Source organism: Marmota flaviventris, chromosome 12, assembly GCF_047511675.1.
Source record: "Marmota flaviventris isolate mMarFla1 chromosome 12, mMarFla1.hap1, whole genome shotgun sequence".
Lineage (NCBI taxonomy): Eukaryota > Metazoa > Chordata > Mammalia > Rodentia > Sciuridae > Marmota > Marmota flaviventris.
The window spans coordinates 82751730-82823818 of NC_092509.1; positions in this window are offsets into that span (position 1 = coordinate 82751730).

Consider the following 72089-nt stretch of genomic DNA (forward strand, 5'->3'; position numbering starts at 1 on the left):
AATATTCACAATAGCCAAGATGTGAATCAACAGATCTGGTATGTGTGCACCATTTATTCAACCATGAAGAATGAAATTCTGTCATTTGTAGCAAAATGGATTGAACTGGAGATTATGTTAAATGAAATAAGCTAGATACAGAAAACAGCATCTCCCCTTTCAAATGTGAAAGCTAAAAAAAAGTATAATAGTTGTTAGAGATTGGGAAGTGTGTTGCAGGGAAGGGTAGAAAAGGATGGCTGGATTTGGTCAGTGCATGCCATATGCATGTATGGAAATATCACACTGAACCATATTGGTATATATTAAAAACAAGGATGTGCGTGGCAAGAGGGAGCGTTTGTCAAGGGACATAACATTCATTATTCCCAAAAGTTTCCTTATATTTATTGTGAGTGCTTTCATGTGTACCTAGGTCAAAATTTAAACTGTATATGTTAAATGTAACAGTTTAGGATATGCGAAAATCTCAAGGATAAAACCTTGATGGATAGGTCTAACAGCAGTTTGGACACAGTTGAAATAAAAATTTTCTATGATCAGTTGATTACGTTTTTCATTATTACTATATTTTGTGTTCCCCTTTATGTTTAAAAGATTCATTGCATTGAAGCAAACTGCTCCCCAACCTCTTTCCTCTGAAAAGAGTGTATTCTACACTGACAGCATTTTTCCTGTCCTGAAACACCACTCCATTGATGAGGGAAAGTCACAAGGCCAGTGCAGTTTACCTCTTGAAGGAAGAGGCACAGACCCCAGGAGAGATTTTTTAAAAGTTGAGTTTTTATTTATCTATTACAGCCTTTTTCAATCCTGACTTGCCATCCTTCCATAGCTTCAGACTTCTTTACATTCAATCCCACCCTCTCAAGTCCTCACTTCCCCTTATTTACATGAAATCCAATGGTCAGTTGTCATCATTTACATTGACCCTCAATGCCAAGCCATTCTCTCAAGTTAGATAAATGAGTTATATAAATTATAGCTCTGATTAAAGTTGTTTCTGCACTCTATGCCTGTGCTCCTATGGAGGTGAAGAACAACCACACTGACCTGTCCGACTTCAAATTCAAGAAGATGCATCTCATAGGTCCATGTTGCAGCTAGCATCCACTCTCCCAGATCATGATGTCACACTTCTCTCTCCTCTGAACTCCAACACTGCTGTCCTGTGCTCACTCCTAGCTGGAAACTTATTTCCCATCTCAAAGAGACGATGTAAGTATTGAAGAGAGAACTTCAACACAGTTCCACACCTCAATGACCCCTATTCTCCATCTGTTTCCTTATACTGCTAGAGACGGGCTGCCCAACTTCCTGGGGAGATCAAACCCACCCACTTCTGCACTGGGTTCTATTCTTTTTCCTTTCCTGCACCAATCATTTTCTCTGCTATACTATAAAAGGGCATTTATTATGGAAATAAATGATAAAGACTTCAGAGAATCCCGCTTTGTAATCACAAATTCTCAGAAGTCTTGTCTAGCCTTTATCTCTAGTTCCCGTCTCTCACTTCTCATACAATCACCACATTCTGTGCTCACTCTGCTCCAGTTATAAGGACTTGGCACATTATCATTCCCTTCTTGACAGCTTTTGTTTACTTTTCTCCTTGAGACCACTCCATTCCCTTTCCTTCTATCACATCAGTGGCTCCTGTAGAGTCTCAATCGCCATTTCCTCCCCCATGCAATTTCAACCATGGAAGGCCCCACGGCTTAATCTCTATCACTTTTCTTTAGTATCTACACTGGCCAGCCTGGAAATGTCAGTCTCCTGGTCTTTAGCACCATAGACACACTGATGACTCCCAGATTTAATTTAGCCTATTTTAATCCATGAAATTTTCACTTAAAAAATCTAAAGCACTTCTCAAATTTAACATATACAAGTGTACTGGCTTCTCATCTTCCCCAAACCAGATTTCCCAGGGCCTTTCTCATCTGTTAATAAGAATTCCATTGTTGAAATTTCTCTGACCAAGATCTGAGTCATCCTTTTTGTTCTCAAAGTTTTTAAGAAATTCTATGTATATGTGGTACAGTGATATTTCACTTCATGTATAAATAAGTTAGCGTGTTTTTTGCATTAGCTGTTTAATTTCTCTAAAGTTTTTACCATTTGTTTTTTTTTACTCATACATGACAGCAGAATGTATTTTGACATATAATACATACATGGAATGTACATGCATCATATTGTCTATTCTATTCTGCTGCCCTTCCTATCCTCCCTATTCCTCCCCTCCTCTCCCATCCTTTCTCTATCCAATCTAATGTGACACTTTCTTTTTCTCATCACAACATCATATATGTATTCTGTATAACAATGAGGTTCTCCTTCCATCTTCCGTGCAACTCCTTCTCCTTTTCCCTCCCACCTCTCTTCCCTATTTAGTGGTAGTCTTCTCATGCTCTTCCTCCCTATCCCATTTTGAGTCACCCCTTATATCAGAGAAGACATTCGGCATTTGTTTTTTAGGGATTGGCTAACTTCACTTAGCATAATCTGCTCTAATGCCATCCATTTGCCTGTTCAAGTTAGCATCTTCATCTCCTTAAATGTTTATCATTTCTTTGTACTGATAATCTTTGGACTCCTAATTCTTCCCCCAAAAGGTACTTAAAATTGTCACAAACTATTCACCCTACCATGCTGTTGAACACTAGAACTAGTTTGGTTCCATTATCTAACCTCTTTCCTCCCTCCTCAGTCTCTAGTGACCACTACTGTCAAATTTTCTGAAATCAACTTTTTTAGCTTCCACATGTTAAGGAAGAAAGGCACAGAAAGATCTTAAGTACAATGTCATTTGGTTCCATTTGTGTTGTCACAAATGACCAGATTTCGTTATTTTTTTTCCACAGTTGAATGATATTTCAATGTATGTGCACACAACATTTTCATTATTCATCCACCCATTGAGGCATATTTTTTCATACCCATGTATAATTTATGGATAAATCCTGATGGTTCTACTTTCAAAGTATATCTAGAATTCACTTCTTTCTCACCAGCTTTAACAAGCTCCTATCATCTTGGTTGATACATAAGTCACATTTCATGTAACTTCTCTGCTCAAGCCATCTAAGTCTCTCCCATTTGAGTAGAGAGGCCAAGTTCAATTGTCCACTTGACTTGAACCCTTCCCCACTGGCTCTCAGTCTCATCTCATGAACTACATTATGCTTATTTAACTATCCATATTGACCACCTTGCTGGTCCAAATATGTCAATATATCCTCAGTGTGGCATAATGCAAAGTTGTCAACAAAAGCCAGGATCCACTCTCTAGATGTCATCGTAATGGCAAAGTCATTGTAGATCTGATTAAATCAAGAATCTCGAGATGGAGATTATACAGTATTATCTGCATAGACCCTAAATTAGTACATATATCCTTATGAGAGGGAAGTTGAAAATTTGACACCAACAGGGGAGAAGATATTAGGAACACAGTGAGGAGAGACTTGAAGATGCTTGACCATAGCCAATGAAGGCTAGCAGCCACCAGAGCTAGGAAGAAGAAAGGCATAGTCTCCCATGGACACTCTAGAGGGAACAGAATGCTGTTGACATCTGATCTCAGCCCAGTGATACTCATTTTTAATCAAACCCAAGCCCTTGAACAAGCTCAGCAAGCGCTACCATGGAGCTATATCCCCATCTTAAATCTGTTGCTTTAAATTACCAATTTGGTTTAATTTTACAGAAGCCACAGGACATTGATACTCATCTCTTGTTGTTCCCCTGCTTAGAGTTCTAGTTTCTTTCCACCAGATACCAGTGTTGCATCTTTCTAGCTCCCCACTACATTTTTTGGGGGAGGGGTAAATTGAGGATTGAATCCAGGTACACTCTACATCTCTAGCCTTTTTGAGATAGTCTCACTAAGTTGCACAGGCTGGCCCTGAACTTGGGATCCTCCCATCTCAACCTCCTTGGTCACTAGGATTACTGGCATGCACCACCATGCCCAGATCCCCTTCTCTTTCAAGTCTTTGACCAAATATAATTTTAGAGGTATTCCGTCAACCATTGTATATTTTTATATTCTGCATTGAACGTCTCCATTAAGTTTTTTTATATCTTTATTTCCTAGTATTCTGCATATTCAGTTTATTAAAATGTCAACTCCACTAGAACAGAGGTATTTTTCTATTCATTATAGAACACTAGTGCATATAACAGTACCTGACATAGGATAAGTGTTTATATAACTTGAGTGCATTGGACACTGAGCATTTCACAACAGCTGTACAGAACAACAAGTGTCCTGCAGTGGTAATAATCATGTTATGACTTTGAAATCTCCTGTATCACCCATTCTAACAATACACATGCATCTTGACTTACAAATATCCTGGTTTAAGATACTGTAAGGATGATCAGATAAAGAGAAGACCTCTAAGCAGACAGCACAGTATGAACTAGGGAGTGGTCCCCCAACCATGTGATCGTCACATTCCTGGAGTAGTTTGACAAAAAAGTATCTTGAGCTTTTCTGCAGATCATGGAATCACAACCTGCAGAGACAGTGCCCAGGGATAAGCATTTTTTTTTTAAGAGAAAAAAGAAAAACCTAAGGAATACTAATGATGATCATTTGGATTTGGTACCTTTTTCTTTGCCCCTGCATTTAAACAGTTGGAAAGAAATGTTATTTTTGTATCAAATGTTTCAGCATTGTGCATCATACATTAATTATTTTCCATTACCTAAAACAATCACAGCTGTTGTTTTGCAGCACATGTCACTGGATAAGATCATTTTGGGGGCTGACAGACCTTATGCTATTCATCAAAATGTGTTGACATTTAACATCACCAAGGAGTATGATTCTATTTTTCTGCACCGAAGACATCTCCAGCTTCCTTTAAATCACATTGCCACATTATGGTTAGAATGAGATCTTTCTTTGAAGAGGAAGAGATTTGCTTAGCCTAGTTGTGTTTTTTTTTATTTAAAAAAAAAAATGTTGACAATTATGACTCACTTTACTTAAAAACGTCCTGACCCATGCCTCTCGGCAAACATTGTCTTAACCTTACTTTACCTATCAATAGGGATAGCCTATTCCCAGATCCTCCCAAGCCATTTTTCTTGATGGAAGATGGAGCTCATCCTGGGTCCATTGGAGAACATTGGCTTCTAATATAAGATTGTGTATGAATGACAATGAGTGACAGTGACGAATTCTAAGACACCCAATTCCACTACTAAGACCTGCACATACCTGTTCTTTACATTTCAAAAGTAGAGTTGATCCTTTATTGATCTTTATACTATTAAAATGGCAAAGTCACAAATCATTCTGAATGGATTCTCACTTAGCTTTTGTCTGTGGCACTTGTCAGAAGGAATGATATCAGGAATAATTCAGATATTAAAATATAGCAAAACAAAACCAACTGACATTCACTCAGAGATTACTATGCCCCAAGATCTATGGCTAATGTTTGAAATGCATGATCTAATTTAATTCTAAGTAGGTATCATCTGTATTTTGCCCTGGAAGAGAGACACAACAATTAAATCATTGCCTAGAGTTCAAACAATGAAGCATTTTGATCCAAGATTCCACCCTAGTCCTGTTTGACTCCAAGTTGATTAACTTAGTCCACTGCATGGCTCAATATCCTTGCAGTGATGTAGATTTAATTGGAGAATTTGTGTGTCTCAAATTTCTCTCTTAAAGAGATAAATTGTCCTAAAAATTTAAAAGAGTAATTCTTTATTCAACTTAGGTTCCACTTCAAGAGAAATGTGAAGGGTCTGGGAACTCAGTAGGAAAGGGGGCTTTAAAGAAAAAACAGAGCACAGCTATAAAGAGTCAGATGGCCAACATCTGGACAACTTGTGGTTGAGCTGAACATGCTGCTGTGTGAATTACAAAGGTATGACAAATTTTTTACTCTGTTCTAATTTGGCTCAGCCTGCTTGCCTTCAGCTTTTTTGGCTCAGCTTCCCCCATTTGAGCTAAAAATGCCCTTTCATGAAGCAGTGTAGTGCTGAGGATTATCAGGCAGACTTTCTGTTTTGTTTTCCACCTCACTTTGTTTATGTGCTGCAGGGGAGGGATCTCATGTTTGATGGCTCTTTACATCATATTCTCTACCCTGTGCATGGAATGCCCCTTTGTATAAACCTTTGCAGTTATACAGGGATTTGTTATTCGCGAGTATCTGGTTTTGCAGGACACCTACAGGAGTGTTGTCTTAAGCCAATCTCTTTGGGGATGTCACAGGCTGAGGGGCTCTTCAAGAGGTTTTATGACCCATGTTGCCTGCCTCACCAGAAGCTCTCCTTACACTCAAGTGCAGTCAGGCTATTTCCATTCACCATTTAGGGTTATACAGATTTTTAAGTCTTGATCCAACTTTCTTAAAGTTGTTTCTGGCTTTTAATTCCTGCTTAGAAGTTAATGCTTCATTACACACTGCAATAAAAGCTAACAATGACAGTGAGTGGTTCCCAGGAGCCAGACAATGTCCTGAACCTTTTTATATACATTGTAACATACTTCATGCAACAATGAGACAACCCTATAAAGGAAGTGACTCTTACAGTTCCCTTTACAGATGTAGAAAATGGAGTGTAGAAAGGTAAGTCAAGTCACTCAGGGTCACAGGCTATCAAGTAGCATAGACATAAAACTCAGGTTTTCTTTGAAGGTCATCATTTTTAACTGCCATGTCATGTAGACAATGAGATCAATTTGGACTATTCTATGTTAGTACTGGGTTCATCCTTTGAGAATTGGATAAATGTTGTATGAAGATATAATAATGGAAAAAGTTAAGTATGAAAAATAATTTGGGGGAGAGTAACACTTAGAGGCAGGAGAGAGGTTCTAATTCAACTATAAAGTTACTTTCATGAATTGGGGAAATTTCTCCAGTTCTCATAGACCTAGCTAGGATGCCTCCTTAAATGAGCTTCAGTTCTTTTCTAAACTTAAAAGTATGGCTATCCAAAAAACAACAGTGATAGGGTTCTGTAAACAAAGGACATGTGACCTAAAATTCACTTCGTGTGAACATTGCTTTTCTCAGACATCGTCTTAGATTCCCCACTTCCTCAGTTTATTTATAACATCCTTTCCATGTTTGTACTTAGAACTCTATTCTGAACAGCAAGTTCTGAGTCACCATCCCTGCTTTGTGTTATGCTGAAAATTGTCTCCTGTGCACTTGGCTTTCAGAGATAGTTGCAGCTTCCTTCCCAGGACATGATTCTCTCAAGGAAACTATGGAACAAGAAATCGCAAATGTAGTTCTGTCATTTCCCAGCATTTAAGTACAACCTGCAATTCAGTGCTGCCAATCACCCATCACCAGCCCCAAGTAAACTCACCACTAGGTATTTAACGAGCACTTGGGACTGGAGAGGAGGCCATGTAAGGGTGTAACGGAAGCCTGTTCTCCGTCTAACCTTGCCTTGGACTCTTACGTGTCTTTTCCGAGACCTCTATCAACCTGTTTCCGATTTACCCTTCAGCTAAGAAAGCTGGGGAACTGCAAGGGGGAGAAGATGAAAAGGCAGACTGGGAACTGATCAGGAAACCCTTAAGAATGACAATCTCATCCTGAAAAGGAAGAAAAGGATAAACTGGTAGAGAAGACCTACTAACCTAGGCTGTGGGTTGTCAACCAATGAGACCCTTCCCTAAAGGGGATACAAAAATCCAAGATAAGGATTCAAGCAGAGAAAACATTATAGGTACAACTCACTTTCAAAGCTTTCCCAATACCTTACTACAAAAATGAATATGCATTGTCCAAGCAACGTTGGGGGAAAGGCTCCAAATATTTCAGGAGACCTTGTTTTTTACTGTTAATGTGAAAGAAATTGCAATGAGAATAAGCCAGTAAAATCAACGTTCATGAATGGTTTCATTAAATAAGAGGGCTGAAAACGTCAGGAGTACAATACAGGCTTCACATGCCCTGGGTTCAATCCCAGGCACCAAAAACTAAAAATAAAGACCCTAGGTCTCCTATATCTATTAAATGTTTCTAAGTCTACTTAATAAACACAACTTTCTAAAATCTAGAGCCTCCTTCCTGAATGCTTTATTCCTAACGAAGAAGTCCATCTTCATTTCACCTGCTCATTTGTGGCTGTGCAGGTTTTGTTCCACGATTTTGTAATTATGTCAGGGTGTGTATTCTCATGTCATATGTAACTGAAAATTTTTAGAAGAAAGTACTCAAGTGGCCAGGCATTGTGGTGCATGCCGGGTAATCCTACTCAGGAAACAGGCAGGAGGATCACAAGTTTAAGCCAGCCTAGGAAATTAAATAAGTCTCAATAAAATGAAATTTTAGGCCCAGCACAGTGGGTACCTCACACCTGTAATCCCAGTGGCTGCAGAGGCTGAGACAGGAGGATTCCAAGTTCAAAGCCAGCCTCAGCAATGGTGAGGCACAAAGAACTTATGCCTTGTCTCTTAAGGACAATACAAAATAGGGCTGCGGATGTGGCTCAGTGATGGAGTGCCCTTGAGTTCAATCCCTGGTACCACCCCCCAATGCAGTTTTTAAAAGGAATGGGGATATACCTCAGTGATAGAGATCCCTGATCTATATTTTCAATACCATAAAAAATGCATAAATAAAAACTGTATGTAGTGGCTCACAATGCATTATTCAATAAAAATCAGTTACAGTATCACCTTACATTGAATATAGATGTAGTACATTGTAGTATGATAACATGGGAATGTATTTTTCTAGTTTTAATATGATACTCGAAATTATTTGTTTAACAAATTGGACATCTGTCTTTTTGTTAAAAATTTGAGCTTGCAATGTAGCTCATTGGTAGAACACTCGCCTAGCATGTAAAAGGCCCTGGATTTGACCCCCAGTACAAATACTTATCTCAATACATCTACTTTCATATATCAAGCTATGAAAGGTTTTAAGATGGTTAAGTGCTTGGAATTTTTGTATTGTTAATTTCTTAATATATTTTATAATCATAAAGAGGCATTTTAAAACATTTTTTTTGTCATCTGTCAACTTTCTCAAGCAATATTCTACTTATTTAAATTACTATGCAAATACCAATGATGGTAAATGACATCTGCTGTCAGTAACTGATATACAGATATTCTAAACAGATAAAATGTATTTCTGAAGATAACAGTATGAAACAAAAGAAGTAGTAGTACAGGGACATCCAAAAAGCTGTTACAGCCACCTTGTTGGGACTTACTATTGAGGTTGGCCAAGTTACTAATGAACAATAAGACTGGAGAGTAAATTAAAAAAGTGACAAGCTTAACTTTAAAAATTAGTTTTCCCATAAAAAGGGAGTCCAGATGACCTTTCATGCCATTCTAACTTTAATATTGTCAGGCTATGAATTGATATTCACTTATACTCTTATTTTGCAGGTTAAATTTCTTACAATGAAGCAAAAGTTATGGAATCATGCAGAACTCAATTATCCCCATTTCTTATTTACACTTTCACTGGTAGGATAAATGTAATCAGAACACTCAGTCAAGAGTTTCAAGAGGCATCAAAAAGTACATTAAGGTATTTTATTTTCCTTCATTTAAAAAAATCATAATGAACATAGTCTGGAAAAGTAATTAAAATAAGAGAATTCAGTGGCTTCTTATGAAGAGTTAAAAAAAATGGATCGTTTTTCAGCTTTGAATGGTTAATGCTGAACCCAAAGACTGAATTATACAAGCAGAAACAGCAAATATTTGAAACCTGAAGAATAGAGCAAAAGAAAATGCCACTTTACCTGGCAGGGAGTAATAATGCAGTCCGATTCAGAAGACTGTAAATAATAAACATTTAAGCCATGTTTTATAAAGGCAACGTGCCTGAAAAATTTTTATCAATTCAACTTGAGGAAATACCTTATTAAATGTGCTAGAAGAAATTTGCTATGTGAAGTTAAGCTCATCTTATTTTTCCCCAAGAATTTCAATCCTTTTCAAAGTTTGTCTCTTTCAGGTGTGAGGTTTTCTATGTTAGTATCTCATAATGAGGAATTATGGGTTTAAGGGTTTATATAAAGTCATGTAACAGTGGGCTCCTAATAGGTTATAAAGAATAGTGGTTTGAAAAAAATTTTTTTTTTTTTTAACTTTTGGATCTGGCTTTCTTCGAAGACTATTACACTTTCCCAGAATATCCCTAGTTCTACATTATTAAAGAAACCACTATCCTGAACCAGCATTGTGTTTTAAATTTTTATTGTGTAGTTTTGAAGCTAATTCTCAGCTCTATTATTTCCCATTAAAAAAAAAAAAAGAAAAAACTGAAGACAGAGATGGTTACAATAAGCAGATTATCTTCTCCCCTGTTAATTTTGTAACCCGGGATGCTTTTGCACCAAACATAGAAATGAAAGAACAGACATTTAAACCTTTTGCTCTACACAGGCCCATGTCCAAGCGATTCTGACAATTCAAATAACTTCAAATGGAGGATTATTTCAGATAGAAAAGGTAGTGGCTGTATCTAAAATGTCAAAACTGTAAATATTTCCAAATATATCCTATGCCAGGCGTCATACAGGTTTTATTGCTTTAAACTTCCCCACAGCCCCATGAGATAAGTTGATATGAGTTCCCTTTGACAGAAAACTGGAGAAATAGAGTGATTAAATCCATGCTACCAGAAGGTAATTAAACCAGGTTTTAATGTCTCCAAAAGGCATGCTAATTTCTTAAAAATGATGAAGTTTTCAGTCAGACCTTCTGGATAACAGCCTTCTCAATTTTCTTCAAAGTCAACAATACAGATTCCCATTTCCCTTCTACTCCATAACACAGAAACTGATGTAGGAGATCAAGGTTGAAGTTCAGGAATCTTTCCCCCCCACCAAGTTACATAAATTCTACTTCTGTACCCACAGTCACAACTACAGCTTTGCATCACTTTGATCCCTTAGCTTGTCTCAACTTGATGAACCAATGTACCCAGGCCTCCCCTCTCTGCACCGCATGCCCATTCCATTCTTACTGGCTTGCATAAGTATATCCTCCCCTTTGCCAAAGGGGTAGTATTTTTTAATGGATATGAACATTGTTCTAGAAAGAAAAAACCAAACACTACCATTTCTTCCTCCTAGTGTCTAATGTCACCCTAAGATAGGTGGCATTGATCTGCCACTACAATCTCAATTTTTTTTTTTAAAAAAAAGGCAAAGATGAATCAAGCCTCCTTAGCAGTATGTAAAAGAAACTGCTTTCTAAACCTTTTTCATTCTCTTCTGCTTTAAAGGTTCCCTGCATTTGCCAGATTGCAGGGAGCATGACTCACACAAAGTTGAGAAGCTCTTCCGCTACTCTATTGATCTCAAAGTAATGAGGCTGATTTTTCTTTTGTTTTCATCTCCAGGTTCTTGGTAGACTTAAAAGGAATTCATATTGCAAGAAAAAGACTTTAAGACATTGTGTATAGTGTTAAAACACGGATTTTTTTTTTGGGGGGGGGGGGCGGGGAGGCCACAAAATAAGTACAAGTAACAGCAGCAGCAACGAAATGGGATCTAATAACGTGATAAATCAAAACCATGATGCTGAGCAACACAAAGGAAGGAAAAATCTGAAGGGAGGCAGATTTAGATTGGTCAAAATACATAGGCTTCTACTGGTGCAAAATGGCAGAGCCGTCTCATCATGGAAAGAAAACAAGCAATAGCATGGAGTAGAAAGTGGATATATATGGTACTCAGAATGGTATGAGTATGGAATTGGCTATAAAAATAGTATCTGAGGTAAGAAACAGCAGGATCATGGAAGCATTCATCTAGAGAACAGACCAAGACTCATTACCTCTTCGTGGTCAAGCTCCTCGTCAAATCCTTTCACATCTGCGCTCATAGTGAGAATAAAATATTTGAAGAACCTAAGTGGAAAGTGGTGCCATTTCCAGATCAGTTCTCTCAGGCATAATTTCTGATAAAACATTGCAACAGAAACATGGAGACAAGGATTTTTTTTTTAAAGTGTCACAGTTGACCTTGGATTTAGTTTGATCAAGATTTACCAGTTGATGACCACTCACTAAATGTTCACTCCTAAACAATGTTGCCAAGTACGTTCTGTTCAAAGTCTGAATGCTTTTTCTGGCCTATTGATTGCAATTTATAATGGAAGTTCAGCAGTCAACTTTTTCCATAAGTGCATAATATTTAAGAATCTTCCCTACAGTATAATCCATATGATTTTCTTTCTTCCAGATATAGACTGTTTTCTATTTTTAGAGGCATTACCACTAACATGGAATTTGGACTCTATCTGTAATAAAATGACAGTTAGCTTTTTAAAGCCTACTTCCACTCTTTAAGAAAAAATCCATTGAGCTGTTAACATTATGCTTTCAACAGAAATCCAGTCTCATTACTAGTCAATAGGAGGATATATTGCTCAGCTGAATGTGACCCATTATGAAGCTTTTACAATCAGATTCATCCAGAATCCATTTAATTCAAACTGCATAGCATGCCCCCAAACCACTCATTATCCCTTTTACAAAGTTGATGGATTCTCACCTCCCCATTGTCAGAAGCTTTAATCAGTACCACAGTCATTACTATAGTATAGATAGTTTTTGCTCAGGTCAGACTTGTAAACCGAATTATTTTTCTGAACAACTGACAAGTTTGAAAGTAATGCATTTCCTGAATGATAATGAAAGTGCCTATGGATGATGGTGGAAGCCATGGAACAGGCTCTTTGAAGGGATTTGGGGGTGGTAAGTTGGGTATTGGATCACATGACCATCATCGAACACATCAAAAGTGACTTCCAAAGCAAGTATTACTTATGCAAGCCAGTTCTGCTGGTTTTTATGATGGTGTTAAGGATGGACAGTTAGAGTAAGGGTAATAGGCAATGATTTGTGAGGAACTAAATGCTGCTGGCCAGTTCATTGGCTAGCATAATTTTAAGCAGAGGCACCGCTTTTGTTCCAGATCATCATTTCTAGGATGTTTAATAGTAAGTATATTTAAAAGGTAGAGATAATGTTCCTCTCTGAAGCAAAAGGCAGGTGCGCTTCCTGCCTAACATAAAATATTCCAAGTTCTGTAAACTATGGGTTCCTCCTCCAAACCAGTGAATCTGTGGGTGGGCATCTGGCTCACTTCACATCACCAGGTAGGAAATGAGAATCTGGAGACTAGAGAGAAAAATGCATACTCTATTATTCATGGTAATAGTAATAACCAAAGTCTTTGTCTCTGACCCAGAAATCTTGTGTCTTCTAGCATCCACATAAGTGGCATACAATCTTAGATTCTTGTGAGTACTGTAAAAATCTCAGCCCCTTTCAGTCTTGACAGAGTATCCTTTAATGCTCGTGAGCAGGAGAAGCTCTTTGATGTAGTCATTCTTCCATTTGAAGGGTAGGAGATGTTTTGACAGTTCTTTTTATTTGCAAAAGACATCTGAGGCTTTTTTGCTATGCTCTGTGAGGTTTATGTTTTGATTGGAAACCCAAAACCTCACATAACGTGCATATACTGCAAATGAGTTTTATTTATTTGTTAATGAAAGCCAAGAAAAAACCCAATCAAGTGCAAACATAGTCAGCTAAGTAGATAGATTGATAAATTTCACTGCCACTAAAATACCTCACACAATGGATATTAACTTTTAGTACTTCACAACTAATTGGAAAAAGATGTGAAAAGCACACCTGGAAAAGGACCTGCAAATATTTCCATTAAGAATTCTAAGGAAAGGAAATAAAGCAAAAGGAGACAAGTAGAGAACAAGTTACAGTATTTCTAATGAGTAGTAATATGCATCAAGTTGAATGGACCACATGATGCCCAAATATTTAAACATTATTCCTTGTATCTTTCTGTGGAGTTTTGCATTTTAATTGGTGCACTAAGTAAAGCAGATAAAGATGGCCCTCTGCGATGTGGGTGGCACCATCTATGTAGTCCCCTGAGCACCTGAAGAGAACCAAAACAGAAGAAAATTGAATTTGCTTTCTCTGCTTGACTGTCGAACTAGGACACTAATCTTCATATTGGCCTGGAATATATACTACTAGTATTCTGGCTCTTAGGCCTTTTGACTATAGCTCTGGGCTTCCTAGGTCTCCAGCTTGCAGAAATGGAACTCTAGACGTGGTCATGGAACTTCTCATTCTCTTGTCATGTGAACCAATACCTTTCAGTAAGTCTCTTGAAAATATAATATATATGTACACACACACACACAGAGTATATATGGATGTTATACATATATTATATGTATAGTATGTATGAATGTTATACATAGCATTATATATAATACCTCTTTGCCCACATGTGCCTACACGGTGCCTTTTCTCTGAAGAACCCTAGTATATAAGTTATAACAATGTCCTGTATTTTTGCGGTTCTTAACACTTTCAGACAATTACATAATTTGCTCCTTATGACATTTAAAAAATAAGCCAGAAGGGCATTATTTCCTCCGTTTTCAAACAAGATAAATGAACATTCTTCCTTAAATCCTTTAGTGACACTAGACATGATTTAAAGAATAAATCTTACTCAACTTTTCCCATCCTACTTTGCTTTGCAGATAGTACCTGTTCACTAAATATTTGCATATCTTAAATTTACGGCACTTACACTGAGATAATTTTGAAGGCAGAAAATGATGACCATGTTCAAACGCTAGCCAACATAAAATACTCTGGCAAGGTTTTGCCCATAGACAAGCAAAGAACTGCACGGTTTGTTTATATTGAATGCTCACTCAACTTGACAAATGATGGTAGACTTTCTTAGTGCTTAGTAACCCTTATGCTTTATGGGAAGAGGTCAAAGAAAGGAGAAATTCAAAACATCATTCTTTAAATCTAAAGATAGTACCAGGAGCTCAAGTGAGCCTGATATTACTTCACTGACAAATTTAAGTGCTAGACCATTTCACATGAAATGAGCAGTTAGGAGCATGTTCTCCATTTTAAATCATTAATTTATGATAGCTTTCCCTCTTTACTGTTACAGGTATTAATTATAAAAGTAAACATTAGCTTAAACAGCTAGATCATCCTTTACCATTTTTCTTAGTCAAACTATCAATTCTGACAAGGAAACTTTTATAAAAACATTGTTTTAACATGTCTGGTAAATTAGCTTGTTGTTATGTATTAACTTAAAATATTATTTTAACTGTTATACCAACAGTCAAAAACAGATGGGATTGCTGCAAGATGATGCAGAGAGAAGCTCTTGGGACATAAACTGATTTTGTTGTCTTAATGAGACCTATTTGGGAATAATTCTTTTTTCAAGTCCTTGCCACAAAGGAGAATAATTTTTCTGTTTACAGAAAATGAAAATCCTCAAACCCAAACAGTATTCCTCAGTTAGGTGTTATACAAATCAAAAAAATATTAAACTAAAACAATTTTTTCTAGTTCTTGTTGGTGTTATACAAACCTAAAAGAATATTATTCAAAGTGTATGTTTATATTGCCCCAAGTCTATAGATTCTGAGAGATAAATTACTCTTCCAATATAATTCTTTCTTGTACCTCCTTTTATGTAAAAGGAATCATATGTAGTAATTGGGGGTACAAGTTTGAGAAAGTGGAAAAGATTAAATCACTGGAAGGACAAGAATATCAAGTACCAAGTTTCTTTCGATGCTTAGTTGTTCTGGTCTCCTTTCTGTCCACCCCGCCCCGCCCCAAATAACTAGTATCAAAGCTAAGGAGACTTTGGAAGAAAGACCCCGACTCCACAAATTGTTTATTCATGCGCTGAAAATGTAAATTCAGCAATGACTTCGTACCAGACCCTGGTAGGTACCAGCTACCAGCTATAATGGAGTGAGCAAAAATGAGCCCTGCCCTATTCTCATATGGTTTACAGTTGAGAAGCAAACAACTTTGATGAACCTGAAGTGGCATGGGCCTACTGGGGATGTTTTGCTATGAAGTTGTGAAATGGTGTGGGGAAGCTTTTGTTTGGACCCCTGTGAACTATAACTTCTCCCATCTAATGTTTTTTTTTTTTTTTTTTTTTTTAAACAGATGACTATCCATGTCGTTTTCCTGATTGCCTTTTTAGATATTTTTACCCAAAAATCAAGACTTATAAGTACATTTTCAGTATTTGCCTCAGGATGTTCATTTTCCAACTAAGCTTCATTCTGAGAGTTATTCCTTACTTTATCTTCTAACTAACAGATCTTGGGTAAAAATCATCCCCAAGTAAAGCTACTAAAAACATCAAGAGGTATGTCAACTTGGGATCTCTTTGCCTTCCAGTCTTAAAACTATCTGCCCTTCATTTATATTATAAATGTTTGAGAGTGAAAGACCAGCTATGGGTACCATCTGCTTAAGTCCTTTGACCTTATCCAGATCATTAATGAAGACCAGAAAGAAAGTGCTCATGACCCACTTGAGTCAAAGTGTGAAATATGATATATCAAGAACTATGTAATGTTTTGAACAGCCAACAATAAAAAATTAAAAAAAAAATAAAATGGAATTGAATATAAAAAAAAAGAAAGTGCTCATGAGAAAATAAGCCATTAAGAGAAAATCATTTCCTATAGGCAAAGCATTTTAGACGTAATATTCACTTTAAACAATGTTTCACGCATACTAGACAAAGTTACTCTGCTATGGTTCATAACGAATTCTGCTCCTTAAAGGATGATGGCTTGTAGTGTGGAAGTTAAGATATGTGTAAAATTACAAGATGGAAGTCAATGCATGCATAGACAGTTTTTGTGGTAATTATGTCCTCTGCTAAGCACTTGGTATAAATTATTCAGATTACTAAAATCCATGATAAGCCACTCACATAAGGCTTACTTATTGTACATGGCTGTGAAATACTAAATTCCTTTTTTTTGATCACTTTAAATGGATCTTCAGTAATTTTGTTAAAACATGGTGTATTTTAAAAAAGTTAGACATCACGTAGATTTTTTCTACATGTGTTCAGGCTTGGTCTTTACTGGATGGTAATTCTTCATCTCATTCCTAGCTCATTCCAAGGCACATTGGAGGTAAGGAGAAGGTGGAAGACAGACGAGATTAGGGGGAAAAAATTGAATTATTAAAAAAAGGTTACTTTGGTGTTGATAGGGAACACTAATTGCAGTAAGATAGTACAAGCCCTCAGTATTTTCCATTTTAACAACTGAAGGTGCTTAGCAAGTCCCTGAACTCTAACACATTCCATATAAAACCAGCATTTCTGTTCACTTGCTAACCAAATGAGAGATGACAACTCCGAAAGCCTAACTAGCACTTCACACAAAACTGATGTTTTGTTAATGGGGGAGCTAATTACTATTCCACTTTCTTGGCTTAAGTGTCTTGAATTCTACTTGCTTATGCCTGGGGCACAAAGAATAACAAAATCAAACACACTGCTTTCTATGAGTTATATTAATGAAATAACCCAGCCATGTTTTAGTGCAATTATTTGTCATCAAATATACATGAAGGACCTGGTGCCCTACCTGACTAGACATGACAATTTAACTTGGTGTTTTCCATTGTGGCAACATGATCATAAACATATTAACAAGTCCCATAGTGTGATCAACAACAGATGTAGAATTTAAAGTGTTGACAAGTTTCATCAGGTATTTGGGCCTTATGTATTTTCCACCACATCTAAATCCCATTGCTCCGAAAAACTGCCTCAGCAACTGTTTTCTGAAAAGCCGTTTTCCATGAAAACACTTTTGTTTCATGCTTCGACTGGATAAGCAAAGATTCCCTTGAATTGGCTTTGGGGAAAAGTCTGCTTTACAGTGCCAACTACTCACAGAATAGATCTTCAACAATTCTGCAAAATTTGAGAAATTTTGAGAGGGGGTGGGAAATATCACTAAATACATTTTCACTGAAAGTCAACTTAAAAATAAGCTTATTGGCATTACACAATGTAAACATGTGTCAAAAATATCAAATGGAGCACTCAAAAAACAAGCTTATTTGGATAAAATTGTTATTAGTTGACTATGTAAATTTTTTAAATCTTACTTTAGTGAAGAGTAAATTTTGGTAAATTTGGTAAAAGATTTACCAAAGCAGTATCCTTCCCTTGGAGGAATTTCCTACTACCCACTAGTGGGGCTGTAAGTCTTCTGGTCCCAGGACCCCAGACTTAGGGTGAGCATTCTCTCAGCCTGGATAATCAGAATTCTTCATTCCTTAGGAACAGTACTTTATTCCATTAATGAGCCATAGATCCAAAACAGAGGCATCACAATATTCCTCTGGGCTTTTGCTAAAGCTCTAGGGAAATACATGCTTTCTGGGTTCACTAGCTCTAAGAACAATACAAGCCCAGGACTGTTGGCGGTACATTTGCTACCACCACCCGGGAAGAACAAGTCTAACAGGAAAAAAAAACAATGACGAGGAGGAGGAGGAGTACAAAAGGTAGGGAGTAGCTAAGAGGGTAAGAAACATCTTACTGACCACGAATAAGGCTACTAGCTCTAAGCAAGCCTGAGTTTTTCCAGTTATGCTAGCCATCAATTCCTCCCCCACCCTTTTTATTGACATAGATGGTTAGAGTTATATTTTTTTCTATGAAAGTCTACACAGTAAATATGCTTTGTCTTTACATGCCATAGGTCTCTATTGCAACTACTCTATTATGTTACGATGTGAAAGCAGCCACAGGCAACAATAAGCATGATCCTATTTCCATAACACTTCATTATGCATATGGAAATTGAGTTTGAGATAATTTTTGTGTTACCAAGTATTAATTTTATTTTTCCTCCTCATCCTTTAAAACCACAAAAACTATTCCATGTTATGGCGATATACCAAGCTGATGCGCAAGAACTGGCTTACAGGCAGTATTTTGCCCTAGGCCTGGTCTCATATGCTACTTTTGGAGTCCCTGAAGCACCCATCCCACTGCTCTTTTCAGTGGGTGTATACACACACACACACACACACACACACACACACACCCCTACCTTTTAGGTATCTTTTCTCACCTTCTCTGCTCTTCAGTTTGGGCTGAAGTGGCCTCCATTATCTCAAAGACAGTAAGATCATGTCATCTTGCTGGCTAAAGGATCAATTCAGGAATTAATCCATGACTTAGTTCAATCCAACAAGATGAGGAGTATTGGCTAGGGCTTCTGAAAACAGAAGCTTCCTCTTTTCTATCCCCTGCACACCTTGAGCCCTCTGAGGAAAGAGCCTCTACTCTAACAACATAAGCAACGAAGACTGAGATTCATAACAGCTGTAGCCATAAAGATAAAGATGTCAGCTTCCAGGAGCCACCCTCTGAAGCCTGGGCATGTGGCCAAGACAATGATCTCATTCATTGGGTTAGAGTGCATCTCATGAATGGCTGTCCATAATCTGCTCTGTTATACGAGTCAACAAGATTTTTTGTGTAACTTTAATTTTTTATACCTTTTTTATTTTTGTAAGTGGATCGAACCCTGTGCCTCACGCATGCTAGGCAAGTACTCTGCCACTGAGCCATAATCCCAGTCCTGCTTAGTTTATTTTTGATGTGTTTTCTAATAGCTTTCTGTGTATTGCAATAAAAAGAATCCTGACAAAATTTAAAGGAAAAAAAATCAGCAAGGACAACTGGCGATTTTTAATTCAATCCAACAAAGCTGCTTCAGGAAGGTCACCGATTAGCAGCATCATCAAGTTTAGGATCATGTCTTTCACTCTTCACATCTGTTTACCAAGAGTGCTCTAGACTCTAGATTTCACAAACTCATGAAAGACAGAATACTTATTTAAAGCCAAGATTTCCTGTCTGACAGCACCCTTAAGAAAACTCCAAACTCTTACCATCACCACAAGTCCATTGCCTTCCCCATCTAGCCATGATAGCATCCTTGCTCTTCCTCAAACATGACAAGGGAGAAGAATTTTACAATTCCCTTTCCCTCCACCTAAAATGCTCTTCAATCTCATCTTAATATAGGTCACTTTTTTTTTTTTTTTAATTCTCTAGTGCAGTATCACTCCCAGACGCCTTCCCCAACTACCCCTTCTAAAATATCAATGGCCCCTGCTCTATGTACATAGCTCCATATACTCTATCCCCTAGTTGTTCTGGATTTATTCGTAAAAATTACATCAAGCTGAAATTACTCATTGTTTTTAGTCATCCATTTCCCGACTAGAACACAAGTTTTATGGGGACAGGAACTTTGTCAGCTTCTTCCATACTATATTCCTGGGAAAAGTCTAGAATAGGTCTGACATTCAATAAATAGGCACCAATAAAACATGAAATCGAGGAAGAAAGGAGGCCAGGAGGGAAAGTAGTAAAGGGGAGGGAAGAAAGGAAACCAGTTCACACAGCTTTATCCCTGTAGGAAAAAATCTACAGAAGAAAACCACCAGTTTTTAGAAAAAAGTCTGCAGATTTTAAATCATACTGTACTTTTCTCAGCCTAAGGCCACAGATGAACCATTTAAAAACAGACCATTGTCACGAACATAGTGTAAAACCATCTAGAAGGCCTTACACTGCCAAACAGGATTTAACTGATTTACATGCGTGTAAGAATTCATAGTTTACAAAGCAGTTTGCACCTAGATTCTCATTTAACTCTTAAAGACCTTTAAGGAGATGTCATTCCTCTCAAACTGAGATGAAGCCAGAGCTCAAATTTTAAGTTAGGAATAGTTCAAGGTTACTAAGTGACAAATGGCAAAAAACAGAACTTGAACTCAGAAGCCTGCTGTTGTACTCTACTGCCGTTTTCTAGCCAGGACAGACACCACTTAAAATGTGTTAGTTTATCAGCTTTAGTCTCCAAGGGGGACCTGAACTTGTCTTCATTTCCTAGGAATTTCCAGAGAAACTAGCACAGCACATCTCAGGGAAGCCCGAGTGTCTAAATAAGGTTCCTCAGCTCCACTCGAGATCAGCTGGAATGTGATTCTTCTCAGACATTAATATGCATATGACTCAACCCCAGAATCCTGTTAAGGTGATTATGACTCAATAGTTCTTGGGGTTGGCCCAAGTTGAATTTCTAGCAGGTTTCTGGATGATGCCTGTCCATTAGGCTACACTTTGTGTAGCCAATCTAGAGACTGCAGACGTGGACTTGAATGCAATATAAGAAGTTAGTACTGCAATCAAGATCAAAGTTTTACTTTTAACGTGATTAATGTTTGTCATCCCCCCTCCAATTACCAGCATCTCTTAGATATCATGTCCTTTGGTCCTGTCCTCCTTCAGCAAGGGTACCTGAAGGACTCACACTCATCATTTATCATTTTATCACATAAAAAGCTACCTCATTCTTTAGAATGTTGGCTCCCAAATGTCAGTAACATGGCTTGTTGGTAAGACAGAAGTGGGTCTATTGCTAGCCTTACAAGCAAAAACACAGAGCTTTGGTAGAGTTTTAAACAGGTAGGAGTGAGGTCATGTTTTATGAACAGTTTGAAGTCTTGCTAAGATGGGTTTGGGAATATGGTTTTTAAGATTGAGTGTATGATGCAAGAATTTAGGATTCATGGTAGAACTGGAATGCATAAGAGAAGGATTTTGGTGATATGGATCAAAGTCTTATGGCACAAAACATTCTTGATTTTTGTTGAGCTGATGGATCTTTAGAGAACTTCCTATATTGAACATTAAAGTTATTTCCACCTTCTATCTTTCTGTTCACGATTTTCATCAGATAGTAAACAGTAAGCCATATAGCATAGGAGGTTCAATTATAGAATCCCAGCATCTTTAATCTGAGCTGAAGGATAGGCCATTAATACCTCCAGGTAATCAATACAAGTCTTCCCCGCTATTTAAAGTATTTGCAATCATTTATAACATTTCCAGTTTCATAAGTTAGCCAGGGCTAGGTAACAAAGTGCCAGGACTAGGTAACAAAGTACCACAAACAGAATATTGTAAGCAACAAAACCATCTTAAAGTTCTGGAGGCTAAAAATGCAAGGTATTGGTGGAATTGATTTCTGCTGAGGGATGTGAGGACCAGTCTGCTCCCTGCCTCTCCCTAGCTTCTAGTGTTTGTCAGTCTTTACTATTCCTTGGCTTATAGATGTCTCACCCCAGTCTCTGCCTTCACCGTCACTTGGCATTCTCCCTGTGTGCATGCTTGTCTTGGTGTCTACATTTTCCTTTTATGGGGACATTAGTCATATCTGATTAGGAACTACCTTAATGAGCTCATTTTAACTTGATTACTTCTGTAAAGACCCTATCTTCAAATAAGATCACATTCTGAGGTACTTGGAGTTAGAACTGCATCTTTCTTGCAGTGACAATACAACATTTCAACCTCCATCCGTGTCCTGTTTGCCAGAACTTTTTTCTGAAAGATCATTTGTTGGACCACTTCATGAGTGAAACTAGTACAGCACCTTTTAGGACTCTGGAAAACAAATCTAATTGCCCCACCATGGACAATGTTCAGAGACTATAGTAAGAACTTGTAGTCCACTTCTTTGCCAGTAGCTAGGAGTTTAAGCTATTCTAAAACAAAAGACCCCATTTTTCCAATCTGAAGAGCCCACAGAACCAGGTTAGCCAAATTACTGAATTTATCATTTCTTTGTTTACCGGCTGTTTTTAGTAATGTTTATCTACAAGAATATAACCTCACTTCTCTTGGAGGAGCACATGCTCCCCATAGAAAAGCTATTATATTTGACATAGCTGTATTTTGAACTATTACCTGCCAATTGCATGTACCCCACAGAGGAAGCCCTGCCTAACTTGTAATTATTTTCCAAAACATAACATACAGGACTTTCCCACTTTCTGGGCCTTCTGTAGAGCATGAAATAAAGGGGCTAAGGAAACAAATAGCCACCTAGAATTCCCCTTAAGAGGTTAAGCTTATTGGTTCTTAAGATCTAGTTTTTTTCTCCTTGAATCACATTTTTTTTTTATTAATGATCTACTTTTCTTGAAGGAGAAGTGTACAAGCCAAAGCAGATGCTGAGTGATGTCAAACTATTGAAAAAGAGGCATCAGTTTACCAATATAACACATTTCTATCCAGTTGTAGGTAGTAGCTAGCAGGCAGTCATACTACAAATCCAAAACCAGTTGTTAAAACTACTCGATTCATTTGTGGCCAAAATAACACCCATATGATTTTCAAATCATGCTGTAGCATTGAAACGAAACTTACCAAGGATAGCTTGGCACCAGGCAATGAAGTTTATAGTGCAGAGATCATTAGGTAGTTCAAAAGCAAAGATCTTACTTGTAAGATCTGTGAAAATGAGACATCTTCCAAATACACACCATCTGTTCTCTAGCACCCTTTCAAGTTCTATTTCTGTGAAGGTCTAGTTACAAAAGCTAGCTCCTACAAAAGGTCATTTTTTTTTAAATAAAGGAAGATATGTCACACCCAGAAAAGGACGGCCCTAATAAGGAATTTGGTGTTTCTGTTTACCTGACCTGTTTTCTAAAAAGTTACCTAGAATGTACAAGTGCCGTGCGTCCAAAAATAAAATGTTCGAAGAGCTTAAACGTTTTGGAAAAGCTTAAGAATCTTTTTAAAATAATTGCTTAGTTCTTGAATGTGTTTCTCCAGAAAGTCAACTGATTACTACAAAGAACTTGAACCTAAGGAATCCAAGTGGCTCCATGTTCTTCGCTAAATAGTGTTATCCCCTCCATACAAACTCATGTCCACCTGAAGCCTACAAATGTGAACTTACTTGGTAATATAGTCCTTGAAGATGTAATCAAGTTAGGACCAAGTTATACTGGAGAAGTAGGGCTATTTCTAATCCAGTGACTGATGTCTTTAAAGGAGCGCGAGATTTGGACAGCGACAGGAAAACGCTATGTGGCAACAGAGGCATGACTTAGGTAATACAGCTGCAAACCAAGGAATGCTAAGGACTCCAGTAACTACGGGAAGCTAAGAGGCAAGAACAGAATCTCCCTTACAGCCTCCAGGGGAACCAACCCTGCCAGCACCTTGATTTCAGGTTTCTTGCCTCCAGAAGTATCAAATTTCCACAATTTTAAGACAACCTAGTTTATGGTAATGTTATAGCAAACCTGGAAAGCAATACATTCCCAATTGAAAAATGCATAAAAACTCAGTTTGGTTAGAATGTTTATTTAGTTCACCAGTAAATTGTAGCCAGGTTAAGAGGCTTATATCAAAGGGCAGCTAAGAATGCAAGAAGCAACATTAAGATTAGTGGTTTTATTACTAGCATAGAAAAGTATCTAAACTAGCAAAACAAGAAAATGGCAGGAAGTAGGTTTCTGGTTTCCACTCGACTTGCATTCATATTTCTGCTAGTAACTATCTTCTGTAGAGAGCTGGCTATAGGCATTTTATAATAGCCTTGCGAGACTCTGAAGATTCAGGATCTCAGCAAGTGCTACCTGCACAGTAATCAGTCACAGCCTTCTGCATATTTTTGTCTCTATGCTAGCTCTTTTGTGTAAGCATCTACTTTTAGTCATCTCTTTAAGAAGCAGTATAGAAATCTATTTTTAGTTTGCTGAACATTCCTAATTGGGGTTCCTAATAAGATGCACAATTTTTTATTTCCAAGCATTCCAAGATTATGTTTTTCCCCCAAAAGATGTCTATTATATTTATTAACACTTTAATCTCTAGCTAATGACAAATTCTGCTATGCAGAACAAATTCTGCCATCTGGGAAGATTTTGCCACTTGGCAAGACGTATTCCAGGAGTGAAGCAAGATCTGTCATAGCATTGTGCCTGATATTTCCCTGTTTCTGTCCTAAAATATGAAACAAATATGAAGATTAAGTTTGGGTTTTCTAAAGTCATTCCTAGTAAATATTTTGAACAAAAATAGTTCATAAGCAGAAGTTAGATGGCCATGAATCTCCCCTTCATGTTATGGAGGAATGAGAATTTGAAGTTTTGTAAGGATTAATAGAAATACATAAGCAAAATATATATGTGTATATGTAATATAATTTCATAAGGTAAGTCTAAGAAATCATGTTCCTTAACAATGAGTAACAAGCCTGTACATTGTGAAGAACCATGAAATTCAAGTCAGGTAGAAGCCTCCACTGATTGACCCGTTCCTAGTATTGCATTGAGACAAGGTGAGGATACTTTTGCCACTTGTTCCAGAGAACATTGATCTGATAACTGCCATGAAACAAAAAAAGTCCAAGTAATTAACTATTTTTCATATACAAATATAAAATCTTATAATTGGTAATGCCCACAGAAAGTGACAGGAAAGAGCCAATTTTAAGTCACACACACACACACACACACACACACACACACAAAATGTTATATTTATTTATGTCAAGTTTCCATAGTGTAAATGTTCTGTCATCAAGGACTTAATTCACACAGTGGGATGATATGATTTTGGAAAATGTGAAACCATGACCTGGCACAGCCAATGAGATCCAGAAATTCACTTTCTGGATGTTCTATTTACTGGCTTCAGGTCAGCTATAGCCTGTGAGAAGGAATTTATCTTGGGGAAAATCTAGGACAATATCTATAACATGTCCTAGATAATGACCAGTAGTTTGAAAACAAACAAGTTATTTTTGGAAACCTCACTGCTTTAGGTTCATAAAGGATCTAAGAAGCTTAATGGAATCAGTCTTGTAGTTTCCCTCATCTTTAGAACATTGATAGGCATTCTCATTGGATGAGATTAGAATTTGGGGAAAATTGAATGCCTGGGAGGCCCTGTTTAAGGGAGTGTGAAAAACAGCATGGCGCCCAGCAAATCCTTGGGGCATCACAGTCCAAGAAGCTCCTTGTTTCTCTCAGAAAAAGAAAAATTAACTGTTTTAACTTAGACTTTAGATTATAAAAGGAACACAAAAGACATTTTCTTGAAACAAATCTACAGTTGTAATATGCTACCTCAAGAGGAACTAGAAATATTTGGATTTAGTATTACAAGACAGTGGGAAATGCTTGTCCTATTCATGGTCCTACATCCTATCTTCCCACCCACTGTTATCTGTTTTGGTATTTTTGCTGGGAAGACAGGTGTGTAACAAGCACGATTTATCATTTACCTATTAGGCTTCGATTGTTAGTGTTAAACTGTTGACTATTATCTTTCTTTAGTCTTGTGCAAGTTTAGAGATTACAATGACTCAATCTGAGCCTTAATATGTTCCATGCTAATAATCCTGCCTGTGTCCACAGAACGTTTTGTCCTCCCAAAAGTCAGTACCTTCTTGAGATCTTAAATTTGTACTCGATTTAGAAATAACTGCTGATAATCGGTTCTCTCCATTAGCTGTGATCTCACTATAAATGGGCATTTTCAGGGCTCCAAGAAACAAACAGTTGAGTGTTGAAGTCTAGCCATTCCACATGCATGATAAAAACCCGGTCAAGTTCATGTGTGGTATCACAGAGCAGGAAAGACTAGTCCTTAAAAAGTAGTTCCAGGGTGACAGTGAAGGGTGGGGACATAGAAAATGCCCGAGAGCTCTTAGGAGTTAACTACTCAAGTGACAGATCTAAGCAGAGAATGTTCCACAGTGCTAGGGTTTAAGATGGATAAGTCTAGTATAATACTTAAACTTCCAAGTTTACCGTTTCATATTTTGACCAATTTCTCCTTGTGAACTTCAAAGGAAAAATGGGAAACGATGTTTGATTCTTGACCTCAAGGTACCTTCACTGAGGGCTTGCTTCACTAGTTTATTTGGTAATGTCTGTTTACAGTACTAAAACGTATACTTCCACAAGAGGCTTTTCCCCCTCAGAATTTGGTAATTATAGTGGGAACATTACAGATGTTTGATGTGTATGATAGATTTATGTGTCAACTTGACTGGCAGATTTGGGAGTGCCTAGATTAAATACCAGTCCTGGGTTTATGAGAGTGTTTCGTAGATTGAGTTTAGTATTTGAATATACAGATTCAACAGATTGCCCTCCCCAATGTACTCAGGGCCTGAATACAACAAGTAGTGGGCAGAGAAGGAATCTATCCCTTTCTGCTTCTTGCCCATCTGCTTGAGCCGGACCATCTAATCTCATCTTCTCCCAGCCTCAATCCAGCATTATACCACCAGCTTTCCTGGGGCTCTATCTTGCAGCTGGCTATTCTTGGAACTTCTTAGCCTATGTAATATAACGAACCAATTCCTCGTAAGTACAAAGACTAGTTCATTTCTGTGGAGAATCCCCAATGAAATGTGCAAAATTAGTTTATTCTGAATTCTAAGCCTCTTTTCAAAATGCTTAGTGAGGTGTTGGCATTCTGACAATGGGCTACTCCCTACAGTAGGATTATTATTCAATCTTATTATTTTGGAGTTAATGACCAAAGACGGCTGAGAAAATGACAGAAGTCACTTTTGCTCTGTAGTATACTCCTAAACGCCTTCTAGATATGTTGAAAAGCCTGATCATGAGGACTTTCATGGACTACTCTTTTCCATATTTGCAGAATTAGAATTTAATATATGTTCATAGAACAGACTTTGGGAATAAGTTCTAAAAGGGTTTGGCCAACATTTGCAGCTCTAAGCCTTTCCAGTTTCCTTTGCAGTTTAGGGCCTTAAGTCATGTTTCCCATTCTGCCTTTTCAGGTAATCTTAAAGTCAGATTCCTGGAAACATGAACTTATTAGCATGGCTCTGCAAACCTAGACTTAATAGAAAATATTGTCGAAAACTTTCTTAAAATTGCTGTATTATATCTGGGCCTTGGAAAGTTTCACAGCAGTGCCCATCTCTGAGAAAAAACAAGATGTAATAAACTAAGGGATTTTCTGTTCTGAAGGGCATTTAACTTTAATAAGAAATTGAGTGTTGGGATTAGGGGTGGTTGAGATGGGATAGAAAACTGGTCACATAAAAAGATTAAGGCAGAGGAAAGCTGGAGTATATGATAGGGGAAGAGGAGTAACAATTGTTACACAAAGCCTTTCATCACAACTTGGACCTAATAGCCTATCTAAAAAAGGGGATAGCTTCAGGGTTTCTTTACACTTTTAGCTTAGTCAAGAAACATCTAAAGGCCATAAGTTTTAAACCCGATTTCTTTTGGACGCCTTTTCATAAATAAAAATTGAACACTCAATGTTTGAAATTCCTTTTTCCTTATGCACATTAAAATAATTTTAGTTGTATCAAAAAGGTCCTGAGTAGTCCTTTTTTCCAATTCTAAACTATCTTTGGGGAAATTAAACCATTTATGAAGAGAAGCATAAAAAATTTAGTTGTAACAATCAGGTGTAAATGCAAGACTCTGGCACAGAGCAGGAGTGGACTTAAGTTCAGATGGAGACAAATCTATAGGAGAATGAGAAGAGGTGTTCCAAAATGTTCGAGATACTCCTGCCCCAGAACCCCTGCAAAAAGCACAAATCCCCCAAAGGTCTGAAGAGGAATTCTCTCCCCAAAATAGACTCATGAACTAAAGGCATGAAAGAGGAAGATTCAAATAGAAGTGACCAGATTAAGATTTGTCCAAGAATGTGCCTAAGAAGAACCTTTGACCATATCAGTTCCAGGGGTAGCTTGGAGAATGGGCTCACACGAGAGCCTGTTACCTTTCCCACGTGAACTTGCCTCTATAGATAGAGCAAAAATGAGGAGAAGCAGAGATAAACAGTTGGACTATTAACAATTCGGATTTCCAAGGTAAGTGGGCTTTCAGATATAGCCAGACTACCAAGAGATTCCTAGAAAATACTAGGAGCAAAAAATAAATTTGGCATTTGGTAAAATGGAGACCAGAGTTCAACTCATGCAAGGCCTACTTACCATCTCCCCACCCCCTTCCTTCCCAAATAGGTCAGAGGCCAAGTGTGTCGTCAAGGTGTCTCTGAAGAGAGTGCTATTTCACTAAGGGTCTTGGACTGTAGCAATCTCTCTCAAATGGATCCCAGGGTCTGACAAATGAAGAGGGTCCAACTATTCCCAATCTTCTCACCCTCAGCATCTCTACATGCCCATCCCCTATAAAAACTACCTCTCGTTCCTTTGGGATTCTGCTCTTAATTATGAAACTAATCTCACACAAATAACCATATGAGTATTAGTTGCTTTTCCATATTAAAATCATACCAATATTCTTAGGCCATTAGACAAAAAAAATAATTTGATCTTGAAGGGAGAAGGCCAGAATTTGAATGCCTCTCAACCACTTTTCAATTGAGTGAGCTTTAATGTATAAGTTATGTGTCTCATTTTCCCCCGATTTAGGAAATGAGAATGCATAATAGCAGAACAAGGAAGACTAACTACATTTACACTATGTAAATTTGATTTACTTTCATTGCTTAGTATTTCATAACTAATGGAGAATGAAGTTAATGATAGAACTTCTAGCTTTTCAATAAGTGTAATGAGATTACCATATTTCACCACATCTCAGATTTTATGCCAGTTTTTTATGATAATGTGAAAATTCAAAGAAAATATAATGGTATGACTTAAAGATCATACATTATTAAGCCTTCTTTGGGGCAAGAATAAACTGCACCAAATACTTGTGAACATACATTAATGGAGTGGTCAGTTTAAGTTACTCGTGTGTTTCCTTGTACTGGGGGTTGAATGCATGGGTGCTCCATCACTGAGCAAGATCCCTTTCCATCACTCTAAATATCTAATTGAGAGGGTAGAAGTTGTCCATGCTCGCCTGGAAGCCGTGATCATCCTGCCCAGCCTCCCAAGTCAGTGGGTTACATGTGTGTGACCCGGAGTAACCTGTTCTTGTTCATCACTGCTGGAGTTTCCTCTTTCACCATGGCTCTGCACTTGGAGCATTCAACAGCCTTCTCTCAAGTACCCTCACTTCCACTCTTGACATGTAACAATCCAGTTTCCACAACACAGCTGGCACAATCTTTTAAAACAAATCAGACCATATCCCTCCACTGCTTAGAACCAAACCAAACTCCTTTAGACCATTACAAATTCAGCAGCGATCTGGATACTGCCTCCATCCTCACCACTATCCCCTTTACTCTATCCACCACACCAGCCTTCTTGCTGACCCAGACACAACAAACTTTAGCAAATCTGCTTCACATTTACTTGCCACTTTCTTGAAATGTTCACAGGTAACTGGATCTTTATCAGAACTTGAACCTCTCAAATGCCATCTCTGTAGAGGAGACTGACCACCTGTGCAAGTAGATCACTCCCACTTTCCACTTGCACTATATCACACTACCCCGTTTTACTGTTCTTAATACTATACATTTCTTAATTTGTTCATATGCTTACTTTCTATTTTCTCATACCAGAATTAGAGTCTGCTCGTCTAATAATTCTTTGTATCCTGAGCACTTAGAAGTATGTCTAGCAAGTAAGTGCTTCATAATTGTTAAATGATATAAATACAACCTATATACAAAAAACCCTCCAACACTCTTCAGTCACAAATGTGACCTTGAATGTCTATAGTGTTATAGGTGATTCTATGTCAACTTGACTGGACCTTGAGATGCCCAGATATCTGATCCAACATTTCTGGGTTTAGTCTTTGGGTATTTTTGGAAGAACTCAGTGTTTGAGTTATAGCCTAAGTAAAGCAGATGGCCCTCACCAATGTGTGTGGCACCATCCAGCCTATTGAGGACCCGAGTAGAACAAGAGGCAGTAGAGGACTGGGCTGACTCATTGAGATAGAACATCAATCTTCCTCTGCCCTGGGATCCCCAGGTCTCGGGCCTTCAGATGGGATTGGAATCTACCTAGCCTTCCAAGGTCTCTTATTTGTAGCAGCAGGTAATGGACTTCTTGGGCTCCAGAATCATGGGTAACAATATTTTATAGTTGCAGGGGGAAGTGGGAGGACGGACAATTTTTCCTGGAGAATCTTGACAAATTCATTAACATCTCATGTTGACTGACTACAACGCCAGTTATAGAGATGTATTTCCCAAGTTAGCTATTAAATGAACTCAGTTGTATTAACAATTCAATTAATTCTAAATTTTATTAAAAAAATAAATGTGGGGGGAACATTTACCAAGTAATCGTTCCTACTTTTTCTGTACCTTGAGAAAATGATACAAGGGAGCTTAACCCATCAGATAATATCTGTTTAAATAACTAGGGACAGAAAAATAGAAAGTCCTGACAAAAGATTAAGTACATAAATGAAACTGCCTCTACTATGCTGAAAAATATTGGTAAATTTCCCTCAGTATTTTCTACATAAAAGTATGAAGTAGGATGACATTTATAAAATTATTTGAAGAACTCCTTGTATGTATGATTTTTTTTTCCCTCAAATGAACAAGCATCTAGAAGAAAACAAGTCTAAATAGACAGTGGCAGTGTGCTATAGAAAAAAAAAGTTCAAGAAACCATACAAAATTCTCTTAATTCAGTACACACTTAAAAAACCGCATTAAGTTTTCATTTTCAGATAGACAGATTAAAAACTAAACCAAAGTTGAACATGTGGGGAAAGAGGATCCTTTATATACAAAAGTCTAAGACTATTTGGTACTAATGAGACAGAAGGATACCCCATAGACAGCCAGGGGAAAAGAAAAAATGGGAAGTCCAGCTCCAACCTCAACTATTCCAGCCACAAGGAATAGGCACAACCAACTCCAAAAGCTACTTCCTTTTGTGCCAACAGACTCTCACCCCCCCCCCCCTTGTGCTGATTAAGCCTTAGAAATCATTTTTTCTCCAAATTTGCTGAAGGTAAAAAAAGAGTTGATTGCCCCCCTATATGCCAGTGATGTTCTATAGGGACAGATCAAGCCCAAATAAACCCCTAGATAATAGATACCATTGGCATCCCTCTCTGGAGGCCACGCCCTTCTTGGGACTTCTTTTTATTACACTAAATACACCCTGTTACTTTGCTCTAACCCTTGTGTCCATGGATTTTATTTTTGAATTTGGATGACAAAGAACCAACTCTGGAATCTATCCATGTGATTAAAAACCTTAGAAACTACCAACTTTTGGCAATTCCCCTTTTGGTAATTTTCACACAAAAAAATAACTGAAGAAATCTTATGTTTCTGCTGGGGCTGTGGCTCAGTGGTAGAGTGGTAGAGCACTTGCCTAGCACATGTGATTCGATCTTCAGCACCACATAATAAAAAAATTAAGGTATTGTGTCCATCTACAACTATATGTTTCATCACATAGGTATTTACAAGATCAAAAAATAATGTATAATCATATCTGCAAGTGAATATTACACAACTACAGAGAATGACTCTAGTAGCATACTAACATACAGAAGTGTTCCTAACATTGAGTAGAAAAAGCATGTTAACGGCAATTTGTAGAATTTGACTTATTATATATGATGTATGTTATGCTAGACTATATTAGGAAAAAAGATTAAACCGAACATTAAGAACAAAGATATCAGAGATAATGTCTTATCTCCATTTTTAATGGATATTTGTTGCAAGTTTTAAGAATTTGGGAATTCTATCGGTATGTGGGTATTACTTATCTCTGCTGCCCGTAGATTCTGAAGCCTATTTATGTCTAAGGTGAAGCATCAGCCAATTACTCTATAATGTACTGAAATATCACAATGTGCCCTATAATATGTACAATTACTGTTTGTCAATTAAAAATTTTAAAGTCTCGTTTCTTTCAGAGTTTAATGTAGTTGAAATCACAATTTTCAAAAACACAACTTAACAAGTATAGACCACTGAGATAAAAGCAAGTTCAAGTAGAGAATAAGGGTGAGGTACAATTAAGTATTACAGAGTTGAGGTTTACTAAAACACGGGCAGCCTATTTTTGGGGACCAAAAATCTAGTTTAAAAATATCTTGAGTTAAAAAAAAAAAAAAAAAGAAACTTAGTTTCCCCACACATACTTTAAGTACCCTAACCACAGAAGAAACCAGCATTATAGTTGCAGAAAACAAAAAGGCTGCTATGCTGCTGTAACTAACAAGGGAGCCAAGATAGACTCTGCAAAGCAAAAATTAAGCAATAAGGTATGACAGATAATGTGGTGATTGTATGGTAATGAACTCCAGAGGCATCAAAAGTTTGATATATTGCTGAGTACAACTATTTCCCTTGGGTGTAATTAAAATCTGAAAAGCTTGCCCTAGAGTCACCGATATAAATAGTCCTCCTTGTGGATAAATATGTTCCCAACTGTTGCGTGGGTGTTTTAGTTATGTTTTTAGAGTGTTGTAAAATTGAACACAACTAAAACCGATTCTGAATTAAGGTTTGGGAACAACGAGAGCAACCCAAAATATTAATCCTAGTCCTAGTAGCATAACCTACCAAATTAATGAAAATAACTACAGTAATTGCTGATGAAATTATAAATAGCGCAGCAACAACAAAAGAGTCTTAAACACCCATCAGACCAGATAATCTTATATTTTATAGGCCCAGAAAATAAACCCAAATATTTAACATTTAGAAGTCAAATGGATTAAACAAATCTGAAAATTCGACCCTGTTCGACGTCATGTCTATCCACTATGTAGGGGGATGTTTATACCATGACATAATCAGGGAAAAAAAACAACCGGATATTGTCAATTTTTTTTTTAAATCAGTTTTTATAGTTGATAATGGTATCATAGTTATACTGTTTTGAAGAGCACCTCTTACAAGATCCACATGAAATGCTTAATATAAAAATGAGAGGGAATGGAAGATGGCGGCGAAGGGAGTGCATCACCCCCATGTACCGCATCACTGTGCGGGAGAATGACGAGTTAGAATGGCTAAAAGCTATCTTGTTAGGAATTTCCAGCAAAATTGGGGTGCTCCAAAACCTAGAGGAAGGATTTCCATCGCACGAGGATCAGCTACGGGGACTCAAACGCGAGCGATTTGTCCGATTTGTCCACATGGAGGGTCACGCTGCTTATTCAGCAAATCACCACGCAGCTAGAGTCTGTGGCGCGCGCTGGGAAGCGACGAGATAGCAACGCAAAGATACAGCGCTATGGATTCTGCGGGCTCCTGCCGGGCTGTGCACTCACTGTGCTCAGTGCTGAATTCTGGGTTTGAGACGGGGGAAGGAAGCGGTCCAATTCGGTTCTCCACACCGGTCAGACCACAGAGGAAGCCAGCGGCCACCATCTTGGAGAGCTGACGTCACCATCCCTGTTTTCGACTGATCACAGCTCATTCAGCTATAGAACAGGTAATTTCAGGCTGCCATTCGCCTGCGTCTCGCAGACAAATTACTCAGGCTCAGTGCTAAAGAGCCCGTGGAAACTGCTTCTTGGAGCCTGCTCCTATCAGAACATACACCGAGCCCGGAGCGGCCGAATTCCAGCTCCCGGAACTGCTCTGGCCCAGGGCTAAAGAACCCGCGAAAACTTCTTCTCGGTCCGGGTCCTGCTGAATACTGTGGAGGTAAATACCAACCGAGCCTTCATAGGCAGTGGCAACAGGATTGAGACGGGGCTTGTGAGGGCTGGTCAGGGCCCACCCGTTGCTTTGGTCACCTGGCAAAGGGAACAAAATGCTGCCATTCGCATGGGATACCAACATGGCAGAGATCTGATGTCATCAGAAAGCGGCGGAGGAGAGAACTTCATCAATACCAGCGGTGACAGAAACAGTTGGTCTCCTGGTAGGGAGGGTGAGGCACAGACACCCGAGTCTCTCTCGATTTGTCGTCGAGCCAGAGGGGCAGAGCAGAGCTGCCACCCGCGCCCGGAACAGGCCCAGCGACCCGCAGGCGTGGTAGTCACGTCACCCCAATTGGAGTAGGGGCAGAGCAGAGCCGCCACCCGCGCCCGGAACACGCCCAGCGACCCGACAGCATGGTAGTCATGTCACCCCAATTGGAGTAGGGGCAGAGCAGACCCACCACCCACGCCCGCAAGGTAGGCAGACCTGTGACCGACCGGCGGAACAGGCCCAGCAGCCTGCCGGCGTGGCAGACACGTCACCCCAATTGGAGTAGGGGCAGAGCAGAGCCGCCACCCGTGCCTGAAAGGTGGGCAGACCTGTGACCGACCAGCGGGACAGGCCCAGTGGCCTGCCGGTGCGACAGACACGTCACCCCATTTGGAGTAGGGGCAGAGCAGAGCCGCCGCCCACGCCTGCAGGGTAGGCAGACCTGCAACCGACCGGCGGATCAGGCCCGGTGGCCTGCCAGCGTGGTACACTCGTCACCCCAATTGGAGTAGGGGCAGAACAGAGCCGCCGCCCGCGCCCGGAACAGGCCCAGTGACCTGCCGGCGTGGTAGTCACGACACCCCAATTGGAGTAAGGAGAGAGCAGAGCCGCCGCCCGCGCCTGCAAGGGAGACTTTTCAACTATACAAGAGCAATATAAATATATAGGGGAAAAAAAAAACATTTCAAAAACACAACAGTTTCACCAAGCAGAAAGAAACGCAAGCAGTATGAAAAGACAAGGAAAGAAAGGACCACAAGCAATGCAGGTCAACTCAACTTTAGAAGAGGTAACAGCTGCAGCAGATGGAATGTCAGATAAAGAATTCAGGATATACATGCTTCAGATGATCTGGAGTCTCAAGGAAGACATTAGACAGCAAAATCAGACAATGAAAGATCACTTCGACAATGAATTACACAAACAAATCCAGGAAGCAAAGGATCAACTATACAGGGAGATAGAGGTTATAAAAAACAAACAAACAGAAATCCTAGAAATGCAGGAAGCAATAAACCAACTTAAAAACTCAATTGAAAAATACTACCAGCAGAGTAGAACACTTAGAAGATAGAACATCAGACAATGAAGACAAAGTATTTCAACTTGAAAAGAACATAGACAGCTCAGCAAGACTGTTAAGAAACCATGAGCAGAACATCCAAGAAATATGGGATAACATTAAGAGACCAAACTTAAGAGTCATTGGGATACAGGAAGGTACAGAACTCCATACCAAAGGAATGAGCAATTTATTCAATGAAATAATACGAGAAAACTTCCCAGACTTGAAGAATGAGACAGAATCCCAAATTCTAGAAGCCTACAGGACGCCGAATGTGCAAAATCATAAGAGACCCACACCTAGACACATTATAATGAAGATGCCCAACATACAGAATAAGGAGAGAATTTTAAAAGCTACAAGAGAAAGGAAGCAGATTACATTTAGGGGAAAGCCAATCAGGATAACAGCTGATCTTTCAACACAGACTCTGAAAGCTAGAAGATCCTGGAATAACATATTTCAAACACTGAAAGAAAGTGGGTTCCAACCAAGAATTGTGTTTCCAGCGAAATTAAGCTTCAGGATGGAAGATGAAATTAAAACCTTCCACGATAAACAAAAGTTAAAAGAATTTGCAGCTAGAAAACCATCTCTTCAAAACATCCTTGGCAAAACATTACAGGAAGAGGAAATGGAAAATAACAATGAAAACCAACAGTGGGAGGTAGGACAGTAAAGGGGGGAAAATAATCAAAGAGGAAAACAAACCATGTTTAGTAACAAAAATAGACAAATATGGCTGGAAGAACAACCCATATCTCAATAATAACCCTAAATGTTAATGGCTTAAACTCACCAATCAAGAGACACAGGCTAGTAGAATGGATCACAAAACAAGACCCAACAATATGCTGCCTACAGGAGACGCATTTGATAGGAAAAGACATACATAGGCTGAAGGTGAAAGGTTGGGAAAAATCATATCACTCATATGGACTTCGGAAACAAGCAGGAGTGTCCATACTCATATCAAATAAAATAGATTTCAAGCCAAAGTTAATCAAAAGGGATAAAGAGGGACACTACATACTGCTTAAGGGAACCATACACCAACAAGACATATCATAAATATATATGCCCCAAACAATGGTGCAGCTATGTTCATCAAACAAACTCTTCTCAAGTTCAAGAGTCTAATAGACCACCGTACAATAATCATGGGAGACTTCAACACACCTCTCTCGCCACTGGACAGATCTTCCAAACAAAAGTTGAATAAGGAAACTATAGAACTCAATAACACAATTAATAACCTAGACTTAATTGACATATATAGAATATACCACCCAACATCAAGCAGTTACACTTTTTTCTCAGCAGCACATGGATCCTTCTCAAAAATAGATCATATATTATGTCACAGGGAAACTCTTAGACAATATAAAGGAGTAGAGATAATACCATGCATCCTTTCTGATCATAATGGAATGGAACTGAAAATCAACGATAGAAGACGGAAGGAAAAAGAATACATCACTTGGAGAATGAACAATAGGTTACTGAATGATCAATGAGTTATAGAAGACATCAAGGAGGAAATTAAAAAATTCTTAGAGATTAATGAAAACACTGACACAACATATCGGAATCTATGGGACACATTCAAAGCAGTTCTAAGAGGAAAATTCATTGCTTGGAGTTCATTCCTTAAAAAAAGAAAAAACCAACAAATAAATGATCTCATACTTCACCTCAAAATCCTAGAAAAAGAAGAACAACAGCAAAAGTAGTAGAAGGCAAGAAATAATGAAAATCAGAGCTGAAATTAATGAAATCGAAACAAAAGAAACAATTGAAAAAATTGACAAAACTAAAAGTTGGTTCTTTGAAAAAATAAACAAAATCGACAGACCCTTAGCCATGCTAACGAAGAGAAGAGAGAGAACTCAAATTACTAGCATACGGGATGAAAAAGGCAATATCACAACAGACACTTCAGAAATACAGAAGATAATCAGAAATTATTTTGAATCCTTATACTCCAATAAAATAGAAGATAGTGAAGGCATCGATAAATTTCTTAAGTCATATGATCTGCCCAGATTGAGTCAGGAGGATATAGACAACCTAAACAGACCAATATCAGTTGAGGAAATAGAAGAAACCATCAAAAGACTACCAACTAAGAAAAGCCCAGGACCGGATGGGTATACAGCAGAGTTTTACAAAACCTTTAAAGAGGAACTAACACCAATACTTTTCAAGCTACTTCAGGAAATAGAAAAAGAGGGAGAACTTCCAAATTCATTCTATGAGGCCAACATCACCCTGATACCTAAACCAGACAAAGACACCTCAAAGAAAGAAAACTACAGACCAATATCTCTAATGAACCTAGATGCAAAAATCCTCAATAAAATTCTGGCGAATCGGATACAAAAACATCAAAAGAATTGTGCACCATGATCAAGTAGGATTCATCCCTGGGATGCAAGGCTGGTTCAATATACGGAAATCAATAAATGTTATTCACCACATCAATAGACTTAAAAATAAGAACCATATGATCATCTCGATAGATGCAGAAAAAGCATTCGACAAAGTACAGCATCCCTTTTTGTTCAAAACTCTAAAAAAACTAGGGATAACAGGAACATACCTCAATATTGTACAATCTATGCTAAGCCTCAGGCTAGCATCATTCTGAATGGAGAAAAACTGAAGGCATTCCCTCTAAAATCTGGAACAAGACAGGGATGCCCTCTCTCACCACTTCTGTTCAACATAGTTCTCGAAACACTGGCCAGAGCTATTAGACGAAAGAAATTAAAGGCATAAAAATAGGAAAAGAAGAACTTAAATTATCAGTATTTGCAGGTGACATGATTCTATACCTAGCAGACCCAAAAGGGTCTACAAAGAAACTATTAGAGCTAATAAATGAATTCAGCAAAGTGGCACGATATAAAATCAACACGCATAAATCAAAGGCATTCCTGTATATCAGCGACAAATCCTCTGAAATGGAAATGAGGACAACCACTCCATTCACAATATCCTCAAAAAAAAAAATAATAAAATACTTGGGAATCAACCTAACAAAAGAGGTGAAAGACTTATACAATGAAAACTACAGAACCCTAAAGAGAGAAATAAAAGATCTTAGAAGATGGAAAAATATACCCTGTTCATGGATAGGCAGAACTATCATCAAAATGCCGATATTACCAAAAGTTCTCTATAGGTTTAATGCAATGCCAATCAAAATCCCAACGGCATTTCTTGTAGAAATAGAGAAAGCAATCATGAAATTCATATGGAAAAATAAAACACCCAGAATAGCAAAAACAATGCTAAGCAGGAAGTGTGAGTCAGGCGGTATAGCGATACCAGACTTCAAACTATACTACAGAGCAATAGTAACAAAAACAGCATGGTACTGGTACCAAAACAGGCAGGTGGACCAATGGTACAGAATAGAGGACACAGAAACCAATCCACAAAACTACAACTATCTTATATTTGATAAAGGGGCTAAAAGCATGCAATGGAGGAAGGATAGCATCTTCAACAAATGGTGCTGGGAAAACTGGAAATCCATATGCAACAAAATGAAACTGAATCCCCTTCTCTCGCCATGCACAAAAGTTAATTCAAAATGGATCAAGGAGCTTGATATCAAATCAGAGACACGCCGTCTGATAGAAGAAAAAGTTGGCTACGATCTACATACTGTCGGGTCGGGCTCCAAATTCCTCAATAGGACACCCATAGCACAAGAGTTAATAACTAGAATCAACAAATGGGACTTACTCAAACTGAAAAGTTTTTTCTCAGCTAAAGAAACAATAAGAGAGGTAAATAGAGAGCCTACATCCTGGGAACAAATCTTTACTCCTCACACTTCAGATAGAGCCCTAATATCCAGAGTATACAAAGAACTCAAAAAATTAGACAATAAGATAATAACACAATCAACAAATGGGCCAAGGACCTGAACAGACACTTCTCAGAGGAGGACATACAATCAATCAACAAGTACATGAAAAAATGCTCACCATCTCTAGCAGTCAGAGAAATGCAAATCAAAACCACCCTAAGATACCATCTCACTCCAGTAAGATTGGCAGCCATTATGAAGTCAAACAACAACAAGTGCTGGCGAGGATGTGGGGAAAAGGGTACACTTGTACATTGCTGGTGGGACTGCAGATTGGTGCAGACAATTTGGAAAGCAGTATGGAGATTTCTTGGAAAGCTGGGAATGGAACCACCATTTGACCCAGCTATTCCCCTTCTCAGTCTATTCCCTAAAGACCTAAAAAGAGCATGCTACAGGGACACTGCTACATCGATGTTCATAGCAGCACAATTCACAATAGCAAGACTGTGGAACCAACCTAGATGCTCTTCAATAGACGAATAGATTAAAAAAATGTGGCATTTATACACAATGGAGTATTACTCTGCATTAAAAAATGACAAAATCATAGAATTTGCAGGGAAATGGATGGCATTAGAGCAGATTATGCTAAGTGAAGCTAGCCAATCCCTAAAAAACAAATGCCAAATGTCTTCTTTGATATAAGGAGAGTAACTAAGAACAGAGTAGGGTCCAAGAGCATGAGAAGAAGATTAACATTAAACTGGGATGAGAGGTGGGAGGGAAAGGGAGAGAGAAGGGAAATTGCATGGAAATGGAAGGAGACCCTCAGGGTTATACAAAATTTCATACAAGAGGAAGTGAGGGGAAAGGGGAAAATAATACAAGAGGGAGAAATGAATGACAGTAGAGGGGGTAGAGAGAGAAGAGGGGAGGGGAGGGGGGATAGTAGAGGATAGGAAAGGCAGCAGAATACAATAGACACTAGTATGGCAATATGTAAATCAATGGATGTGTAACTGATGTGATTCTGCAATCTGTATATGGGGTAAAAATGGGAGTTCATAACCCTCTTGAATCAAAGTGTGAAATATGATATATCAAGAACTATGTAATGTTTTGAACAACCAACAATAAAAATTAAAATGATGCACCCGGAATTTGTCTTCAGATAGTCCAGTGTGAGCACTAGGGGTGTAGCTCAGTGAGTGCAGGGCCTACCATGTGCAAGGCCCCGAGTTCCATCCACAGCACCACAAAAAATCATCATTGGGGGGGCGGGGGGTGGGGCGGGTCAGGTAGACTGCAGATTAATCATTACAGGCTGCTGTTGAAACATCCAAGCACATGTGGGTTCATGATACTATTCTCTTCGTTTTTGTGCATGTTTGAAGATGTCAGTGACAAGACTTAGCTTTAGCTGAACAAGGTGCTGCATGCCTATAATACCTGTGGCTCAGGAGAGATTGGCTTTGAACTTGGGGTCCTCCTGCCTCAATCTCAGCAACTCAGCAAGGCTCATAAGCAACTTAGTGAGGCTCCGTCTCAAAAAAAAAAAAAAAAATGTGCTGGAGATGCGACTCAGTGGTTAAATGCCCTTGGGTTCAAGTCCAAGTAACAAACCAAACAAGCTATTCACAGAAGTAGTTCCTGAACACCAATTGCTGTTTGGTAAAGAAGTTCATTATGAGTTAAAATTAACAAAAAAATAGTAATGGTAATGGAGAAAAACTTCACCTCTAAGTAGACTAGTGGTTACCAAAACTTGGAAGAGTAAGGAGAAGAGAGGGATGGAGAGAAGGTGGTTAGAGGGTACCTGGGTGCCGTTGGACAGGAAGAACTTGTCATATCCTATAGCACCATAGGATGACTGGTTGACAATATTAGTATGTTTCAAAATAGCTAGAATATTTTGAATGTTTCCAATAAAAAAATCATTTATGTCTGAGGTGAAGCATCAGCCAATTACTCTAATGCACTGAAATATATGTACTGAAATATCACAATGTGCCCTATAATATGTCCAATTACTATTTGTCAATTGAAAAATTTTAAAGTCTCCTTTCATTCAGAGTTTAATGTAGTTGAAACAGTGATCAAAAACAAACCTGAAAAGTAGACCAGTGAGATGAAAGTGCAAGTAGAGAATAATAAGGGTGAGATACAATTAAATATCACCACGTTGAGATTTTTACCAAAATACAGGCATCCTATTTGAACTAATTGCTGAAATGAGTTTTAAGAAGAAAATTCATTATTTTAAAAAGTCCCAGCCATTTGTTACAAGTGTAAGGAATTTATTAATATGAAATTAAAGGGCAAGGTGAAGAGGTTACCAAACCAATTTGGTTTCATAGATACTTTGACATTGTAGAATACCACACTTGTCTTCCTTGTTAGTTACATTTCACTTCTATTTTGTATTTCAGATGCCTCTTGAAGACCCATTGAGTTTTAAGAAAGTCTGGTTGATTGCCTGTAGTAGTTCTAGGCATAGGAAAAGCCACACGAGGCATCATCTGGAAACTGCTGGGTTCCAGATGTGTCTTTCATATAGTTATTATTGCCTTTATTCACTTTTTATTAATGTTTCTCTGTAGGTTTGATATGATACATGTCTCTAGGTCTATAACCATGAACAAAATACTAACATTTGAAAATTAAGATTTCAAGTCTTAGGATTCAGGTAAAGTCACCAAAAGCCAGTTGACTGAAATATTTATACATGACCTATTCTCCAAGTTTATCAGTTTTCTAGTTTACTAGGTTTTAAAAGATATTGTCAAAGTTTGCACAATTCCTTATCAAGTGGATTTGATAAGCTTAGGAGACATGAGAGAAGATGGGTCTCTGGAGACTTCAAACTCTCTTGTTTGTCCTAACCACCTCTTTTCTCTACCCCTTTATTCCTCATTCTCTTCTGTTAACCCCTTATCTACAAATTTCTTCCCTTTGCAGACACTGGATTTCCCCAACTCTGCCCCCCAGTCCTCATTCTCCAGGGCAACCATCTCAGGCAGTGCTGCATCCCAGCTTGACTCTGCCACTACCTCCAGGTGCTCTGCCACTACTTCCAGAGACAGCAGATGCTGAGCCAACATATTGAAATGCAATTCTCTACTAGAACTCTGTTTTAAGTACTCAAAATGTATCAGGCATTTTATTCATTGTTATTAACTATGAAGTTTTTGATTACTCATAAGAACCAAGTGTTTAGAAACAAATGGTAAAAAATGTGAGATGTTCAACATCTATAGCAATTATAGAAATGCAAATTAGAACAGATTCCATCTCACTCTAGGCAGAATAGCAATTACCAAGAATACAAGTAACAATAAATGTGGTGGGGGAAGGTTCACTCATACATTACTGGTGAAGCTCCAGTTTGGTACAACCACTCTGGAAAGCGTTATGGAGATTTCTCAGAAAACCTGGAATGGAACCACCATTTTACCCAGTTAGCCCATTCCTTGGCTTGTATCTGAAGGAATTCAAGTCAGCATACTACAGGGACACAGCCACACCAGTGTTTATAGCAGCCCAATTCACAATAGCTAAGCAATGGAACCAACTTAGGTGCCCTTCAATAGATGAATAAGAAAATGTGTTTTTTATACATACAATGGAGTATTTCTCAGCCATTAAGAATGAAATTATGGAATTTGCTGATAAATGCATAGAACTGGAAAATATAATGCTAATTGAAATAAACCAGTCCCAAAAGCCAAAAGCCAAACACTCTAATATGTAGATGCCAACCTGTAACAAGGTAGAGTGAGGGGAAGAATAGAAGTTCACTGGATTAGACAAAGAGGAATGAAGGGAAAGGAGAGGAATAGGAAAGACAATACAATAAATTAGACAAAACTTTCCTACACTCATGAACACACAACCAGTGGAAGTCCACATGTTCAACCTCAAAAATGGGATCAAAATTGTAATATGTCAAAATACACCCTTCTGTCATCTATACCTAATAAAGCAAATGTGGTAAATTTGGAGGACTGGTTCTTGGTGCATTGATTCTTCTGTGAATTAGCTTTTGCAAATTTAGCTTTTGACATGTCACTAGCCAAAGGATGCCATTTCCAAGTTTGACAAAAGACTCAGGAGAGTTGTGTAGGTGACACAAACATGTTTCCTGACCTAGAGTCACTTCCTTCTCCTCATAGGCTCAAGGGCACCTCAGGCTCTAGGACAAAGTGAGGTAAGTAGGGAGCTGCCCATTCAGAGCTCAACTCACTTGGCAAGCCTGCATTTGCCAAGTTCTCACATTGCATCTCTTTAAAATTGATACAACAATTCTATATTTATGGAGTACAATGTGATGCTTCAGTACAGGTGTACATTAAGTAATAATCAAGTGAGGGTATTTAACATACCATCTATTTTTATCCTTTGTGCTGAAAACATTGAAAATTCTCTTCTGTGTTTAAATATTCAATACAAGAATTTTTCTCATTACAAGCAAGACTATGGATAAAAGCTTTAGTCAATATAGGACAATATTCCTCAAAGCATGTTATGTTCAATATTGTCTTAGATGACCTACTATAAATCCATTTTAATCGCAAATAAGAGTAGGAAGTGTGACATACAGTATCCCTTCCCCCTTGATTCATTGTGCATATTAATATGTTAAATTCCTGCCATTAACTGAGAACAAGTCTCCACCTAAATCTTGCCTTTCTAGTAGTTTCTCTTCTTCGTTTCTCTTATTTACTTAAATCATTCTGTTACTATTATTGAGGTCATGCACAACATGTTCCACCATTGTGGCACTTTGGTGAGTTGGTGTTATGTTTTTTGTTTTTCTAGACTTATCACAAAGTGGCTTTGTGCAGGAGGGCATGAGGGGGAAGCGTGGAGGGAGCTCCCCATGTGGCACTGCGGTAAATGGGCATCATGGAAACAATCAGCTGTCCCAGAATCTATTTCTCTTAGTAGTTTCTAAGTGATCAAAAATTCTGAAATTAACCATCATAACTGATGCATTGATTGTTGTAGGAAATGTTGGGAAAATCCTGGGCATAAAAACGTGCTAATCCTATAAGGCCTAAAAACCACTATGTTGAAACTTACGTTGAATAAGTTAAAGCAGAATTAAGGCCAAAAAAGTCATAATAAGAAATAATAATGTAAGTGAAATTGTCACTTTCTCCAAGGGCCGATGAAGACCCAGAGTAAAAATAAGTTCCGTTTGATCTCCTTGCCCTGCTGTTTATCCAACTCAACACAGACAGAAATCTTGCTGACAGATTCAGGGCACACCTTCCTGCCTTTGTAAGTGGCAACTGCTCCACTAGCATTGTTCCCCATTTCATTCCAAATACTTATGACTCCTGTGACCTCGCTCTGTCTGCACCTTCCCAAAGAATTCCAGGACACCTATAACAAAAAGGCAGTCCCAATCAACATTATTACTTCCCACTGCCTTCTGTGTCTAGTAAGTATTCGACTTTCACCAAGTTTCCCTTATTCTTCAGTTTTTCTACCTCTAGTTCTCATCTTTCCCAAAATATTCTAAGTTTTAATTTCTATATTATATTTGTCTTTGTATTACTCAAATTGATGAACAACATACAGATACACATAAATAATCAATACCCTAGTTTCTGCAACTCGGTGTTTGACCCCCGGTACTCCAACCGAGTTTGTCACTTTTGATTTAGTATTTCCAAATTCTCAAATCCCTGGTTTGTTCATTTTTTTAAAACCATAAAACCTTCAATGAGAAAATTAAAAAGAAGCAAATGGCTTGTTCTCCCAACATTGCCCCCAGCCCTTTCTTTAATTTGGTCTCAAACCATATCAATGTAGAGCATACTTGATATCTGTGTTCTTTTATTTCCACATTCCTGATATTTTGGAGGTTCCTAATTACATCACATAATACATAGTCACCTTATTGTTTTGTAACATGGAAATTTTTTTTTATTGGCATGAAATCCTTATGTACCCAAAAAGGTGGGGGGGGGGGGGTACTGCTATAGATGTTCAATCCTAGGAGATGGGGGTCAGGGTATGCTGAAATACCTAAATAAATCTGTAAGTGGCTCATAAATAATTGAGCAGACCAACAAGCTAGCTCAATTATACCAAAAAATGATTGCTCAGTACCCCATATTATATCATTTGTGGTAAAAAGCATTTGAAGTTAAATATAAATTTAACCTCCCTTCCCACTGCTTATGGTTTCCAAAAATGCCTGTCTGGTAAGGTGAAATTTTCCATGCTTGGTTTCAGCCCAGAGGGGAACATTGATGGAGAGTTGGAGAAAATGCTCAACAAAGACTAATGATTTACGAAGGGTGAAAAGTGTTTTTAAATTTTTTCATAAAGAAATTATTTTGCTCATATAGTCCCTGTAAAAAAAATAGTATAAAAACACAGATTTTTAATTTGGAGATTTTTCTTGTTATTTTCATTCTAATATAAAAATCCGTACTGCTGCTTATTCAGAATATGAACTACATTTAGACACAAAAAGCTGTATCAAATTGAGAACTATACTTTGGCCTTGCATAAGTTGACCTTATTTTACCACCTGTCTCTGCCTTAAGCCAGTAGTAAGAAAGCCAACTGCTTTGTGACTTTTGACATTTTACTTCTGATCGAGTTTACTATAAACACTGTACCCTGTTGTCTTCCTTCTCACCTCCTTTGTGAAATCTTTCTCCATTAACCTCATCTAATATCTTAGTGGAAGTTCATCCTCAAGTGCACTTTCATGAGAGCGCCCTTAGCAATGTATTCTGCTCCTTCCTTTAAGCTATACAACTGGAAGCACAGGAATCTATTAGTTTTGTTTCTTCCCAAATTCCTAGTCAAAGGAAGTGACTGATATTTACTGTGTACCTACTCCAACCTACCCCTTGAATTTAGGAAAAAAATTAAACCCTCATGTCCTCTATTAGCAATTTTATAACTGAGAGAAACAAAAAAAAAAAAAGATTCACTGATTCTATTTAGATTGTGGCAACAATTATCTTCCAACATATGGAAATCTACTTAAAAGAGGTTCCAAACTTACATACTGTAGTCCATGTAAGGAAAAAAAAATGTATTTTTCACTTTAAAGAATATGAATGACTTGGGCAGTGAAGGAAATTGGAGCTAGTTTCTTTAGGAGATAGTGAATTACCTAAACTCTGGAAGACTTCAAACAGAAGCTGGATTACCAACCAGGATAACAGGAGAAACTCAGCACATGAAGTGGACCATATCATCTGAGGCGCCTTCACAGCCTGCAGTTCTTTACTTGGCAGACCGTCTCATTTTCTAGAACATCTTTGCTAGTTTATTTTAGACCTCGAGTATTCAGGCAATTGCTAACACCTAAAATTTTTCAAAGTTTAAATCCTCAACAGAGCCATTCTTATCTCTTTCAAATACCTTTTTAAAACATGTTAAAAACCCTTCAGAATTAGCCACTGAAGAGCTTTTGGCAAAGAGCTTTTAAACTGGGAAGATAAGTACTCAGAAGATAATTGCATCATGAAACCAGAATTTTTCAGTAAGCTATCATTTTTCAAACATCAATCTAACATGGCCAATTAATGTGTTGGAGAATAGTATGCCTTCAGAGATAAATACTGGAGCTTTCTTTCCTTTGAAATAAATGACATCCTAATGCTCACAGAAGGTTCTTGGGAAATTTTTCTCTGACACTGAAATAAATATATGTGATTTATCAGAGAATTAAGAACTATCACTCAGCTACTTGGTTGACTTCCACTGCAATGTAAAGTCCTAATTTTGGTACATGAGCAAGATTCTGAAAATGTGAAGACTGTTCTAACCCACAACCAGACCCTCATCTACTTGTTTGGAAGACAATAACTTCTTTCCCTTTGGTTTCAGCCCCACCATCTTTTTCTCATCTCCACTTCTTTGGCTTTCTCAATCTCAAAATCTGTCTGAAACAGCTAGGAGAACGGGATGGTTTAAGAGGGGTATTTAGAAGGCCAATACCACTTTAACAAAGCATTCAGACTCTAGATCTCTCCTGAAGTCTAAGTCTTCAGTGCAGGGATGCATCCCAAGTTTAGATCAGGGTTATTAGTTTTTCTGTGGAAAATTTCCCCCGATAAAGGTCAGTTAATTGCCAAACTGCTGGAACTATTTTTAATACCTTATTTCTCCTCAGTGCATTCATATAATTCTCGTAAGTATTCTATTTATCTGTGCCAGATGTGGCAAAGAGTTGCCACATCTGCCAAATCTGATGTCAGTTTATAGTCAGCATTTTATTATTTCAATGTCTTCAGTTTAACCATCTATACCACCAGTCCCAGTTGTCTCAAGAAACTAGTACTCACACATTATAATACCTGGCTGGACCCAGGGATGCAAATTCGAACACTTAACTGAGTTTTATGCAAAAAATAGTTTCATACTAACACTCGAGGTTGTGTATCTACTAGTACTGTAAACTGAGGATAGGGTATGTCTGATATCCACTACTCATTTTCTAACTTCTAGAACAGTAAGTGGCGTTGAACATTTTAAGGGTTTGACTTCAGTTGTGGGGGGTGGGGGAATAAAGGTCTGTGCTTCTCATTTCTAATGCCTGTGTGCAGGATAGAGTGAATATAATTTTATTCTGCCTGCATACTAAATAAAACTCCTGTTCCCTATTATGGCCTAATAGGTGGAAACTTATTTTTTATAAACAGGTTTAAGATTTTTTACTTTATTTTTTACACAGGGCAAGGATTGGTGGAATAAAGAATATGACTTAGTTAATACTTTAAAAAAAAAAAAGATGGAAAAAAGGGGAGGCTTTTTTTCTAACTGGGACCTGGGCTTGATTATAAACTCCCTGGAGAATGCAATGGCCATTTGGCATTCTCAGCACACACAGGAAGAGATATTTTAATGAGAGCTACTTGGGCTTCCCCCTCCCCATTGTCCAGAGAAGTCTCATGGAAGTAGTGTGTCTATTTAAATATGATTTCAAATCAGTTATATGAATTTGGATGTGTTTCTCCCCGAGAAAGATCTAGCTTGAATTGAACAACTATACAAAGTTTTGAGGATCCAAGGCTAACAGTTTGCAGTGAACTAAACCGTCAAGAACAGAAACATAAGCACAAAAAGGGTGGCACAAAACGCAAGGATACAGGAAGAGGGGATTTCAAGCTTCCAAACTGAAATTCAAAATTGAAGGTCTTCCCCACCCCCAGTAGACTATGTATTTGGGGCACGTTTCTCCAAGACCTTTCTCCCTCCTCTTCAGCCCTCTATCCTCCATTTCTTCCCACATCCTATTGTTTCTCTGGCTCATTTTTCTTATGCGACTCAGTCTCCCTGCTGTTCCACTATCATGGCTGGTGCCATTTAACATGCACATATCAGACACCAGTCTACAAGAGCTATTTCAGGTTAGTATTTGGCCATTGCACTTAAAAACAAAAATAAGCACATACTTGGGAAATTTTGTTGAATGGTGAAGTATTTGTGCAGCAACATCCCATAGAAATGAGTGGCTGGTGGAAGGCCATTTCTTCTCACAGAAACTCAGATGTTCTTAATTCTTTTCCTCTCAACACATTCGATTGTATACCTCTTTCATTTACACATTTAATTCCCAGGCAAGAGGCTAAATCGGACTCTCTGGGCAAGGCCGTCTCTGGACTTGCTTTTCTTCTGTAGTCTTATCCTCCATTGGCACATAGATTTCTCCCCCACGCTATTTCCTGCGACAGTGTTTTTATTTAGTTGCCATGTATTCTGTAAGGTTACACACCATCCCTCTTGATAAACTCATGCAGTTTTCATTGCTATGACTTAGCATCTTACAGCTGATGGCTAACATTGGAGAAATGTATAGCCCATCTGTCATCACACAAAAGCAGACCTGACCACATCTCCTCGGAGATTTTTCAAACAGCTCCCAGCACAAGTTTGTGACCCTTTCTCTGCCTGATTGAATTCTATCAATAGCCTTTCCTAGAGCCAAGGAATGATATGGAAACTAATGAGAAACTATGAAAGTAGTGTGGTTAACAATTCTTAAAAACACTCCCAAAAGAAAAGCACCATTTAATCCATCTTGCAAGATAGCTGAAGACATAAAGAATCTAGTCACGCAAATGGCTGTCTTTCTTGACATAGTTTTCCACCATCTCAAATGTCCAAAGGAGTACATTTAATATTTCAAATGGTCCAAAATACCTCGATGATCATTTGTCAAAGAATTGTCCCTTCATTTAGACACACTATCCAGGAGTCTTTCATGAAGGGTTCTTTTGTTACTATAAGGAGAGCACTCCTTTTCTAGACTACAATTCAGGAAAAGATTCATGAAAAACTTCCAATACTTTATATTGTGTAAGTTTGCATAGGATTATGAATAAGTCAAGGATACTATAGAACACATTCCCAGATAATTCTAATTAACATGGAAGAAACTGTTTAAACATTTTTTTTTCCATTTTAGTATGATGAAGTTTGATGGCGAGTATATGGGCTCAGGAATTCATTCTCAATTCAAACTCCAGCTGTAGATATCCACAGCACAGTCTGCAAGAAAGTATTTAACTACTAGAGCCTTAATTTCTTCATCTAAATTAGGGGTAATAAAATTGACCTTGTAAATTTACTAAGATTTCATGGAATACTACATGTAAAGCAGCTATCAGTGCATGACAGCATGCCCCAACATTGCAGATTTAAATCAAAAAATGAATGATCATAATGATTGATGTTAGTCTTTCAAAACTGTCAGGGATACCTAGACAAAAACAATCTTATGTAACTCTGATTAGATCTCTTCATGGATTTCTTTGTATTACCATTGTAACATCTATTAAAACTATAAAATAAAAACTGAACTACACATAAACTAAGCTTTAAAAAAAAAGTGTTTTGGCATTGGAAGGAATCATGGAGAAATACTTTGTTATCCAAGTAATTTTTGTCTTAGGAGGGTGCCATAAAAGCAGACCCTGCCTTGTGATAAAGGATGCCCAAAGGATTTATTAAGTGCTTCCAGGAAATACCATTAACAGGAGGAGATCAGGATAGGGAGAGCAAGAAGTCAAGGGGCCCTGTCAGGCCAAGCTATGCCTGTAGCCTGAGCCTGCAGGGAGCTCTGGAGTACAAATTGTGTGCCAGGGTTATCCTTGCTCAAGGCAAAGGAACCAGGCTTGGTACCCTTTAATCTCTGGCTGTGGACTACAGAATGGAGGGTAGAAGAGGGGAATGTAAACCCCAAGCACTTTAGGCTGTGTCATGTGGCTAACGCAGCTCCAGTAGTTCAAAAGGCACTCCCTTTAGGGAGTGGAAGGTGGTCTTGCACAGAGAAGCACAGAAGTTGGGGGAACAGTTGGGGGTGGTTGGAGATGAGGGTTCAGCCACTATTACTAGTAGAGATCCAAGTGACCTACAGTGACCTCTAGTCACATCATACATTCTACCAATAAGCTTAGCCTCCTACAAGATCTTATTTGCAAATAATTGTTTAGCAACCAAGAAATCAACCAGCACATTTTCCCTACCTGCCTTACAATCATCTAAGAATATCCTCACTTGATAGAAAAAGTTAATTCAATGCCTCAGTCTATTTTTTGCTTTTGTTGCCTGTGTGATTAGGATCAGATTCAGAAAATCATTGTGCAGATCCATGTCACAGCTCCCCCATCCACCCCCACCCCCAGCCCATACCCTAGGAGTTTTACATTTCTTACAGTTAGGTCTTCAATTTTGAGTTGATTTTTATGTATGGTACAAGATATAGGACCAATGTCAAATTTTCTACTTGTGGATATTCCTTTCCCCCCCCCCCAACACCATTTATTGAAGACACAAAGAATTCCTGAGAGAAAATATTTACAACCTATACACCTGACAAAGGGTTGATGTATAAGGAACTTAAGAAGTCAAATAACCCTATCAAAAATGTGCATAGAGGCTGGGATTGTGGCTCAGTGGAAGAACGCTTGCCTAGCATGCATGAGACACTGAGTTCAATCCCTGGCACCACATAAAAAATAAAGGTATTGGGCTGGGGTTGTGGCTCAGAGGTAGAGCGCTTGCTTACCATGCGTGAGGTACCAGGTTCCATACTCGGCACCACAAAATAAAGGTATTATGTCCACCTATACCTAAAAAATATTTAGAAAATAAAGATATTGTGTCCACCTGCAAATAAAAAATTTTTAAATTGCACAACAAACCTCAATAGACTTTGGAAAACGAAGACCTACAAATATCTAACAGGTACATAAAAAATGCTTAGTATCACTAATCAGCAAGATGCAAATTAAAACTGAGATCACTCACATCTACTAGAACATCTACTCACCAAAAAAAAAAAAAAAAGCCAGGTATAATGACACATGCTTGCAATCAAAACCAAGCAACTCAGGAAGATGGCAAATTTGAGGACAGTCTGGGCAACTTAGTGAGACCTAGTCTCAAAAATGAAAAGGACTGGACATATAACTGTGGTAAAGCACCTTTAGATTCAATCGCCAGTACAAAAAAAAAAAAGGGAGTTAACAAGTCCAGTGAGAAGATAGAAAAATATTACTTGTTGGTGGCAATTTACATTGTTAAAAATATTATGAAAAATATGGAATATCAAAAAGATTAAAAATAGAATTTGCACATGATCTGGCAATTCAACTACCCAGTATATATCAAAATAAATTTAAGTGTTTAAAAAAAGGGGGGTGGGAAATGAAATCAGAATGCCCAAGAGATACTTGCATACTTCTGTTTGCTGCAACATGATTCATGGTAACCCCAATATGGAACCATCTTGAATGTCCACCAATGGAGGCCTGGATAAATATGGTTCATATTCACATAGAATACTATCCAGCCTTTAAAAAAGGAAATCCTGTCATTTGTGACAGCATTAACCAGGAGGACATTATGCTCAGTGAAATTAGCTAGACACAGAAAAACAGATACCTCATAATCTCACTTCTATAAGGAATCAAAAAAGTTAAACTCAGAATTTTATAGAACTGGAGAGTAGAAATACTGGTTTCAAGGTGTTGGGGACTGAGAATGGAGAGGTATTGGTCAAAGAGAAGTTTCAGACAGGATGAATGAGTTTGAGATTCATTGCATTTCATGGTGACTAATAATGATGTGATCTATATCTCAAAGTTTCCAAGAGCATGTTTTAAATATTACTGTAAGTAAATATTAAGTAGATTTAACCATTCCATAATATGTGCATAGATAATACATGGTACCTCATAACTACAGTACATATGATTGTCAATTGGAAATATTGACTAAGCAAGTCCCTATACTCACTCCAAATGCTGAACTCTTCCCATTCCAGTTTAAGAATGTAGATCAAGGTATATCTTAAAACTGATAGTGCCAAGCATAAGAACTGACTCTTCATTTATAACTCTTTGAAGTTCACAAGTTATGATGAACTATGTTATCCATCAGCTACTCCATGAAATAAGCATTAAATACTACTCCCTGTTCTATAGGTCAGGAACTGAATCTCAGAAGCTAAATAGCACAAAGTTCATACAGCAACTCAAGGAACTGAGATGCAATCCCAGGTTTGACAACGCTAATGCTTTTCTAATACATCAGCTGTCGGAACCAACAGCCTCCAAATAGCTGCTGTGACAGTGCTGTGGCAGAGAGCCCATGTTGGTCACCTAGCTCTGGACCACAGAGAAACCCAGGACAGTCCTACCAGCTTAAGATTCTCAGCTGAGTTCACATGGAGACATGAACTTGTGAGGTCCTCTTCCATTTCAAGCTCTTCTCTGATGACTGTTGGGTCCCTCTCTATTCTTTTAAAATCAGATTTTGTCTTTATTCATCCTCAGTTCTTTATACCTTCTTGAGGTCATTATATCTACTCTCATCCTTTCACCTCTTAACTCTGGTCATATTTTGATGTTCCACGAACCCATCTCTTTAGATCAGACTACTCCTAGTTCTGAAGACATGTAGTCAACTCTAAAAATTTAGGTCAGCTACTGAAGGCTTTTGACTTAAGCCCATTTTTATCCTGTACTCCAATTTTCACTGAAAGACACCCTGGCCCTCTCACCTACAAGTGAGAAGCATTCATTCAACCCCTCATCCCCGATAGCAGATCTGTTCTTAAGTCCTCTGGACTCCACACTGTAGTACCTCTTTTCTATTCCCTTCTCATCTGGCAGTGATATTTGCCAGGGCAGAAAAACCAACCTGATCGTTGTTTCTACAACTTGAGCTATTAGAATGTCAATTGTCTCCATCATCTACTGTCCACACATGGTCCTCCTTGGTTGAGCTGTCTACACTTCCAGCTTCAGCGACTCTGGTCCCTTTGATCCATTCTCTCTACAGAGTACCAAGCAGTCCCCAAACATGCCTTTTCTTACACTGTTTCTTCCTCAATTAGTGTGCTGCTCTCATTTGTGATGGTTTTATTTTGTGATCTCCTCTTACATAATGCCCAACATGTATTTCATTATAGAATAGCACTTTTCCCCCCACTTATTCCATATGCATGTCTACTCTTTCCCATCTTCCCACCAGTCTGTAATTTCCTCCAAGGAGAGGAATTAGTCTTATCTTTGCATTCCAAGTGTCTAGAAGTGTTGACATTTCACAGGTGCTCAATAAATTTATTTTGAATAAATGAATTCAAAACAATTTAGCCAGCTAGAATTGTTTAAAAAAAGTCTGACCGATATGTGACAGATGTTGCAACCACAGTATTCTCACTGCATTCTATCCACTTAGTTCAGAAATATCACTGTCCCTTTAATGGGTGACATCCATACAAGAAACACTGCTAAAGATTTTAGCCACCCTGGCCTTCCATCTCCTGATAACCAAGAGTAACTTCAAGAAAATATCTTGTTTCAGTGGAACTTCCTGGCCAGCACAATCAGAGAATTTTGGTAAACATTTCTACAGAGTGGGATAAAACCTCTTTACATAGCTCCAAACCACAGTTTCATCTTAAACAAAGGTCAGCACCCAATCAGTTTCCAAGTGATGCCAGAATTCCATGTGCTTTTCCTACTCTGTAGTATTGATAATACTTGGTATCTGAAGATTCAGACTAAGATTTATGAAAGTATGGTTTTAAAAAATATACTCAGACAAGTTGGAACTAGGTAAGTATTAACATGTGTTTAAATGGCTCAAAGTGACTTGTCATTCTAAGTCTCACTGGAGAGTCAGGCTCCCAGGTGGCTGTGCCATCAAGTCTCGTTGCCTAGTCCTAGGGCACTGGTCCACAGTCCTCACGGACTAAGTGAGCAAATCCACAAATCAATCCCCGAGTGTCATAAAGGAAAGTTAAAAGTTACCTGTCGCAACATGTTTTGTTTTTCCAACCATCTGCCTTTGGTAAGTAAAAATTATACTGTCTTAATCCGAGTTTCTCATTTTTGCTGAATACTCATTTCTTACGACACTTACAGAGGACAACTGTAATAAGGTGGCACGCAGGAGGGAAAGGATACTCTTCACACTATAGTCAGGTTTACATGCTTATTTTACAAAGATCAATTGTTTCAAGACCTACTTTAGACTTCAATTCTTATTTCCCCGGTTTTAGTTTTGAGAAATTTCAAATCTAAACAATGTTGAAATAGTGTAATGAGCATTCAAATGCCCTTCACCTAGGTTCACCAGTTTTTGACATGTTGATATTCCTGCTTCATCTGTCAAGTTGTGTGACTTCTTATTTTAATGTAAATTACAAACAATTCACCTTAAGTTTCTAAGCATATTTCTCCTAAGAGCAAGGATGTTATCACTCAGATTTAGTGTTGTGCAAAAATAGTCTCTAACATAAGGTCATATTAAATTTCCCAAAGTGTTATCAAAATGCTCCTTGTATCTGGAGGGGGAAGGGTGTGTTTCGTATCAAGAACAGGACTTTTGACATCATGTCTATTCTTTAACATAGGATAGCTCCATCTTGTTTTTCATGACATTGACATTTGAAGAATCTATCCAGTCATCCTACAGATGTAGGTTTTTGCAACTCTTTAACTCATCATATTCTGATGAAACATTCTTTGGAAGATGATGACAGGGTGGTAACATGAACTTTCCATTGCATCTCGTCAGGGGATGCATAATGAGACCAGCAGTTTGATCTGATCTTTAAGGTGATATGACCTGGGTATGGTGGTGCATGTCTGTAATCCCAGTGACTCGGAGGCTGAGGTAGGAGGATCTCGAGTTCAAAGCCAGCCTCAGCAATGGCAAAGCACTAAGCAACTCAGTGAGACCCTGTGTCTAAATAAAATACAAAGTAGGGGATTGGGGGGGGGGGGAACCCACACACATCCATGATATCTGCTAAACATTGTAGACAAAATTTTTTCTTGTAGTTAATCCATATCCTATAATACCCTGAGACCATGAAGCAATCATGTCATGTCAAAGAATGATTTCTTAGAAGTTGATTTTTTTAAAATATATAAACAAAGAGCACTTCTCACCCTCTCCCTTTTAAATATCCCTACTTTCTCAAATCCTTTTGTTCATAGTTGTACTGTAATACCCCTTTCTCTAGATGCTTGTATTTCTGTTTAGCTTACTGGATCCTCTTTAAGGCAAGTCCTGTCATTTCAACATGTATCCATCCTTCTTTGCATACCCTGTGCTTCCCGATACAACAAAATGTCCAGACTTTCCATCTACTTTTCCCTGTCCCAAATATGCAACTAGACTCGTTCAATGGATCCCCAATGGAATTTGGAAGCTAGAAATCTTTCAGTGTTCTTACTGCCACAGCCTACCTTGGGGGGGAGGTCAGAAATCTGTCTACAGGGTCTCTGGTTTTGCCAAGACTGGTACCACCAGTGCCCAAAGCACATAAATTCACAGCATAAGTGTTCAATGAACACATTAGATGTTGACATTCTAAGAAATGTATACACTTGCAAAAATCATGTGTGCTTTTAGGGTATCTGACTCTTTGGAATATGTTTGATCCACAGAGTCTCCAATCATCTACAATGTGACCCTGGCAATATTTTTCTTGAATGTGGAATAGAATTTAAAATGAACTTACTCTTCCCCTTTGTGAACACTGATCTGGCATTAAGTGTATTCTTATGTTGTCAAAGAAAGGCCTCTAAATAAACATGTTTATACAAAGGACCAGATACATTAGTGGCACAAATCTATTGAGATATTTGGAATTTGTAAACTCTTGAAGAAAAATATTTAATACCAAACTATCATTTTGGAAACACCCATTCCTTGCCAGTCTACTGGCTTTCAGTTTATCTGTATACAAGTGGAAGAATGGTGTCTATATTTCTTCATTTTAACAGAATAATTTCCAAGAGCTCATTTCCTGAACTACTATGAGTGTTGGGACAGTAGACTCCATTTCTACAAAATGCTAAAAATTTTAAAATGGGAATTAGGATTTTTTTGCTCACCCTACTTATTTTTTTTTACCCTCAACATACATCCAGTTCCAAGGGGGTGAATTAAATGGCTTACTAGCTTTTTTTCTTCTTTCAAAAAGCTACAATTTTCCGAAATGGCAGACTGCCATTTAAAGCAGAGTTGTTAGGCTTCTCTCTTGTGGGTTTAAACTGGCTGCTGGCTAAAAGCTGAAAGGGCCATTTTTCAAGCAGCACTTAGGTTTAGGAGCCAAGAGGGTCCTAAAATCTGAAGTGTCTCTACTTTTACTGGGGGGAAAAAAGTTTAAAAAATTTTTTTAACCTAGAAAGGGTAGATGTTTTCACTAGTTTCTCTTCCACAGTAATCATAATTAAGAAAACCATTCATCAAAGGGCTCCAGCTAGCATACGCTGGCATAGCAATATATTTTGCTGAATATGTCAGTTTATAAGGCACCTTTCATTATTCCCATCTTGAACCTGTATAGAGATGCATCTTTTACGTAGAATATTCACAATCAAAATCCTAAATCTTTGATAAGCAAATACAATGCATTTAAATTAAATGCTTGCAAAAACCTTTATAAGCCAACAAAATAAACCTTAGTGAGGTTATAAAAAGCATTGTTTACATAAGGAAAGTTATACCACATTATATGAAAATATATTTTAAGTCTTGTTTTTGCTGTAACTTGTCACCTGTAACACTGCTTTGCTCCTTTGATAGCATCTTCAATCTCAACTTTCTCTAAGGAAAACACAGATGACAATGACAACCCTGGGTGAAATTCCCAGATGTAAGACTACATTGGTGGAGTGATTTGAAGAAGTTATTGTGCAAGTATGTAATTTAAAGGTAACAAATTGCAGTCAGACTTGACAGCCTAGTTATTCTTAGTGGGGGGTTCCAGGCATTGGCCATGCTTAAAAAGCCCTCATTTACACTGTCCAGGACCTTTTTTCTGGGTTCAGTTCTCTCATAGGACAGAGTCCCTTGTAAGACCATTTATCTTGGACCATTTTTTACTGCCCCCCTCGTCTAAGCTTAAAAATATTCTTAGCAGTAATAATTTATTGGCTGTTGGGCTCAGCATCGTACCAGGCTGCCCCTGTTACTCTGATGCTCCCCTTCTCACTGTCGACCATGAAACTGGCCTCTGTCTCCGCTTCAGCCGCCTGCACTTTTCAAAGTCAGAGGGTCAAACGCCTCTCTCATCTAAGGAGATCTTAGTTTGAGCCTTAATCATAATCCCTGGCAGCATTTGTCTCAAGACTGAAATCTTTCATGATTTGTTGAATAGGAAAATGTGTATTAGTTATACTTAGTCAATTTAGACATCTCAATATCCATGTAACTTGTATGTTTTGATACGTAAATTTAAGAAAATTGTGGTTGATCTTCTGTGATGAATGGAAATATGTTTCTCCTAAAATCCCTAGAATATTCTAACAGTATTTCAGTTGGTGTAATTATAATAGCCAAAGACATTTATTTGATCAGTTCAGTAGGCATTCTTTGTAATAAAAAGGGAGAATTAACTGAAGTGTTTATACACTGGCAAAAGATTATTATCTACCAATTAACTACCACACAATTGTTTAAAATAGCTCCTTTTAAACTGACTTGTTCAAGTCTAGTGAAATATTTACTGAGTAGTCATGATCACTCTGAATGTTCAACAACATTTTAAATCTAATATGATCTGTAACACATAGTATGTTTTGTTTTGCTGTACCTTTCTATACATTGAATAAGTATCTAAAAATAAGATTTTTCAAGAAATGATGATTCATGGTCAAATACTAACATAAGCTACAAATAAGTTACAAAGCATCATGTATCAATTCCCAATGTCATAAGTGTGGTATGAGTATATTAAGGCAAATACAGCCATGTAGTTGCATAGCAAAAAACTGAAATAGTCACCAAAATATAGACTGTCTATTCTTGTAAGGTAGGGCATGACTGGTATTTTTTCATTATTCTTTTCCAAAGCATTTACAATAACATCTATTGTTTTATCAGAAAAGTAACATCTTTTAAAAGGAAAAAACCTATGCATGAAGAGTTTGTTGCAGCACTATGTGCAATTACCAAAATGTAGAAAGATACATCTCAGATTGTTAATGTTACTTACATGGAGTGAGGATGGGGTGGGGACAATAGGATTGAAGTAGTAAAGGTGATCAGTACTATTGTATGCACATACTACACATGTACAGGTGTGTACACACAATTCAGCCGACAAAGACCAGCATGTTTAACTCCTATTGCCCTACAAAGCCCACTTTCCCCTTCCTTATCTCAGAGATGGTGCTGGATGAGGTAAGCTGGCTCTATCCAATTCTGGACGACTTATCTGACCTAATTCATGGTGTCAACTCTTCCAGGAAGCATTCCATAACAGCTCTCCTGTCCCAGCTGTTATGTGGGTGCTCCATAATATCACTGCACTGGGAAGATTGTATCTTAGGAGTAAAAGCTTTGATGCACTCCTTTCCCAATAGGCTGTATTAGCTTATCACCTCTATATCCTCACTACCTATACAGCACCACTGACAGGTGCTCATTAAAGATAAGCATTAGCTGGTTGATTGTATGGATTCATGGAGTGGCCAAAACAAAGAAACTGCCTGTGACCTTGGGGTTGCTTTGTGGCAAATTGAGAAGCCAAAGTCAATCCCTAAAATTATTCTATGATCCAATCTCTAAGTCATGAAACAAAAAGATTACATGTCAGGAACTGAGATACTCTACAGTACATGTTCTCAACTGGTGGGGGTTGGGGGTAAAACTCAGGAATTAAAACCCGATTTCTGGAGGGAGACATTAAAATTTTTAGATATTGCAGTGTTTTCAGTTCTGCAGAACTTAATTCTATCAGGCAAAAAACTCCTAAGTAGTTAATTAATTTGTCCCTAATAAGACTTACGTTTAAATTGTTTTAGTCAAATTTAATTAAGAGCCACTGATCTAAGAACCAATTGTCCTCTGCCTGGATCAAGACCAAAACTCATCTCCATGGTAAGAGAAAAAATAAACTGCCTAATTAGTGAACTACCATATAGCTTGCCTTAATTAGAAAAAAACTTGAGGTACAGATTTAGATATATAAAATGCTCCTGTACTTCATTTTCCGCTGCCACACTTGTCCAGCAAGCTGAAGACCCCGAGTTGAAATAGGTAGAAGGCATGATGCTAAAGAAGCATAACATCAGGATCAGTCCACAAGACAAGGAAAAGATGAGGAAAGGGTGAGTAGAACAGTGTTTTTCCAACTAGAGATACCCAAGTTAATGAAGTAACAGGAGCCCAGGGATATTCTGAGGCCAGCCCCATACATCGTCTTAGTTCATGTTCCAAAACATTAGAATCATGCCATTCTTATCCTTGTGTCTTCAGGTATCAACTCTGCCAGAAAGTTGTATTTCTAAACTTCTCCCTCCAGACCAGATCAAAACAAACACCAACACTCCAATGTTTTAGACATTCATTTCTGACTGACTATACATGCTATCTGACCTGGTTGTCTCCCTTAGTACTAATTCCTCCTGAGATGGGCTTCATCTGTACATCTGCCTGCCAGATGAGATCCTAGTAGTCCAAGTCTTGATGCCAAGGTCTTTCCAATTATGAAATGTTATTATGGGATAGATACAAGGAACAGGTAAAAGACTGTATTTTAAATAAACAGTGGGCTTATACTTGTGTAACTCCATTTCTCAAGTTCTGCTTTGTAGAATGCTAGCATGCAAGAGATGTGAATGATCTTTAATAAGTGTTGATCATGTCTACTATATACCTGATATTTTATATTCTTATGCAGAACTAGAGGAAAGAGAAGTGTTCTGGGATCTAATCCTAGCTTTATCATAATGTCCTAGATGATCATGGGAAGATTCTTCCCTTCCTATAGGTCTCAGGTTGCCCACTAGAAAAATAACTTGTCACAAAGATTTAGGTAATTTCTAGCCAGTAGTCTATAGGCACTCAAGTTGTGTCCAAGGAAAGAGTGTTAGCTTTCAGGAAAAAAAAAAAAAACACTTTCCAAAAGCTAATTCTCACAAAGGTGCCATAGAGTCCACTAAACATATAAGGCAATCTAATTTTTTTGACTTACAACACCAATACAAGAGGAAAATACAGATTCCTTGTTCAAGAATTCAGGATTTCAGGGTTTGGGTACAGTTCAGTAGTAGAGCATCTGCACATCATACACAAGATCCTGGGTTTGATGCCCAGCACCACAAAAAATTAACCATAGTAACAGAATTAAACCAATAATAGAATCCCTCTCAACATGAGGCACCATCATGTGGCTATGTAAATTCCCTCAACACCAACCCTGCTGCTCAGATCTGGGAGAAAAGCTGAAGGCCACAATGGCAACTGGGAAACTGAGAAAATAATGAAGAACCCATTATGAAGAACTTGGAAGTCCTCTGTGCCAGAGTGGTTTCCTTCCGGATACCTCATTTAGACTGTGAGGGACACAAATGCTTGAGGACATCATGCAAAGAGAATTTTGATTATATAGTTGATTTCATCATCTCAGACACTATGCTTACCCAAAGTATCTCAGGAAGCTGGATTTGACTCCCATGGGTAACCACTTTCACCAAGAGGACTGCAGTCAGGATCAAAATGAAGGGGGATAATTGAGATTCAAAAAGGAGTATTTGTAGGAGCAACAGTATTACCGTAGTTAGACAATTCTCCCACACATAGTTCAGAGCCTTTTAAAAAAAAAAAAAAAAAAAAAAAAAACACATTTTCATTTCTATTTAACAAACAGTGATTGGAAGGAATAGGCTAAAACATGGAAATACTGTATTATATCTAAGGAACTCCAAATAATATTTTCACTCATTCAAGAATGATAGTACTTGAGAAACAATGTTCTAGAGTGCAGTTCCACTTCTAGCAGGACATTTGAAGACTCCTACAAACTCACTGCCCGATAAAACTGGTGAGAATTACAAAAAAGGTATTAAAGTCTCTGTAAATACAGTTCCAAGAGCATCTAGCAAATGAAGAAACACTTAAGAAATTCCAGGAAAATTCAGTAAGAACAGTGACAGTGGTATGTAAACCACAATCTATTCATTTCCCCCTCCTCCCAGCTCTGTCACAAAACACTCCAGATGGTGGAGCCAAGACCAGAGCTCCTTATATACCCCCAGTTCCTAGTCAAAGTGCGCTCCCTCTCTGGGATGACAGCATGTCTGCATGCCTCATTCTGCCCCCAGCTATCAGTTGCCTAGTCCACGTTCCAGGCAAGTGCACCCAAAAGGTAGGAGATCCCGTCTGCTGTCCAGCATCGGCTTTATCTTGGCCACAGCACTGCTAAGAATCAAGGAACACCAATGTTCTCACCCCAGCTCACAAGATGAAGACTCCCACCAAGAATGGCAAGCAAATTATATATATATACATATAAAATACATATAAAAATATAATATATATTATATTTATATATATGGAAAGGGAAGTATTGGGGGCTGAAATGGAGCAAATTATGTTCAACTCATCTGTGTCAAAAATGAACCCCAGTATTATGTTAACTACAACACTAATTTTTGTAAATATGAAGCTATGGTTCTCTTCTTGAGCAAGCACTCAGCTCCTACAGTTGGTATGTAACCAAGGGAAAAACACACCATTGAAAAAGTACTTAAGTGACAGCACACAATCATGCCCCACCTCAGCTTCCATATGCAAGCAGAGCGGGGTCATAAAGCAAAGCATTACAAATACCTTTTCAGGAAGTAAGAATTTTCAGACTATCCCTTCAAAGGAGCCTAAATTCAATCGAATCACTATGTGTACCACTTTATGCCACAGAGCATTGTTGCAAACAATGGAGGAGGCCTGCAGTTAGGCTTAGCAGCTGACCCAGGTCAGAAAAGAATTCTGCAAAACCCTGTCATCCCAGGGTGACTGTAGACATTCCCAAGACTATATCCTGAGAACACGTACATAGATACATGTACACACACACACACACGACTTGGATCTAGAATATGAAATGAATCTTTCCATGTCAAAGCTAGAAAAGAACCAACTTAAGAAATGGGTAAAACTCCTCCCCCCAAAGATTCAGATAACCAATAAGCACAATGATGTTAGTAAGCAAGGAAATGAAAAACTCAAGATACCACTTCATCCGCACTAAAATGACTATCAACTAATGGATAATCCAGATGTCCATCAACTAATGGATAAACAAAACATGGTATAGTCATACAATCTATTCATCCATAAAAATGAAGGACTGATACATGCCACAACAAATCAATTTTGCAAATAAGTCACAAAATATCACATATGATACCATTTACATGAAATGTTCAGAACACAAATTTATAGAGAAAGTAAATTGATGTTTAGAGTTTTGGAAGTAGGACTGAAGGGAATAAGGCACTAATGATTTATCATACACTCTTTAGCATACACTTTTTAGAACAAAAAATGTTCTAGTATTTAAGGCGGTAGTTGCACATACCTGTGAATAGACTAAAATCTGATAGCCACTTGTAGGCTACAACCTACAACAGTGGATAGATTATATGGTATATTAGGACTCAATGCAACTATTGTCAAAAATGGTCTAAGCTCTCAGCTTTTTTTCTTAGCACCTTGGGGACTGTCATCCCAGGAATCTAAGAAATATCACTGAGCCCTCTACGTCCCATAGTCTGGAATAGGCGAAGTTTGGCTACTAACCCTGACACCCCCCTTCCTCATACACATGAGGCTAAAAACATGCCCCTGTATTTGGAAGGGGAAGGTTAGGCTCCCTAAACTGGGGAAGGGAGAAGAGGGTGGCCCAACCACCTTCTCTGTTTGCCTCTGATCTTGCTCTCATGGCATACTTGAGTAGACTCCCAGCAAGAGCTAGAAGCTTCTACGTTAGCTTTCCGTTTGTGGAAAATATAGAAGGACACTCTAATAAAAAGCATCTATCCTAAACCATGTCATCCTTAGTGTTTTCCATTCTAGAACCCTGTGGCTGGAATAACTTGACAGCACTGTGACATACTGTCAAGGCATCTTACTAAACACTGCCTTGTTTGCTTCCTGAATCATTATACTCTTATAAGACCGAAAAAAGTAAGTCAAAAAACTAAGACTAATACACTTTTCCTTGGAGCCATAATTATTCTGTGTCTCAAAACCCACTTTTTATTTTATATGTTTTATGTTATTTTATAATAGAAATATAAAATACAAAATATGTTTGAGGAACCAGGATTTATCTAGTGACTGTGAATAGATGACTGGAGGCAAATTCTTACATAAGGTTGAAAAGAATACCCTCTATGAAAAAAAATTAGTCAAAAGCAGAACTAAACCATTGCAAAGTAGTTGACAGGCTATTATGAGAGATACCATTTGTGCAGTCCAAAGAACACAAGAGGGATTTGGTGCTTCTATAAGTAGACCCCAAGTGTCTACTTCAATATCCTTCAAGATCACAAGTGAGGGGCTGGGGTTGTGGCCCAGTGGCACAGTGCTTGCTAAGTGTGTGAGGCACTGGGTTCAATTCTCAGCACTGAATGTAGATAAAAAAATTTTGTTGGACCTTTATTTAAAAAAAAAAAAATCACAAGTGAACCGGAGAACCCCAAGGTTCATTAACTCTAATACCAGTCTTTGTTTTACCTAAGTAGTTGTTGGTCAAATGTACCCTGCACATGGTAGATATTCAATAAATTTCATTAAAGTATCAAATGTTTTGATTAAAATGTCAGGAAAGAAATAAGACCATAAAAATTAAAACAGATTCGCAACTTAATTATTCAAAAGATACTTGAAAATGAGCATTAAAAAAAAAAAACAAAGAAAAACCATCACCAATAAGTATCTCACCTTGGTTTTTTTTATACCTGTTAGGAAAGTCACCACTTATTCTGTTGCCCACTGAAACCACAAAGCCATGCTGGGTTCCATGGTTCTATCAGCCACAGTCTCATCTGGGTTCTATTTTAGCCATCTTCATTTCCTTTGCTGTTTTTCTAGCCATTCACTCTTTATGCTTGCCTTTATTATTGTAAAACTGCTCTTCTAAGTCAGTTTTTCCTCCCCTTGGACTCCCATCTTCACACATCTCAGCTAATTGTATGACTAGTATGACTATGATACCTAAAAGCCTCCAAGGCTGCCTCTCACCCTCAACATCCAAACCCTGTGCACTCTTCAGAATTTGGTACCCTACTGCCTTTCTAATAATAGAGCACCTGTAAATTGACGTTTATGTCCAGGTACTCACCAGCTCTTCCTGCTTTCTCTAGCAACATCACTTGCTTTCTAAGCCCTTTGTGTTTGTGTGGTTTTTTTTGGGGGGGGGGTTGGGGGTGTGCCTCCAGGCTTCCAGCCAATGGGTAATACATTTCTCTTGTGCCAGGGCCTCCCCCAGTCCAAGTGCCCCTTCTACTTGATGGCTCACCTTACTCACCCCTCCTTGTCCTTCTGCCCCAATGCCCTCTCATCCCCCTCCCTCAGGCAGAATTCATTTGCTCCTCTTCTGTATTCTCATGGCACCAGATAGCTCCTTGCTTATCACTTCAAATTATGGTTATACCATTTAAAAATATATATTTCTATAGATCTTTAAAGAGAATTTTTATATTTATATTTTAGTTTTCGGCAGACACAACATCTTTGTATGTGGTGCTGAGGATCGAACCCGGGCCGCACGCATGCCAGGCGAGCGCGCTACTGCTTGAGCCACATCCCCAGCCCCTAGAAATATTTTTTAGAAAATGACTTATAGCCTGGCACCAAGCTCACATGGAATACAGTTTGTTGAGAGAGACTTCTATGTAAAGACAGTTAGGCCAGTAGGATCTTTGGAATTTGAAATCCAAGGGTAAGAATTGAAACCTGGTCATATAGCAAAGTTCTATTTGTGGCTTATTTCACTATTGAGTTATTTAAATTTTGTTGTTTAGTATCAAGTGTCCATTGTTGGTAGTATCAAACTTCATTCAATAAACTGATCTTAGGAGTAAGAAAAATCATGCAAGTTTATTAATATCTGATACATATTAAAGACTAGACATTAGGCACAGCATTTCCAGTGATAGGGAGACTGCATTCCATGTCTTTCATGCCAAAATATAAGATTTCTACTATAATCAAGATACAAGGGGAAAGTCAAGTTCTTGCAAAATATCTTAAAATATTCAAATTTTGATAAGTGGGAAGAACACTAGGAGGCACAAGGAGGGCAATCAGTTTTGAATTCCAACTCGATGTTTAGCTGAATGACCCAAAGGTAAGTCATTAAACCTCTGACCCTCTCCCCGCACTTTTAAAATAGTAAACACTAGAATGAGCTTGGTGACATACTGTAGAATGCCCTGCCCCCAAAACCCACTAGTTATTATGAAGTCATCCATCCTTGCAAGAAGCCCACCTTAAAAGATACTAAAAACGTGTGATTTAGATCTCCCAAGTCCAACATTTCTGAGCACGTGCCACAGGAAAATACGGTCAACTGTAAAAGACATCCATGGCTTAACTGTAAAGCCACAGGCTGCATGGAACATAGAACACTTGGAAACAGACTTCAAGCTTGACAGTGCTTATACAATTCTGAATCAGAAACAGCAAAAGGACCCCGTTCTAGAAGATGAATCAATCACAGAAAAAATACAGCCGGTTGAGGAGCCAGCAACACTCTCCAAGGTTTACTGTGATGTCAATAAAATAAGCTACTCCAAAACCTTTGCTTTGATTCCAGAATCACCAACCAATATCCTACTCATGAACGTCCTTCCTAGTCACTGTGCCCATGAAACTGGAATTCCTACATGGCAAAAAACAAGATACCTGGATCTTGAAAGATCATGTGGAAAATAAATTCTGTGTTTCTAAATCAACTCAGATGTTTGTCAGTGTTAATTCATTAATGAATGAGACTCAAAGAGCCTCCTACGGTTAGGAAGAAATAGCAAAAATATTAAAAAAATGGTTTTCAACCAGAGGAACAGGTCCCAGGATATATCAAACTATTGTTTCCCGGTGCAAAAACTTGTTTTTCTGGCCTGCCCACCTGGCTCCAAGATATCTACCCTTACCATGTATGTTTAACACCAACCAGTAGAGGACAATGACTCCGTTTGTCAATTTTCATCCCAGATATGACATTATATGTCATTCTCTTTCTCATGCATACAATGAGAACCACCTCAAGATAATATTAGGTATCTTGTCAAAATCCATACATCAAGATGTTAGAGCAGGAATGAAAAGCCTTTGTACCACTTCAGAGTCTGACATCACGTCAAATCCACTTTCATATTACAGTCATTTTCCCCGATTACCCACTATTGCTATGAACCAATAGCATGAAGGAATGTATTAATAATGCTTATGTAGATGTGTCTACATGCTTCATAAGCCTCGTTAATAAAGTGAAGGGTCACCTCCTAGTAGGAGGAGGTCTTTTCCATTCTGGTCCCGAGATGCTGTTGACATACCCACAAGAGCCGTTTTAAAGTTATGTAAATGAAAATAGAACTTAGCATTTTGTTTTAAAAATATTAAAACCAGCAAAAACAAACCAAATGCCTTCCAAGTGTTTTAAAGCAAAGAACTGCAGAGAATTTCACAGTTTACTTCTTGGTTGAGGATGGGATCTCTAAATATGGGCTAGTTTTGAAAAGCTTCCTGGCAAGATAAATGAGCCAAGAGGCATGCAAAACGTGAAAAAGTGAGCCCTAAATTTTATTTCCAAAAATCTTCCAAATGGAAACAGATAATCTATTAAGAGACATTCTCCTCCCATCCTTGCTCTCAGAAAGGAGGATGTGTGAAGTGCTGCAGCCTCCAGAGAGCAATATTTGACTCACAGCAGCCAAAGTGGTTTCACACATTTGTTACTGTTCTAGTCCAAATAGATGCAGAAATAGTCACTCGTTCAGAAAGGCATTTAAGTTGCTTATGAAATTCAGAAATCTTCCCTAAAAGCACAAAGTTGCTTTTAGTTTATCATATTCCTATCAAATATGTGCTGCTAAGTGGGTCTGGTCAAATTTATTGAAAATACTTTTTGCTGCAGTTTCCTCAGATATTTAAAAGTGTGACATTTACATAACAGATTTACTAAATTAGTGTTCATATATTCAAAGATAAGAAAAATGCACTCTACCTTAATATTATCCATAATTTCAATTCAGTGCACCAAAGAGAAAGGGACCCAGAAGGTAACTAGACCCTTATTTGCAGTGAGTTCTATGCATTCATTCCAGGTCACCACAAGAGCTTTAGAATATGCCAGAACACAGGCAAGAAGAGTTGGACTTAATTAGCAATTAACTGATACTTCACAGTTGTGGGGGCAGGGAACTGTTCCACTATGTAAACTCCACATCAGCCAAAGACCTGTTTAAATCAACCCAGTGATATAAAGTCTATTTGTCTGTCACTCCTGAGGTCTTACACCATTCAGCCCACAGTGTTAGATAACTTCCGTTGCCCACCCACCCACAATGGTTAGCCTTCTGGTTTGTACCATAGGAGCCTGCCTGCCTGGCTGGGTATGACCTTGACCACAATGGGGTCCATCACAATTTCTCTCCAGGAGTTTGGAATTGAAAGGAGAAACACCCAGCCACTTTGAGCCTCTCTGCGCATGCGCCCTCAGGGGCTGCTGCGCAAACCTGGTGATCAGGCGCCACACAGCAAGATTCCAAGCGTTAAGCTGTGGAGAAGAGAGCCGGCAGGCAGGAGGAGTGAAAGGGAAGTAAAGGAGGCAAAAGCTCCTGTGGGGCCGGGGAGGGGAGGGGAGAAAAAAGGGAGACAGTACCTGGTTCCAAAGCATCCTGGCTCCTATTTCTAGTCCTCGAGCTCCATGTCTCCCCTTCAGCTAGTTGAAATTTCTACATTTTAGTCCACTGTAGATCTCTTCTTGCCTTAGTTTCCTACCTTCTTCCCTCCACGTGAAGCATACCACCTTGAAAAGCACATTTCTTCTGACTGCCTTTTCTGACATCACGGTTTTCAGTTAGAATTTCTCTACCGAGTTTCTGTAGGTATGTACTACTGCAGTAAATGAGGCAAGTTTGAAACAATCTTTGTTCTCTCCTCAATGTTGGACTTTTAGGCCCCCTTATTAAAGGGTGCTTCCTTTTAAAAATCTACTTGCTTTTAATCAGAACCAGAAGCATACAATCAACAATTTGCAACAATTGGCAACAACTGCTTGCAGTTGTTCTCTCCTCCACTTTGATTTCTGGCTAGAAGTCTGGTGTGCAACTTGTTTGCAGCCTTTAAAAAATAAAAAGGCTTTCTATCCGACTTTCCATATTTAATGATTTAGCACATTGACCTGCCAAAAAAAAGCCCAAGGCTCAAAAACCGTAATAAGGCCTTATAATAATAGAGTTTCTCCTCCTAACAAACTTCCCCTCAAGAGCACCCGAGTCAGCTGGTTCACAGTGTAACTAGTCTAACAAGCTCTTACTCCAAATTTGCAAAACCAGAGAGGAGAAATGTGTCTCCAAAACAGGCAAACCAAGTATTCAAGTACATTTCAAGGCAATGCAAAGTAGTAGCAAGGAAACAGTTCCAACCTTAGATAGAAAGTGAGTTGTTTAAAATACATTGATACTACATTTTTTGGAAATTTGAATCTTACCTCTCTGACTCCTAGAAGTGAGGCTCACAGTTTTCTGAGACTTCAGGCTGTTGTAAACCCATGAAGGTCATGAAGTGTATTTGGAGTGTGGAGGGATAAGACATTTTCAACCCAGTGTACCATCTTGAATTTTCTGATTCTCGCCAGTAGAGGTCTTTGTTGTTCACCTTTCCTCCAGGTGAAATCCTCCTGCCAGGTGATATCTTGTATACAACAAGCCACACCTGAAAGTCACCTCTTGGAGTTTAAGGGCTATTCGACAATAGTGACCTGCTCTCTTCTTTCTTCTCAGAAAGAGAAACCGTACATAAGTGTTTTACAGAATCTTGTAATGTGGTAGAATCATGGGGCGAGTGGCCAACTCACCTTGGTGGTGACATTCTGTTCTCTAGGGTGCTGAGAGTTGGTGGCAGCCTGGGAGGTAGTCTGGACTAGAACCCCTTGAAGTTGCTTCCAGGCATGTAGTTTGGTTATTAATTCATTCCTAGGGATACATTAACATTTTTATTAGCCTGACTCTTTGTGGAGATAGTAACAAACAGAAGGTGTAGCTATGGGGGCACTTTGACTTTACTTAAAGCTCACATTAATTAATAAATTTTGCCTGTTAGTCAAAGGCCTTAACCAAAGGCCTTTTGGTGAATTGTAGCCCAGAATTCAGGACACAATCTCTCTGGTCTTCACCCCCTCCCCCTACCAGCTCACTTCCTCTAGTACTATGACTCCAACACTCCTTTGCTGGCCCAGGGAACCCCAATCTGTTGATCCTGCAGGTCCCACAGCCCCATCTTGTCATCGCCTTTCTCAAGTAACGGCTCAGCTTTCGTGGTCCATCATGATAATTACTCCCTCGGTCAGGCCCTTCGCTCCCTGGACCCTCTCTCACTTTGTCTTCCTTGCTTGGCGAAACTCGAGCTCCCTGCCTAATCCATGCTGCACCTGCTCAGCTGATTGTGGCTGGAGAGACGCTGGTCTCTGTTTAAATTTGCAACCATAACTTTAAAGGGGGTTCTTGTGGCTAGCAGGCAATTCTGCCATCACTTCCAAGTTCATGTACTCTGGCTGACCTAGACGGTTGCTTCATATCTTCTTTTTCTTCAAACCACCAATATTACTAGTCCTATTCTCCCCCTCAGCTGTCACCCTGCTTCCTTTTTCACTCAGAAAATTAGTCACTAGAGAATCCCCACAAGCTTCCACCATCCCATTTACCCATCCCTGCACCTGTGCTACAAACTCCATCTCTTTCCCGTTGATGTGAATAAGCTGCAGTGTTCCTCAGACTCCATCCCTTCTCACTTACTTGAGGAACATACCTCAGCAAGCACCCCCCATTATCAATTTTCTATCAACTTTCCCTCCTCTGCCATATCTTTACCACCAAGCACAATGTCAGTTATCCCTTCTCAACTATGGCTTCCTAACTGCATGTTCAACATCTCCCCTTAAATATCTAATATGTGATTTGAACTTCATTTAGCTAGAACCAACACCTCACTATCCTATTCCCAAACCCCAGACATCTCCCATCGCCTCCCCACTTTAGTTGATATATCTCCATCCTCTAGTTGCTGAGATTAGTCTTTTTCAATAATTATTTTATTCCTGTTCCATATCTAATCTGTCAACAGATACTTTTAACTTTACCTTCAAAGCATATCCAAAAATCGGATTACCTTTTGCCGCATCCAGTGCTCTATCCTGGTCGAGTCTGCCATCACATCTCAACTGGATTTTCACAATAGGCTCCTAAACAAGCCTTTTATCTCCTTCAGGCCCTGCTCAATGCAACAGCGCAGGTGATAATATTAAAACACGAGGGCTAGGGTGTGTCTTAGTGATGGAGGGCTTGCCTACATGCTCGAGGCCCTGGGATTGATTCCCATTACCGAAAACTACCAACACATGACCTTGTGCCACATCTCTGCTGCAAGCCCTCTGATGACTTCCCATCTCAGGTGGAGTTAAAATGGGAGCTCTGCACAATTGACTTTCCCTGCGCCCTTTGAGGCTCTGAGTTTATTCCTTCTGGCTCTCACCTTCCTACCATGCTGACTTTCTTTCTCTTCTGTTCCTCCTGTGCACTCAGGCCAGGAACCCTCTTTCCACAGAAAGCCACGGGGTTCATTCCCTCCTTGCTTACAGGTCTTAATTGCTATCTCAGCAAGACCCTCAGTGAATTCTGTTTTAAAATGCTGACTCCTCCCAGCTGTGCCCTGTTCTCCTTCCCCAGCTCATCATTGCCATCCAAAACTGTTGTCATGTTGTACCTGTGCTGCTGTGTATGCTTTCTTTGACAATAGTGGACAATAAACTAGAACACAGCTTTCACAAAAGCAGGGATGTTGTTTGTCTCTTGCTACACACCAAGCACCTGGAACACCAACAGATGGCAGGGCAGCCTCAAAAATATTTGGGGAATAAATTAAGAATTGTGTAAGTGACACCTACCAGGCCGTTTACTCCCCTAATTTGCAGTGTATTCCTAATAGGTGGTACCTTCTTGTTGCCTTTAAAACTTAGGAGAACGTCATTCTCTGTAGCTCATCTTGGGTCTGGTAGAACTGCTAATTGATAGAAATTTAGGAACAAATGGAATAAAGCTGTTATAGATCACATGTGTTCTG